The 66,764-nt window shown below is 53.8% G+C and overlaps 1 protein-coding gene across 1 annotated transcript; it reads right to left on the bottom strand.

The window, feature by feature from the left end:
- Positions 1-33,957: 33,957 nt before the first annotated feature.
- Positions 33,958-60,950, bottom strand: XXYLT1 (xyloside xylosyltransferase 1; the record flags this gene model as incomplete). Its single annotated transcript, XM_010193490.1, has 3 exons — positions 33,958-34,393; positions 48,316-48,448; positions 60,803-60,950. Coding segments are annotated over 3 exons (678 nt in total), but the record flags the coding sequence as incomplete, so codon positions are not given.
- Positions 60,951-66,764: the final 5,814 nt, after the last annotated feature.

Raw genomic sequence — 66,764 nt, 5'->3', positions numbered from 1 at the left:
GGGCCCAGATTCCTCCCCAGGAGCCAGGATGGCAGCGGCAGGAGCCAGGCAGACTGGACACGTGGCTGTGGCATGGCCGTCATGCCCATGTCCTCACCCTGAGAGGTGTTGATGTGCCTGATTTTGCAGGCAGTGTGCTGCTGTGCTTTGTAGATTCACTTGCAAATTGCTTTTCAATACCATGTTCCTGTCACATGTTTTAGCAAAAGCTGGATTCTGCTTTTTTATGGATTAAACACCGGCCTGCCAGCACCAGCAGGATCTGATCTCCGGCGAGATGCATGGCTGCGGAGTAAATGTGTCAGGGAAGTGACTTTTGCAGACACTGGCCAGAGCTCAGAGCTGTGTGCCTGCACGACGTTGTGCCCAGCGCTCTGCTTTCCTTGCAGAGAGACTCAGAAATCATTTGCAGACATGGCTCAGCACAGGCAAGTGCCAACCACTCAGGCAATTGTGGTTTTCAACGTACTGCTGTGCCTTAACCTGACCACTTCTTGGTGAGAGCCAGGCAAAGATCCTGAAACAGGTGCAGAACAGGTTGGTGTGACTGTCACATCCAGTGTGCACCGACCTGAGCGGCGCTGGGGAACAGGAGGGACAAACGCACAGGAGGGGGTTGTACCTCCCACCCCAGACAACACAGCTTGACCGGGCCCCACATCTGGCTCCTCTGCTGTCTTTAGTGTTGACAGAGAGCAAAATGCTCAATTAATACAAGCAGAAACACCAGCACCTGACTGCCTGGAGCATCTGCCCCAATCCATGGCAAAGCATCCAACACAGCAGACACTGGCGTGGTGGGTGCTTTGCTCATGTTTCCTCTCTAAACCTAGCCAGGTTGTCAGTGGGAAACAAGGATTGTGCCAAGAGAAAAGAAACTCTGTTTGACACTGCTCACCCAGAATACATCACATTTTTCATTGCCTCATCCCACCCTTGGGTGCAGACAGGAGCAGCTCCAGCCAGAGGAGCACCAGTGCCAAAAGGGGCACCTCAGGCCAGTATTTAAGACATTTACCCCAGTAGCAACCCCCATCCTGCTGCTCCATGACAGCCCAGAGCACAACAATTTCTCCTACAAAAAGCCAGAAGAGCATCTCGCTGTAAGTCTTCACTGTCCTCACCAGCACTTGAAGTTTGTCCCTACTTAAGCCCTGTGTGGCTCCTTCCCTCCTTCATTGTCAACTGTCAGGTTTATTTATACTGCAAAATATCACTTCGTTATAATGCAAATGGAGGAGTCCCTGGGAAGCAATCAAAGCGAGCAGGGAGGTTTGTTCGCACCATTTCATGTCAGACAAGCCGGGATGAAAGGAGCGGCTGGCAGGAACCGCTGCCTGCAAATGCCACCGCGCTTTTGCTGCTCCTGTGCTGATCGCGCTTGCATGGGCTGGAGTGTGCTGGGGCTCGTCTCCGAGCCGGCCCTGGCAGGTAACCTGCCCCCCTTTTCACCTGCCTGTTGTTGGTGCCACTGGGACAAATTCCCATCAGTTACAACATCAGTGCCTGCTGCCCAGCCAGCTCCGCAGCTCCTGGCATCGCCCGGGCACTGCGCAACCCTGCAGGCACCCAGCCCATGTCCCAAAACCTACTCTTGCCTCATGCTCAGTCCTGTCTCATCCTGCTTCCGTGTCTTTATTTCTACCCTATTCACTAAAAGAGCAAAGCCAGCTCTGAGTGGCTTCATTGCAGCCCCTGCCAGATGGATAAACACAAAGAGTTGGAAAGCAGGGCTCTAGGAGGAGAAGGGATGGAGGCTTTTGGTCCCCTGCCTGTGCATGCAGCAGGGCAGAACGGTGGGCAATGGGAGCAAAGGGACAGCAGCTGCAGGACCACCAGCAAAAAAACTCACAGGGGAGGGCATGGTGCATGCTAAGCAGCCACCACAAGCACCAGGCCGCTGTCTGTCCCTAGGGGAAGGGACCATGGCCACCACTCCCTGTGGTGTGGAAGTGCCCAGCTCCCCTCTGGTTGCCCCTGAGAGCACACTGGGGCATGGGGACAGCACCTCCTTCCCAGAAGCAGTCACCATGGGGACACCCTGCAAGGCCAGGGACATTAACTGGTGTTGGTAAAGCTGGTCCCAGCTGAGAAAGCAGCTGGGCATGGGCAGGCAGAGCCTGCAGCCCTGGGCCAAGGGCACGGAGACCACCAGGGAAAGGGGGACTTTGCCCACACACAGCCACCCTCTTCATGAGCAGGAAGACAGGCAAGGTCCATGGAGAAGGAGAGGCTGCTGGAGGCTCACAAGCCACAGACCTCAGTGCCTTTTGAAGGCTGGATATTTGCAGGAAGAGAGAAAAGCCTCTGGCAGGGCTTAACCCAGCTGAAGCAATCGTGCTTAGATAAAGCCACTGGGTGCAAATGGCTCATAATGAGGGAGTTTAGGTGGATGAATGTTTCTGGAGTAATTGCAGCTTTGCCTGATAACACAGGCAGCCTAAGTGGGTTTGTGCTATCACATTATTCAAGGAGCAGAGAGCTCAGTGCCCATTGACAGTGCTCCTAGCCCAGCTCTCAGGGGGTGCCCAGACTTTCCACTCCCAGACTAAAAGAGCTTGTTTCTCTGGGTCTGACTGTCCCTGCTAGGCTGCCCACCACGGGTGTACCAGCCAGGTCATCCATCATGGGCAAGGCTACAACCTGGGCAGTATCAAATACATACCTGGAAAAGGTCCTGGGACACTGGACTACATGTCGCCCCTGCTCTATGAAGGCCACACTCCCTGCACACTCCTATCACAAGCTTGATCTGCTCCAAGGACATCCCAATAGGAAGACACCGATAACTCAGAAATAATTGGCCCATTTTTAAAGGTTAGGAAGGCTCCTACCAAATCCTCCCCCGGGTTTCCTTCCCCCAAGCTTTTTCTCACCCTTTGCCTCTCCCCTGAAATAGCAATCAATGATACCGCAGGTTTAATTAATGTTTTTTACTTCCAGCACAGATATGTGATTTCTCCTCTGTGCTTTTGCCAGAAGTTGTCTTATCCTGCCAAGCGGGCAGGTAATCTGGGCAGGCAAGACTGGCTTCATACCTGCAGCTGCTAGCGAGGCCAGGAATGGTGCCTTTGGCATCCCTGGTAGCGCTGGGAGGCAGCAGATCCCCAGTGCTTGTGCCATTGCTGGAAAAAGCTGCAAGCTGATGCAGAGCAATGCCAGGACCTCTGCTTGGACCTCTGCTTGGAGGGGAGAAAGAAGGACGGACCCCTCAGCACAGGGGCAGCCAGGCTGGGTTTCTCCCAGAGGATGCCCTGGTGCAGGGAGGACAGCGGGCAGGACGCTGACCTTGGAAAGGGACACAGAAACCAGTACATTTAACCAGATAGTCCTTGTTTTAAAGCAGCAGTGGCACCATCAGCACTGGCCCTGACTGCTGCTCTGCAAGCCTCAGGCTTAAAAAGCCCTGGCAGTGACTTCTCCCAACAGCAAAGAGGGAAAAGCTGCTCTCATGAGACCCCAGCCCATCTCCCCTTCAGCCCCTCAGTCCCCACCACCACCATGGGCTGCCAGCGCAGGGGCACCCAAATAGCCCTGATAACAGATGGCGTGTTTCAGGGCCTTTCTAGTGCTGCACAAGATACTCAGACAATGTAAAATTAGGTTGCGCCTTACTGCTAAAAAGAAATGCTAAAAACATTCAGTCCTCGGGCTAAAGATGGAGTCATGTCTATTAATACACTGGCGTCTTCACCCTCCAGAGTAGGGTTTCCAAGCCAGGCTGCTCCAGCACAGCTGAGGACTCACTGTTGCTCAAGAGCTGATTTTAGCCATGACTCCCTTTTATGCCAGGTGGCAAAAGCATGCAATGCAGGTGCTTACCTCTAATTACAGAGAAGGCTTTTCCCCTAGGGTGTTTAATTAGTGCTGATCAGCAGAGATGTGCTATTAGAGCCAAGGCAAACTCTGTGGGTCAGCGTGGTCTGGAAGATGGTCAGGCAGCCCTGGGTGCAAGGCACCGGTGGAGGCAGGAAGAGCAAGGAGCTCGCTGCATCGGGTGCACTCAGCAGGTACAGGCTGTCCCAGGGGCAATGGGGGCTCCAGATGCTCAGAGACACTGGTGCCAAGCTGGGAAGGCAACCAGGGAAGAGAAACAGGGCTCGGATGATTCACCATGCCATAAGTCTCCTTCCCTCATCCAATGCATGTGCGGATGGGAAAGGGAAAGCTTGGACCCCCTTCCTTCCCAGCTGCAACTGCCCTGTCCTGGGTGGAGCAAGGAAACATGGACTTAAAGCAGGAGACTATCCTGTTTTTCACAGTCCTGCCTGCATTCCTGTGTTACTGTACTTCTGAGAGCCCCAGGAAACCCTCACATGGACCATAGGATTTCATTAAGTCTAATTAATCGGTTATTGAACTACATTTGGAAGTTAAAAGCTTCCCAGAAAGGTGCTGACTGCACACAAAGCAGACGCCCAGCTCATGTGTGGCTAAGCAGCAGTACCTGTGAGCAAAGCACAGCCCTTGCAGTGAAACAAAAAGCCACCGTTGGATAATGTATCCTGGGAGCAGAGCCTTGCCTCTTCAAAGCCATAAATGGCCCGTGAGCAGGCTGTGACGTTCTCTGCTGTGCTTGGTATCCCCATGGCATGAGAAGCTGCCCCGCAAACACCACTGGTTCTGCAGGCTACACCAGTAGTAGCCTACTACTCATTTTACTGCCAAAATCCCCAGGGCCCCTGGATTACTGCAGTTTCATGAAGCCAGGGATCAACTAACCACCAGGGTGTCTCCATGCAGAACCGAGGATGGTTTTGCTTATCCTGCATGCATCCAAAGCAAGTCCCACAAATGTAACAGAGACCTTACACCCCTGCAACAACCACAGCCCTGTTCTATGAACCCTCCATTGGTGCGACAGGCGAGTCTCAGGCTCCAGCTGCAGCCCTGCCAGACACAGGACCCCTCACGTGGTCCCTGCTCACCTCTGGGACTCTGAAATGAAACATCCCTGGAAGGGGAGGAGATGACCAGGCAGGCACCTCTACAGTTGCTTGACTCTTATTTCCTTAGGAAACAGGACAACAGCAGCCCTATTTCCCATAAACGCTGGGTTGAGCCGACAGCTCTGCTGATCCTCTACCCATCCCCAGTGCTGCTAGTGGCTGTGGCAAGCAGTAGCTGGAAGTGCTAAGCACAGCGTGTGCTGCCCACTGGCCAGCTTTACACCTCTAATGAGCAAAGGGCAGGAGGGATGGGGAATTTCTCCGTCCTGCTGTCGGCAAACAGCTGTGCCATGCATGCCTGGGCTTCCAGGAACCATCAACGGGGCTGGAGGGGCTGCAGTTGGGGCTGGAGGGTGGCAGGGGGTATTTGTTAAACACTTGCCATGAAACACTCTGGTTTCTGTGAAATCTGTGGCGGAGACCTGCTCACTTCCAGGCAATCGATGCATACTGACCTAGCTGCTTGCGAGGCTTCTTGATCGGTAAGCTCAGCCCTGGTTCTGGCTGTTTCCTATCAGCTACTTGACTATTTCCCTGCAGCGGGGACACAGCATTAGCAGGGGCACTGCTGGAGCTGTGGGCAGCAAAAAGAGTGGGGGATGCTGGGTCCCTGCTGCACCACAGCCAGACCGGTCACGTTGGACCAATGCAAACCTTCAGGAGCCCTTGCTCCTGGTGGTACCTGGCTCTTTTTGAGAACCTTCATGTACCCCAAAGGCAGGCTGACAGGCAGCAGCATCCATCACCCTGTGCTCCAGCTATCATAGAGTGGCCATGCTGGGAGGATGATGGAGGGGACCTGCTCCAGCCTGGGCAGAGCCATGCTACTGAACACAAATCCTATTAAACACTCCACGGTGCTGAGCAGCAGCTCCAAGCCCTGAGCCTCCCAAAGGACAGTAAGGCTGCTTAGGACACCCTAAGCTCTTCATGCAGATGAACAGTTGAGGCCATCAAAGAAGTCTTAAAAGCTTAAGGCAGGTAAACGTTTAAACTGCTCTAAGCCCTCATGGTGCCGCAGCCAGGCCAGAAGGAAGTCCCCAGTGCAAAGCCACCTCAGCACGGTCGCTCTCTGTCCCGACAGAGCAGCCCTCCAGGGCCATAAAGCCCCCGTATCCTCAACTGTGTTTCAGCCCCCAGCCCATCCCTCTGCTCTCGCCATCCTGCCCACATCACATCCACACAGCAAAGGGTCTGGCTGCCCTGTCTCTCCCAGCACCATATTTATTTTCTGTCTAGACACTGGTGGATTTGATATGCAGCCCTGCAAACCCCAGTCGTGGCTTCTGCTCCCTCTCATCAGGAAAGCAATAAAGCAAATGGTTTTTTGTGGGCAGTTACATGCTTAATTCAAGCTCTACCCACTGAAAAGCTTGAATGAAATTGCACAGAGTGCAGTTGGTGCCCCAGGAGTGTTTTCATAAATAAATCTGGAGGTTTCAGTGGGATCTTTAATACACACTAAGTAGGAGTCTGTCACAAACATGCCCTCTTACTAAGAGACAGCAGAATGTATCTTGTCCACAACAGCAGATCAATCCACACAGATTTTCCTCAAGTGGTTTCTCAGTGTCACCAATGACTCGTTTCTTCTGCTTGCAGAGAATCATATTTGCAGTAACGGGATACCGCAAATTACTTCGCTTGCTTCCAAGATGCTGAAGCTGCCCTTAAGCTTAATACTGCAAGTTATTGCAGGTATCTGCTCCTCTTTTCTCTGAGGTACCATGAGAAAAGCCTTGCTGTCTGTCTCCCTCCCAGGTCTTGTGTTTCTACATGTTTATTTTCAGTGTGGGAACAAGCTGAGCTCTCCAGTTCAGGCCGTACATCTGCCCTAGAGAGGGCCCTGGGTGCAGGACTCACCAGCTGAGTCTCAGCTCTCACCCACAGTTGTTTCCCTCCTGAGACTCCATTAACTCAGCAAGCGCCACCAGCATCACATTTCCAAACCTACTCCCACAGAGCAGGAGCACTGTGTCCCTTCCCAGAGCCGCCTGCCTTGGAGCAGGGCTTGCTTTCAGCCTCTCTCTTTACTTTTAGGAATATTTATTCCTACAGCATCAACCATCGGTTTGCTACTTAACTTTGATGGGCTACACACCACCTGAAGCACACAGGCATTGCAAAGTCAAAGCAAAGCAAATTAATGTTTTATTTTGACACAAGTAAACATCACATCCAGCCAAGCGATTTGACACCTGCACTCATCCTTTTCAGCATCCTTCCCAGCCCAAGCCATCTTCCCACCATCCCATTCCATCTAGTGCACAGAGCTGCTGCGACTCCTGCCACCAGTCTGGTCCCAGTCTAAAATGACCCCATAAATGACCTTGTGACCTTCCCAGCTTTTACGAGGAGACAACACAACTGCCACTTGTGATTAGTGCTACTCATAACACGCTGCTCCCGCTGAAGTTCAGCCTGGAAAATGCCCCATAGCCACATCCCCAGCCCCGTGCCGTAGGGGAGAGGGATGGCCAGCATGTGATGGATCACCACTTGGAGCCCTGTGACAGGCATGAGAATCTACTGTTGGGTCTTTCATAGGTTTTATCTTGATGTGGAGCCATAAAGACAGTGGAAAAGACAGCCAAGCACTTTGATGTGGATCAGCACAGAGTTCCCAGCATTGAGGCGGCCACCTCAGACTCCCTGGGTCACCAGAGGACATTTGCTTCTCCTAGCTAAGGACCCAGACCTCTGAGAAAACCCTGCTCCAGCACCAGGAGTCTGGCATGGGAGAAAATATATTTGGAGGGAAGGGAGGATTTCCATATGAAAGAAGGAGTTGGAGGAGTTGGGAAGAAACAGGGAGACTGCAGCACGATGCTAACATGAGAAGCAGATTCATGAATATGGACTTGGCAGGAGAGCCTATAAACACCCATTTCCACACTTTGCTAATGCAGATTTATTCTGCATGCAGGACAAATGCTTGCATGTCCCAGCTCGGTACCAGCTGCCAGAGGGGCTCTGGGCCCTTTCCAGCAGGAGCCTGCAGCAGCACACTCAGGATGCTTCTGTGCTGCTGCCACCAGACTCAGACACAGCTGCAAGTCTCATCCCAAAAAGCACTGCTTCCCGTGACTCCCACTGCTGCAACAGGAATGCAGGGTCTGCAGCACTGCTCGCAACACCTCCCCTTCTCCTGTGTGTGACTCCACTCCCTAACTCACAGTCACGGTCTGGGAGACCCCAGCACAGCAAATACTGAGAGATACAGTTCCCTAAGGCTCAGGTGCCTTTTGTATTGAAGGATTCTCACATGCATTTCACAGTTTCTTAAAAAAAAAACCCAACCAAAAAACATCCACAGCTAATTGAATTCTCTACCGTGGTGCTAAATTTCATAGAAATCTCTAAACCTAAAAAAAGCCATTGATTATGATGCTATAAACATGCACTTACATCATGAGACAGGAAAATAGTAAGAGCATTTCTTAAAAAAAAAAAAAAAAAAGCAGGATTATTCAGCTTTTAATGTAGCACAAGTGTTCACTCAGGCACCCTTGGAATGATAATTTTGAATTAAGGTTGATGATAGCCTGAACTAATAACCTCCATACTGTCTACAAGGCTTTTATTATATTAACTGCTGCATCTCGAGGAGGAGGAGGATGATAAATTCACTCAGTAGTGGTCAATTAGCACTTTTTCTTACAGCTTTTATTTTCTGCAGATACCATCTCTGCAATCCAGCCTGTGTTGGTGCCCAGAGCACTTGCAAAAAGCCTTTCTGTTCAACTGACTTTTAATGGCTGAGAAGCTTCGCTGCTGGGGAAGTTTTGGTCCCTGGGATGAAAATAAATGGGACATGCCTTTACGTCTCGCACTTTGCCAGTTCTGTTTTTGTACAGAAATGTCACCCGAGCCCCCAGGACACGGACCAGCACATTCATAACACCAGCTCTCTGGTGTCTGCAACCTGGTTCAGCTTCATTTCTCCTTGCTAGGTTCAGAGCCCCTCACATTTTTTAGTAATATCTTGACTGCCCTGAACTGTTATTTATGTCCCACACCTGGTCTGTCACAGAGCTTGTGCCAAGATTGCTGCAGGGGCGACAAGGCCACATACTGACAAGTGGGACCACTGAGAGCAGGCACCATGAGACCTTGCTTCACTGCACAGCCACCAGCACCCCAAGGACTCTCCTCTGCCTGGGATCATTGGAAGCTACTATGGAAAAAGAAGAGAGTATGAGTCCCTGTTGTGAGCTACAACAAAATGAGAAATACTAGGCAGAGGAGCAGCTGTAGCAGACTCCCAGTGAGGGACACCAACCAAGGTCCTTTTGCCCCACAGAGCATCTACTGTAGACAGCAAAGCTCACCCATGAATACAAGCATAATCTTACATCCTCATATAATCAAGTGGCACTGTGGTGAGGCACTGAGAGACTGAGGAAGGCAGACAGGTATTTTTTGGATGAGCTCTAGATGGAAGCAGAGCATAGCATGGACCTCCCCCAGCACACCAGTTCCTGTCCCACAGCACAGGCTACAGCAGTGCATCTGCTCCCAGTGCTCCCAGGATGCTTCTCCAAGCCCACGTGCCAATTTGGGAAATGATCTGGTTAGGAAAAAAGCACAAGTCCCAGGAAGCAGAGCTGTTCTCTCCCAAAAGGGGTGCAAGGGGAGATGTAGAAAGGGAACTCTGCGGGAACTGAGAATTGCCTCAGCAGCAGTGTCTTCAAAGACCAATGCTACAGGAGATAACAGGTAAGGAGAAGCAGAAAGCCACTGTTCTGTGTCTGTGGCATGCTGTGGAGAGAAAGATCAGGGCAGACTGGTCCCTGGCACTGCTACGGGAATGCGGAGGTGACTCAAACAAAGCCTCACCTAAGTACTGTGTGTTGTCTATGGACAAGGCCAGCAGCAGCAAAGAGCTTTGCTGATTTAAACTCAGGACACAGGTACAATAAGCAATCTGGTAAATAAAATGAAGTGCCAGCTGGGAAGGGCTCAGGCTCTCTGGGACATTTCCCCTTAGAAAGAGTTGATTCTTCAACAATCTGACATTTATAGTGTTCTAAATTCCTTAAGCTAGACTCATAACTGGAAAATGCAATGGTGGCTATCACCTCTGTAGTGACAAAGGGAAAATTCAAGTTCTGATTCCCCTGGCCCCTTCCCCTGCCTGGTATTTTTCCATGGCCTGGCTACCCTTTGGACACATCCCAAGTTCCTTCCTGCGGTGGTCTCTGAAATTCATTTAAATCAGGAAATTACTCTGCCTGTTTTTCTCCATAGATTACATGTGTCCAGGCTGACAAATCACAGCAGGACTGGATGTCAACCACGATTTAACCCTTCATGCCCAGGGCCAGGCCCTTTTGAAGAACATCTGCACTCAGGATGCAGACACATGGTGGTTTCATGCAGGTCTATGCTCTACTGCGTGGTGGCAGCCAATGCGTGAAGCAACACATGGATGCCATCAGCATCAGCATGTGTTGCTACAGGATGGGTCATGGCAAGGGTTGTTCTGCAGCCAGCAAGCTTGTGGAGACTGAACAGATCTCATCTCCTCAAGGTACAGCAGAGCCACAAGTGGCTCCAGTAATTACAGCAGCTTCTTACAGCTACATCAGCCTTTCTGGTGCATCAGCTTCAGGGGAAGGACCAGTGACTTCTCTGAGGCTGGAGCTGTCCTGGCACAGATGTGTCCTCAGCAACCAGAGGTGCCATGAGCTCTTGCTGTGAGAGGCCATGCCAGCTGTGGTGGCCATACCTACTCAACAAGGGAAGGACAATCACTTTTGCTTTTTAAAAGACTTTCCCAGTCTCCATATGGGTGCAGATCACACCCATAGTGGGCCATGGCAGTTGTGGCAGATAGCCAGGTACAGATTTGGGGTTGACTATAGCCTTTAAACTTCCATTGGGAATGATTTGGAGAGACCCCAGATCCTTCTGTAATGATGATTCACTTGGCAAGCTCATGTACATGGGAAACAATCTGAGCTAGAAGCATATTCCAAGCAGAGCAAAGGGCCCGTGCCCTCTCCCACCACCAGCAAACCACCCAGACTGGTGCCACCCATCCTGCCTGGCAGGGTTTTCCACAGAGGACCAGGGTCGGGAGGAGGGAGCTTAAAGAGCAGGGCTGGGCCAAGGCTAACCCCAGCCATGGTTCCCATATCCTCCAGCTCAAATGGCCAAGCAGAGCCTGCTGCTAGAAGACAAGAAAAGTTGGAAGAGATGATTAATAGAGGCTTGGAAACAAAGCTGGCTTGATTTCTTTTGAAATGGAGAGCAGTTCCTCAGACAGCAGCCGGCATGAGGCTGCATGGCTTCCAGTGGGAAGGAAGATAAGCGTTTGCCTGGACACGGTCCAACCCAGCACGAAGGGAGATGCATTAAGGAAGACAGTGGTTCACAAACAAACCCATGGCTCTCAGTCCCAAGGTGCTGAGATGGGCTTGTAGGACCCCAGCTTGGGCAGGGGCCACTCCAGAGGGTGCTGCCCCTTGTCTTTACACATGGAGGCAGTGCCAGGCAGGGTGGCATGGTCACAGCCACATCCTCACTCCTGTGTGAGGCAGAGCAGGGATCAGGCAGGAGATAGACCCTTCCAGCACAGCCAGCTGGCCAGGAGATGTGGGGAGCTGATTTACAGCCTCTGGCAGAAGCTCCAGAAGCTCTGACAGGCGCTGACCGGGACAGAGAGCAGAGCTGCTGGTTGTATTAAAGTGTACATTGTACTGGCCCCATAAATCAAATGGGGACATGAAGTAAACTCATCATGGTGGGACTAAATAGATTCCTCACTCATATTATGCCAATGCCATCAACACTTGCTTCTTCTCACTCCCATTTCCAAGGACTTTAAGTAAAAGCTTACTCCCTGCATTGTTTGTGATGAGGGTAAACAAAGCACTAGCTCCTGGACAGAGGGATGGGAAAGGTGGCACGGTGTGTTCACACTGCACACCACGGCAAAATGGGAAAGAGATCAGGGTGAGCTACTCCGGACCAGTGTAGGAGAGGAGCTCTGGTCCTCCTCACCCAGCAGGACTGCAAAAGACCCGGTGGCCTCCACTGGACTGCTCCAGGTTGTGGCTGTGGCAGGTAGTTCAGCCACGAACCACACAAGCTAAAGGAATTATGCTTTTAATTAGAAACAAGCCCCATCTATTAAATAACCTGCAACACTTAAAGGGTTGTTTGTAAAGAAAATGCTTTATTTCCAGGAAGACGGCTTACTTATGACAGCTATAAAACCTCTGTAATGAGGGGATAAGAGCTCTAGAGCTGTTACAAAACCCACTGGCTCATTTCTTGCCTTCAGTGTTGCTTACAATTCAATTTGCACTCAGGATCATTTGTTTAGCAGGCGTTAGTATAGCAAAGGCAAGCTATCTGCATCCAGCACTCCTTCACTCCCAAGGTGTGACTGTGTGCTCCCAAAAGCCCATCTGCATGACTCATGGGGCACAGCTGCAGTCCCCCTGCCAGGACAGGGCCAGCCCACAGCAAACACTGGTACACATGGTCCCAGCTTCTCCTTGCTGGGCTTGCCCGCCCCCACCCCAGGGTGCTTGTAGGTGCCTGGAGCAGCTCTGCAGAGTCCCAGCATCATCTTTTGGTCTTTACCCCCTATATCCAAAGTGCTGAGACCACCTTGCAATATGCAGCCCATGGGGGCAGGTCCCTGCTTGGCAGCTCCTCTCCTGTATGAAGCAGCAGCCTGGACTATGGCTATGATAGTACTGGGGGTGGGAAGAACAGAGCAGTGCCCCATCCTGATTCTAATCCCTTTCCCACAAGGACAATTAAAAAAAAATCCCTATTCCCATAGGAACTCCACTCAACTTTGCACACAGAATGGGGAGTTAATTAGACCAGACAGCCTCTCTTGGAGCTTACTCTGTATGTTGCAATTAAACACTACCAACAGCTTCATGCACCCATCTCTGACAAGGAGGCAGGAAAACCCAGCTGCAAGGACTCCAGCACAAAGGTACACAGGGGCAGAGATGCTGACCCAAGTGGGTAGGAAGTGTCTGGGGCAGGAGGGCTGCTGACGCCGCCAGTCCTGGGCGCCTCCTCTCACCGATGCCTTCACGACGCCCAGATACAAGTGCAGTTCGTGTTGGCTTTCGCACAGAATTGCAGTGCGCTGTCTTCATTTATTTGATTTGTACTGCCTGGAGGAAAATGCTTTTGCTGTCTTCGTGCACTCTAAGCATTTGGCTTCAAAATAAAAGCTCTGGGGACCTGTCATCACATGCTTTCCTTCCCATAAAGAAAAGGCAAGATCCAGTCTTTTTGAGCTGAATTGCAGAAAAGCGCTTAAGACCTCTGCTGCTGCTTTGCCTGGCTCCAAGATGACCTTGCAAAGGTTGTTTTTGAAAGCAGCGTTCCCATCCTGCTGCAGTTTTACATTAGAGCTGTCATGTCCCTGCTTTACCTGGAGGACTTCGATAGCCTTTGGAGGAGTCAGAAAAGTAGCAGCATGGCTACTTCCACCCTGAAGAAAGGCTCTCAGGACTTGATCTGACATACCTGCACACACAAGTGCCTCTGCCACCCCACAAGTACTCATGTGCACAGCACAGCCCTGTGTGCCTCTGTGGGATGGAAACCAGTTGTGTCTGTGTCATTCCTTTCTGTGTCCAGTGAGCTCTAGCAGGATTTCCTCCTCTCCAGGTGTGCAGAGGGCCATGGGGGAGGTATGCGATGGGATGTGTGCGCTGTGCTCGGCCCTGCTCCTCCAGCCCCATGCATGCACGCATGACCCAGCACACAGCTCCCAGAGACAGTGACACGGATGTCAGAGTTGCTGGGAAAGAGTTTGTCTCTGCTCTTGGGAATAAGGAGTGGAAATCCAGTTCCCCAGTTTCTCCCAGCATGGGTACTGGGTTTTTTCTCATCACAGATACCTCCCTTTTGTACAATGCACTTTCTGTGGTCCATAACCCAGACACCCATCCCAAAGCATGGGGTGGGGGATACCACTGCCCGCAGGGACACCAGCCCTGGGCACCACTCATTTCCAGACACCTTCACACACCTCCCAGGCACCTCCACAGCCGCACACACCTGGGCTCCCCCCCAGGAGCACAGCCCCCCTGCCAGCCCACTGCAGGGGCCTGCGCCAGCCACAGAGCTCAGCCCTTAGAGGAAGGAAAAGAAATATTTGAATTATTTGCTTTGCAATTTCCTCCAGTCCCTCAGATCAAGGCATTCAGAACAGCAAATCCAAAAAAGTGTTTCCCTGATTCCACGTTACTCCAAAGCACTGTTTTGGTCTAAAATATTTAGCTTGCTCCAGCAACACTGTTACTGTTGTAGCAGATCTCCCTCCTCCTGTCTCTCACTTTCTCTTCGCCTCTCCACCCTCCCCCTCCTGTTTTTCCCATCTGTGTTTGAAGCAGAGGAAGCAGAGATGAAACACAGGCTGCTGACTCTTCCTGTGGGCTCCCCATCGCCCAAACCAGTCGATTCAGTTCAGTCTCTGCATTTCTTTGCCCACTGCTGACAAGCTCTGCAAAGATCACGACGTATTTACTCGTCTTCTGGTGCAGCAAGGAAGATGAAACCCAAGTCCTCTTCATATTGGTACAGAAACTACAAGGAGAAGCTCTGCAAACGCCATGGTCAGAGGACCCAAAAAGGCTCTGACCTGACCCAGCACAGGGCCCTGGTTAAACCATTTACCAAAGGCTGCCAAGGGGCTGTGCAAGCATCATACAATGTAGCCTGCTGTGAGCTGCAGCAGTAACCTGCTTACTCCCTTTGTTAGGTCCTCCCTCCATCCCTCACTGCCTCTGAAAGAAAAGAAATGGGGCCTGAAAGCCCCCGCCAATTCTGCGGTGAACTGTGGCATTAAGGATGCAAAGGGAGGTGACCCCACCAGATTACGGTTCATTCAGCAGCGGCCCGTGGGTGTTGCTCACCCGGAGCGCAGAGCCATCTCTGGCAGCTCCCTGCCCTACTTCTCTTTCATAAATGCATAATTGTGACATCCCATTACATAATTTATCATGTTACATCGAGATTGAGGCCATCCTTGTGCAGTTTATTCCTCTGGGTATTGAAGCTGCCAGGAAGGAGAGACAAAAAGTGCTTGCAAGGGGTTTTCTTCATTAGAGGACTGATTTTGGGAGTCCCTGTGCTGCAGGCCTGCAAACAGCCACTACTTGAAAAAAAGCTTTTACAGTTGAGAACAGAGCCTGATCGACTCTATCCCATAGCACGCAAGCAAAGTGAGTTGCATGGAGACCAAGGTTCAGAGCAGATCTTGGTCTGACCCAGGGGTACAGAGATGTCACCCCCTGCCTGCACCACGCACATACCAGACCTCCCGCAGCTCCCTGCCATGCTGCTCTCACCACGCAGCACCGTAGCCAGAAAGGACTTAGTACATCAGCAGAGGCTCACAAACAGCCTGCTGCTTCCCCAGTGCTCCCTCATGTGCTGGTCAAGGACACAAGAAAGAAGCAGTCACGAAGGGGTAAAACCCTGTCTGGTGCTGCACACACTCACAGCCACAGTCAGACCACACTGGCCAGAAAACATCTGTGCAGAGCAGCAGGAATTACGGTGTGAGGGCTGATTTCCCAGAAGGTGCTAACGCAAGCAGGGGCTCCGGGTGCCAGCATCCCCACGGTGCCTCCGCACCTCCTGTGGGACAAGGCACACGTGCGCCGCGTTTCCGCCAGGACACCAGGGCTCAGCCTGTTCCAGGACACACGCTGCCTGGCCCTGCCTCATGCTCCCAGCTGCAGCTCCCTGTCCTTGGCATGCAGGATGTCACTGGGATCCAATATCTCTGCTCTTCTCATGTGATGGGGCTCTGCTCCCACCAGCAGCAGGACGACTGGCTCCAGCCTGCATCCTCCCCCATGCTGGGGTAGCAGGAGCCTCTTGCCTCTCCCCCAGCCTGCAGAGGTGATGAGTTTTGCAGACACAGCAGGACTTCCCACATCAACCCACTCAGCTGTTTCACCTGGAAATGATTTCTGTCAGTCCTGGGAATGACAACACTGTCCCAGCCCTGGAGCCTCCAGCCTTCACCCAAGCAAAGCACATCCCAGCTACAGGGCCTGCCCATCAGGAAGGAGACACCCAGCTGCAGCTGAGGCAGGGCAGAGGCACTGCTGACAATAACTACTCGTGCCATTTCATTTTTAATTGATTGCCACTGGTTTTTGCTGTGTTGATGCCTGTATGATGGAGGAGCTGAATCAGCATGAGACCCAGGAGCTGCAGGAAGGGTGGTTGCAAACCCAGCACCAGGCACAGCATGGGGCCTCACCTCCAAGAGGGACAGGGCAAGGAACGCCAACTCCTCCCTGCGTAGCCAAATGGCCAAGGCACCAAGGTACAAGGTGGTGTCCAAACACAGTTAAGCACCTTATACTCCATGCTAGCATAGTTCTTGAGAGAGATTTGCAAAAGAGAGCTGTTGCCACTTTTATTTTTTTCAGAGAAGACTCCAGCCCTGCCTGACAAGCTGGGCTGCTGCCTTGCAATCCACTTTTCTTCAGGTTTTTAATGCCACCTGACATTCTGAGCAAAAACATCGCACGCAAACAGATGCTCTGACCAAGTCTGAAGTGCAGGAGAGAATTAGAGATGCCACTTGGCTGTTACGAGCAGCTCCTAGGGGATCAGCTCCTGGTGTTGCATAATTTAATACTTTAACCAATTAACTAAATGACTAGAAAAATCTTTCCTGGTAAGACAAGCAGATGACACAGGCTGATGGTGCCACAAACAGCAAAGAGCACATGCTGCTAGTGCCAGTGATCTGAATCACCCAGGGAACAGCCACAGCCCCAAATACACCTCCAAACCCGGAGCACAAGGTCAGGCTGGGACCTGAGGGCGCAGGTGCTACAAAGGATGACAGATTCAGCACAGGGAAGCAATGGCTGAGGACATGACCTAGGGACCACAGCTGATGAAAGAAACCAGGCTGCCCTGTGATAGTGAGAACCTTACTAAGTCACTGTCCTGTGCTGGACACAGCACCCAGATGAAAATAAAATACAGGTTAGAAAGGACCTCTGGACGCCTCTGGTCCAACCTCCTGCTCTCAACAGGACTGTTGCAAACACCAGATCAAAACATTTGAGTCTTGGAGACCTCCAAAAACAGAGACACCCCCCACTACAGCCACTTCCCTACTGACCTGGTCCAACCACATACCGGCCTTTTGGCACAAAAAGATGGGGAAAAGCTGCCTGACCAGCAAAACAAGCCTTCAACACAAATGGCACAAAGGGTGAGACAGCACAGGCACAATTGGTGGGCACAAACACAGGGGAAGGGGAACCGAGCCCTCCACCACTGCAAGGGGAGACAAAACCAAACAACACCTCAGGGCTAAAACGTGATGCTCAGCAAAAGCCACCTTAAAACCACTAGCAGTTCTTCTGTAGGTCAAACACTGACCAGCTTACCGGGAGCCGTGAGACCAACTGCTGCTGTAGGTCTTGAGCCAAGGGAGAGCCAGCCCTCCTCCATAACCAAAGGAGGAGCTTTTTCTGCCCGTGCCACCTAAATAGCCCAACCAGAACCAGCTGGGGTGCTCTAGTGGATGGCCAATTAAAAGAACAAGTGAGGGCAGTGCACAGGTGTGTTGTGTATGGGACTGAGTTAGGTGACAGGAGAGCTGTCAGTCCTGCTCAGCTACCAGAGCCCTCCCAAGGCAGCTGCTGGTCTGCAGCTGTGAGAAGCTTCTGTACCAGCTACATCAGCCTCGCATCACACTTTTGGTAGGCTTAGGTCCTGCTCACACCTGCAGGCATCTGTCATTGCAGCTTCCTGGGGCGTGGGTGTGAGGGCGGTGGCCAGGGAGTAGTGTCCTGTGCTCCGGGATGCTGCCGTTCCCATGGGCATCTCCCTATTTCCTTCCTCCTTCTCATGACTGAGTCAGTCCCGTGCAAGCCCAGCATGGTGACAGCGAGCCAGGCACGAGAGCTCTCGCACAGAGCCTGCAGCCTTGCAGGAAGTGCCCTGGGGCTGGGATGAGTGACGAACTTTTTAGGGGCATGGGCAAGCAAGCTGGAAAACAAGTGATGCTGGATGCACAGCCTGGAGGCTGCCACAAAATTTGATCTCCACTCCATGGATGAGCAGCCCATGGGCTGCACCAGGCTCTGCTTCTGCTTGAAGCTCTGCTTGGGGAGGTGGAAAGAGGCATATGGGGTGCAGAGCAACCCGTACATTTGCAGGGGTGAAGGTGGCCAAGGCAGGAGCAAGGGGCTGGAGTGGGGTGGCAGCCTGGGGGTACTGCCTTTTAGCCTGGCTGCACAGCTCACCTCTCCCCAGCCACCAAAAATAGCTACCACACAGCTCCTTGGTGATCCACAGGTGGCAATATGCCCCAGCCATGCAGTGGCCTCCTTCAAAGAGCGTACAATTAAAAAGCAAGTTGGCAATTTGATAATTTGTAGAGAAGAAATTAATTGCTACCTGTATCTTGCCTGGGTCAACCTGCTGTGATGACTGGCACACACACACACAGGTTCAGGAGCTTCCAGGGAAAGGTAATTACCAGGGGAGAAACCACAGGAGCCTGACAGGGCGATGGGAGATGCCACTCATCCTATGGCCTTGGCCACAGCCATGCACACACATGCACTGGGCACACCAGAGTTACAGATACTCAGCTCGCCCCCGTGGAGCTGCTCCTTTGGAGCATCACCTCGCAGGGTGCCCATGCTCTCACTTCCAGAGGAATCCCCTCCCAACTCTTTGTATGCAGGATGGGTTTTGGGTGTTGGCTCCTGTGCTTTTAGGCCTGTGTAGGTGTTGCACAAAAGGCTTATCTACCTCTCCTGGGGATGCAGTCAGGGGGTTGGCAAGCCCCACTGAGAGCTGCCCCAGCACACGTCAGCTGGCCTCCCAGAGCCACAGCCAGGAGAAGGTGCGGGTCTGCACATCACAAGCTTCACAAGAGGTGAAGGCAGCTGCAAAAATAAAGACCAGAATAAAACCCGTAAGTTTGTGACAAACTGCACGTACGTCAGGAGTTCACAGGACTGATGAAAGAAGCAGTGAGTGCAAGGAGAAATCTCGGTCCAACCCAAAAAGGCAGAGGGTGACAAATCTTGTAGGCAGCAACTCAGACAAGCAGAGGTATTTGATAAATATTTCTGTACAGCATTCGAGAGGCAAAAGCCAAACAATACAGCACATTATAAAATAAAATATAACAGTTATAAAACACTTCCATCCCATGAGTGCTTCAGGAAGGTGTTAAACAATAGCTAGCGAGGTTAGATTTTTAAATCAGCAGGCCTGACACATCAGCAAGTGCACAGCAGCTGGGTATGGAGCCGTCTCATTAGCTGGGACTTCCCCCGGGGTCCCAGCGCTGGCCCCCTGCCCGTTCCTCCATGGAGTAAACAGGATGTCCCAGCTGACATCAGCCCTGTGCTGAGGGGTGAAACGGCTGTGACCAGGTTCAATTGATAAAGGTTTGAGGTAGGGAAATGTCATTAGTGTCAAATAGCACCATTTTTGTCAAGAAGAGATCTTGGCACATCTATGCTCTTGAGATTGTCCCCATCAGTCAAACTGGTGACGGCGCTGATGTAAGAAGCTTGCGTAAAGTGTTTGGCAGATCCAGCAGCTTGGAGCAGGCGTGTGGAGTGAGAGCCTTGGAAATGCAGACGCTCCAGAGGTCCCAGAGCCTTGCTGCAAACAGCCAGGGTGTTTCCAAGGGCCTCCAGTGGGGGTTAATTCATCTCAGTTTCTCGGCAAAGGCAGAAGATGCCCAGGCTCCAGCGAAACAATCCCGGCACAGACACTGCCCCAGGAGCAGGCTATGCTGCTAAACACAGCACCCAAAACCTGGATGGACACTCTCTCCTAAAAGCTGCCTCCCTAGGGAAGGGGCTGATCGCAGCACCCTGGGAGGGGATTGCAGCCCCCCTCAGAGCTGTGCCCAGCACATGGGTCAGCATTTCAGGAGGAGGCAGGGAAGCTGGATAAAGCCTGAAGAGGAAGCAAGGGAGCAAGTGAGATGGGAAGACAGACTTTTCATGGAGAGAAATTCCCAGGACACCATCCAAGCGGGCCAGACGAACAGGTTAAAGGGCTAACTTGATCCCAGCTGATTAAAGCTCTTTCTGATGTGATTAAATCTTTGGCAGTGCCTCTGTTTGGCAGAGAGGGATGAAAGAAGGCTGCAGCTAGAAACAAGGCATGGATTTCAGTGGGTGAGGGTAGCTGGCCCGTGAAATCCTCTGCCAAAGCCTGCTGGAAGTTTCCTATTCCTGGCAATGCTGTCACTGAGGTTTGGGTAGGCTCACACTCTGTGCCCCTGACCTGGGTGTCCTGGCTTGGCTCTGAAGCCATGCAAGGTCCTTGTGCACGAGAGAGGCCTTCACCAGAAACGTGTTATGGAGAAATCAGGAGTGGGTCCATTTCCAGCACTGGGAGAGGCTGCAGTGCCTGAGCAGCCCTAGCCCTCAGGGAATGTCCCACTCGGCCACGCTCGGGCACTGCAGCTGGGGTGGAAACTCTGGCTGTTGTTTTCCTGCTGGGGACACAGCTGCTTCCTGAGGATGGGGACACATGGCTTCCGCATGCCAGGTGATGGAGGGCACACGGCCGGAGGGCAGGACTGTGGCCAAAGCAGGCACAGCCGCTGTCACCTGGGTGTCACCAACTCTGTGAAGCAACCGGACGCGCAGAGCAATCAGCTCCCGACTGCTGTGGTCCCCTGTCCCTGCACCACCCAGCATGACTGCCCTCATCGGTCTGAATTTAGGTCAAATTGGGATGAACAGGTTTCAGGTGGGGCAAGGAGTGTGACTCAGCCCTGCAGCTCTGCTACGGACAAATTCATGCCTACAGACCTGTCCCCTGCCACAGGGCTCTCCCCCATGGCAGCCCCACTCGGTGGGGTGCACTGAGGCTGTGGGCAGATGGAGAAGCTGTTGGTGGGCTTTCACAAATATTGGCATAAACACAGACTCAGGGAAGGTTTACAGCTGGCCTCTCCTTGCCTGGCTGAGCCCTGACCTCCATCTTTTACTTGAAGCAACAAATCATGGTCCCCATGGGCTTTTCTCTTGTTGAGTTTTGATGGATGCCCCCCCTAGGCAAATCCAGGTGAAAACACCTTGTTGCTCTTTTTTCGAAGACAGTTTGCTGCTGACAAGAAGCAATAAGGAAAACCTGGCTGATTATTAATATGCTGTCTTCTTTGACATGCATGCTAGAAATAGAGGAGTGGATAAAGAGGTGATGATAAGCAGCATGATTAGAGACCCACAAGGGGAACTGAATGTGCACTTCAAATTGGAGGCAGCAGAGCACAACACCTGAGCCACGATTAAAGATGAATCCTGCAATTTGTCCTCATGTGGAGGCCACCGGCTTCTCTGTAATTTGGCACGTAATTGGAGTAATTACTCAGAGCTCACCCTAAGGAGCATGGTGGAACATCATGTCAGGTTGTTTCTCTCTCTGGTGATGTGGCAGCTCTTTGTAATTCCCTCTGAGGCACCTGGGTGTGATCCTGAAGGAGCTGGCCGCAGGCAGGGCAGCTCTGTGCCACCGTCATTGTGCACTGGGGCCACAGCTGAGCAGGACTGTGCTGGCCCCTGCACCCAGCCTGCAGGAATGGAGCAAGAGTCCCCCACCCCAGCAGAGGACGTGCCCAGAAATTAATTGTCATTTAATTTGTGCTCTTCTTTTCCCCTCAATCCTCCACATCAGCACCGTTTGGCAGGCTGAGCTGCCCGTGATCCCTGCTCCACGCTCAGAGCTGTACCTGATCCCTCCCAGCAAGCAGCTGCCCTTCCCAGTCCTTTCCCTCTGCTCCAGCCTTGGCACATCCCTCATGAACATCCCCGGCCACCGACTGCCTCTTCCCCGTGGGCAGAGGGGCCCGATCTGGCTCTGCTCATCCCTGCTCCAGCACTAACCAAGAGCAACACTGACAGGCGTGAAGGTGTGGGAGATCCTGGGGGGACAGGAGGGTGCTGTGTGTATTTTGAAACTGGAAGGACGGAAGAGCAGAGCAACAAGGCTCGGACTGGCCCACAGCCCAGTTTCGGTGGCTCCTCTTACCCATGGAGGAGCTCAACAGCGCTGGAAATCAGGCTGTGACATTATGCAAGACTCATACATGGCTGCTTATCGCTTCTCAGAAGCCACGTAGCAATCCTGCTCCCCGCACCCCAGAGCGTAACCTGCTGAAAAGCACGTGTGCCACAAACCACGAGGGCTGTCCTCCCCATGGCCACCACCCTTGGGGGACTTGGGACATTGCCCTCTGGCAGACAGGCACTCGAAGGGAGCTGCTCCACAAGGTGCCAACTTGGCTGGAGCTCGTGGTGCTTCCCAGCACCGGATCAAGCACACGGTCCATTTTCCTGGCCGTGGCGGTGCTCTGCCGGGAGGTGTTGATTAGCTTGGCTGGTTGCTAATTGCCAGGAAGGGCCTGGTGCAGAGGTCAGGGCGTTCATGCTCCAGGAAGAAGGAGGCCAGGGCAGCCTCTGCGCGGGACTGGCTCGGTTAAGCAGGAAGGGGCTCAGGCCCTGCTTGGGGAGGAGTCCCACCAGTGCCAGGGCTGGAAAATCCCTGCTGCTGGAGGATGGTTCCCCTGTAGATGCTGTGGATTGACGTTAGTTTTGAAAAAACACAGCCAAACCCTTCAAAATTTCCATCTGTGTCTCATCTCACATCTGCGTCTCACATGCAAAAAGAAAACAAAGACAAGCCCGCAATATCCCAAAGTTCCTCCAAGGTGCATTGAGACAGCAGGGCCACAACCACGCTGTGAGCTGCTACTTGCCCTCGTGTTTAACAGCAACTGGCACCTCCCACTTCCATTTTAAATTCTATTTTTATTTTATTTTTTTTCTCCAAACCACCTGCAGCTCTGCCCTGGGCTTCCTGCCTCGGTGTCCCCCAGCAAAACGCCTGTGTGCCCATACAAACGCTCATGCTGCCGTTCTGCAGCGCTGCCACGTGTGCCTGGGTCCCAGGAAATGCAGCCTCCCACCCTCCTGCAGGGCACGGCGTGTGCTTTAAAGGCTGGGGAGGATGGCGTGAAAAACCTCACACACCCGTGCACCCACATGTGCTCACCCACCCTCGGGCACTCGTTCCCCTTGGCCAAATGCCCCGTGGCACAGACAGAAGGGACATCCTACATTTTGGGTCGGGTGTTGAATGAAGCCAATTTATAAGAGAGAGCATTTAAAACCTTTTTTCTTATGATGTCTAATAATGATAAGCTTCCTAAAAAGATGAAAGATGCCCTTTGGAAGAAAGAGTAAGGCAGGAAGAAACACCAGCCTTAAATGACTGTGAAAGCTGACACTACCTTTTAACATTTAATGTGCAAAAAGCCCGTGTCCCACCACATCTTGAAAGAAGCCTCTTGCATTATGTGTGACTGATAAAGACTCGAGATAATTCATGCCTTCTCCTGGCAGGTGCAAAAGCTGCCAGCAGGTATTATCTTTCCTGCTATCATTTTTCCCTCTGGAGGCATAGGTTCGCAAGGTGTGAACATAAATCCATGCAGAAAGCCCTGCTGATGTTTTCCTAATGCAGAATATACTGCGGAAAACAGGAGCCCCTGGGAGCAAGGAATGGCCAATGTTTGGGGCTTTCACCTGCCCAGGCAGAATAAAGCACCACATCTCGATTTATTTTGCCTTTTCATTTATAGTGAAAGACTCTTGATGCAAAGCCTTCCAAGCAACACGCACAGAGAGTGTTTCTTCAGGGCTGAAACTGTTTACTGGACTCAGGACGACCAGCAGCAGGTTTTCAGTTTCCTCTCAAGCTCTCACAGCTTTAAGGACGACACTGTTCACAGGTATTTTCACCTAGCATCGTTCTGAAAGAAGAAAAATAGCTGAGGCCTCTGGGATTAACCGCCCTTTCTGTGAGAAATATTTAGCACTGTTCACACAGATCTCTGCAATCTTTATTTCTATCAAATGCCTGCGACCCAAGATCTTTGCTGTATCTGAAAGCATTTCTTCCCCATCAATGTGCCTCTCAACAGTGCTTCTCTGTGCCAACAAATTTCATCTTGCTAGAAAATGACCGTTTCCAGATCAACCAGGCAAGGAGTTCTGCTGGTCCAGCACGCTCTGTGGGGCACGACGTGCTGTTCCCAGTGGGGATGCTGAGGCAAGGGGAGGAGGCAAGGATGGTGAGGGATGAAGCCTCCATCCTCCACAGAGCCTTGAGGAGAAGGGTCCCCAGGAGTGGGACCTCCCCAGCACGCTGACAGCCTGGGTTTGCAATGCTCCCCAGCAAGAGCTGCCCCATGAGCCAGGAGGGCATCGTGGACCTTGCCAGGAGATGCTCCTGGACACCAGGACCCTACCTGCTCCCTTTTCTCACAGCAGTGCTCAGAAGAGGTCCTGCAGGTTTGGCACTGGTGCTGGAGGGCTGGAAACAAGCCAGAAGCGCTGAGATCAGATTTTTCTCCTCAAGCAGCAAAACAGGCAACAGGCTGTAAAGGTGAGGGGACACTTTCCTAAAAATACACCTCCCCTCTAATTTGCTTTGTTTGAACAAGGAGAAAGCTGGCACGGGCAGAGAAACCACAGGAGAGCAATCCCGAACAGCACTGAGGGGACCTCACACTCGGTGTGGGAGTCAGGTTGGAAAACCCAAACCCTTGCACAACACAAACCCTGGCAGAAGTTTACGCTCCACATCGTCCCATCACCGCCTGGTTTTGTGGCAGTGTTGGGCACGGCTGCTGGTGGCTCTGAGCTGCTGTGAAGGTTGTAGGAGACACCAGAGTCGTACAACACCAGAGTTGTTCATGCATCTGGAAAATAAACTATTAAAGATTTGCTTAAAAGGGGCGTTTTCTTTGGTTGCCAGTGATACTTCCAGCTGTAGAAATATTAGGATATTTCCAACAGTTTGTTAATGGCAGTTTGAAAGGAGAAATAAACATCATCTGATTATTTCCAAGGCAGCAATGAAACTGAATTAACAATATGTGACAATATAAGAAGTAAACTGCAGGCAAATAGTTTGAACTTAGACAATATTTGAGGCTGATAATGGTAAAGTGGTGAGACGCTATCCTAATGACACACTCACAGAAAATGAGGAGGAATATTTCTTCCAGCTAACTGCTGAGCCTGTGTGCCGCCTAATACCACAAAGAGCATTCTAAATAAATTATCATTTGATCTTGCAGGTTGTGCAACAAAACTTTTCAATTGCCTTTTCTCATCATCAAGAGAATTTTGGGATTACTGGGGAGATCTCGTTTTTTTCAGCTCTGAGTACGTGGCAATGCAGAGGCCTGCCCTGACAAGCCAGTTATCTTTATGCTTTGCCATCTGCAATCATCTTGAAATGTTTCCCAGCTCAGAAATTTCCTCGTGCACAAAGTGAGGGCTGGGGGTTCAGGGAAGGAATGGTGGGAGCTGGGCAGAGGAGCTGCCAATGCCTAAATCCTCCCCCATGCTGCAGCCCCTGCCATGGGCACGCTGATGAGGAGCAGTGGGAAGCAAAGCGGTCATGGCATCGCCCCTAGCCCAGGACACCCATCAGAGCCGGACACAGCTCTGCAGAGAACAAGCCCAGTGCAGCTCCCTGCATCCCTGCAGCTGATGGGGATGGGGGGGCAGCGTCTCCTCCTGACATTACCCCTGCACTAGTCCCATCGCTGCCGTGTGACCTTGGTGTGAATTACTCCTACGATGCAAATCTCAGAATGCACCGACTCCTCATTTTCAGTATAATTTATCATTTCAACATAAACGCTGATGTTGCAGCTCTGTTTGTCCCATGCCAGGCAGGTGTCCCAGAGCAAACGTCCCCTTTCCTGGGCAGGCACTGCCCCCTCCCCTGCCAAGCCGAGCCCTTTCACTCTCCGCCTGCTTTACATGGCTCTTAATTTCTTCCACACTGCGCTCTATGCTTTTTTTTTTACGAGGCCTGGTTAAAAATAACACAGATTGATCTTCTGTATGAGGGAAACTGTGACATCTGTTCTCTGAAGGGGAAATTAGAAAAAAGCGAATGAACTTGGCTCTTAACTAAAACCGGACAGCAGCATGGGACACTGCTCTGCCAGAGGACCTCCTGTAACGGCACCGCAGAGCTCCCAGGTCTCCAGCTCCTGCAAGTGAAATGAATGGATTCACCCATGCTCCCCACACCTGGAATTTGGAGGAGATAGCTTGCATTTTACTGTGTCGAAATCCGACAGCACTCTGGACCTGGGGGGTCTGTAGGAGGAACCCTGAGAGCCTGGTGCATGCCCAGGCGATGGGCAGCGTGCAGGCAGGCAGCCCCAGCGGCCGTGCTGGGACCTCCCAGGACACCCCTAACCTCCTGATGCCCTCTCTGCAGCTTACAGCCACTGAGGGGTCTGCAGAGAGGGCTCCATCCAAAAAATCACCCACCCTGGGCAGGTGCGGGACAGCCACAAACGTCCTCTCCTCCAGCCCAGTCCCACTGCTGGCCTCAGCACTGATTTAGCTTTAGGGCCACTCCTGCTCGTGTACTATCTGAAGGTTGCTATTTCACAGGCCACTATAAAGGACCTGGAAAGTATCAATTATGGTTTTCAGACAACTGATCCACAAAAAGCTAAGTTATTTTGAGAAGGATAAATGTAGCTGGGACCATTATATATAATTCATGTCCACCCACTGTTTTGCTGAGCTTTGTGGCACTTCAAACCCCATATCCTGTCCCAGTTGTGACTCTGGGGTCAGGGGGACACTGCTTTCTAATGGTGCTGCTTCCCGAGGAGGACTTCTAATTGCAGGAGGTCCCCTCAGAAGATGCCCTGCCACCCTCCCACACTGCTCTGGGTGATGACGCCACCCCTGCCACAGCCCTGGTGCTTTGACAGGCACGTCCCCAGCACCGCGTCCTTCCCAGTGTGCACGCCACGCTTGGGTACCCGCTGAACCAGCCCATCCCAGCAGAGCAGGGTGGGCATCACCCCCTGTGAGGGATATGAAAATGAAACAGGGAAAAGGAGCCACATCACCCCAGGAGACTTGGTTCCCAGGTCAGCACCCTGTCCCCTCTGGTCTGGGACTTTAGGGACTGGCAGCTGAAAGGACGGACAGAAAATCTAGAAATTCCCTCCTGGCTCCATGTCAGAGAGCAGTTTCTCAGCCTCTGCCTCTTTTTTCTCTTTAAAATCAGGACAATATGGTCCCTTTGCAGGGAGGCTTGGCTGAGCACAGGCTGCAGATACTCACGGGCAGGGTGAGCTGGAGAACTGCAAACACCAGTAACTTCGTACTGGGGACCACAGAGTCATTCCTGGGCTGTGTGTGATGCTGCCGGCACTAGCTCAGCCTGCCTGATGTTCCTGCCCAAATTCAGCTGACACATTTATTCATTAAGAACCCGGTACTTTGTTTTTATGACAAGTGTATGACTGCCTTGGCACTCCCTCCTCAGCCAAGCATTACTTAAATGCTTCCCTTATTATCATTATTCGATAATGCATCCTATTACACACAGCACTTGAGGGAAGGAGAAGATTAAATACTCCATACATTTTATATCCTCGTTCTTTGCTGGAAATACTTCACCGAAGCAATGACTGGCAAAAGAATTTTAGTAGCATCTGCTGAAAAATTTTTGAGGTTTACAAGTAAATGACTCATGATGGGATATTTCATTACACTTGGTTTAATAGCGCTGACTTGTCGTGTTTCCTATTTTTTTGCAACGTCTGCTGCTTTCAAAAAGCAAACCACCGGTGTGTCAGCATGGGCACAGCGTGCTGGCCTCCAGCTTCTCTTCCGCCGTATGGTGTTTTCTTCTAGATCACTTACTGCATCTTTTAAAAACATGGGATCCAAAGCCCTGCTCGCTGCTTTCTTGCTCCAAGTTAAACCTTTCTGACCTGGAAAATTTACTGTCTGGTGAATCTTACACCAGTTTTCCCATCCTTCTGCCCAACCTGGCAGTCAAGCTGCCAGCTCGCGGTTGCCAGTCTTTAAACACCGGCACAGGACTAGCAATCTCCTTGCCTTCTGCACAGGCATTATAGTTTATTCCCATTATTTAACTGGAATACACTCCAGGCCTACCAGAGTCCAGGCGCTGCTGCTTCGCCTCTGCTGTGTGCAGTGGTTTGCATGGGTTTACAGTGCCAGGACATCTTTTCCAATTACTGGACACAAACTGCTGCTGGACACCTCTGCCTTTTCTAGAGCACCAAGAGTTTCCCAAACTGCTGAGCAGGGATCCTACTTAATTGAAAAATGTTGTTTGTTCCTGGGAGAGGGTTCAAATGTTGCTGATTCTTCCCAATTGCACCCTCCTTGTCCGTAACCTGGAGGCTGCTTTAACCCCGGAGAGGTGCACTGGTGACACAGAGCTGAACGCTGCCTCCCAGATCGCCTTCACACTGCACCCTTGGGTTAGGCCCTTCTGCATCTGCACTACCCATCATCCGTCGATGATGAATTTTATTCCTATTTCATTACCTACCTACTCCATATCACCCACGTTCTCTACACCTCTTCGCACTGGCTCCGCATTTCCCTCTCGTGAACAGCTCAGCATCAGTTCTGCCGTGTCACCAGTCACCTCTGTTTTCCAGATGGTGGTTTTTGTCTGGTTTTGCCACAGGACCACAAGACCTGTCGGTTCAGCTGAGCATCCTTACCTGGGCAGCTCTCTATGCCCCCACTCCACAACCAAGGGGCTCAATCTGACACCCCAGTCATTTTTTCCCTATTGCTGCCAGTGTTTTTGAGCACTCCGTATAAATCGTCCCTCTCTCTAGAGCATGGCAGATCTTGCTGGAAGGCTACATCTTCGCTGCGCTCCCCAGGCAGCCACAGAAGTCCTCCAGCACAGAAAAAAGATGAGTTTGAGAGTAAAAAGCACGCAAGAAAAAAAATTAATACACCTTTTCTTTCCGAAGTGCTGCCTGGAGCCCCACGTGCCACAAGGCATCTGCAAGTGTTTTGTTCCCTAAACCGGGACTGTTCTTGTTACTTAAAAGCACCTGTTTACCCTGACCAGCTCCAAGGAGGGGATGTGTTATGACAAAGACCCCGAACCTTTCAATAGCTGCAAAACGCACTGAGAGCAAGCGTTCTGTAGGCAATAAATGGAGATACTTCACGCAGTCCCTTCCGTGAACAGGGCTCTGTGTGCTGCCCGTGGCTTGTATGGCTTTAGGATTATCTCCTGTAGGGTCACAAATTGCTGCTAAGAAAAGGCTGAGAGAGGGATTGAGAGGAGAAGCTGGCACTGGGGCTGCGCTGGTGAAGGTTGGCACTGGGGACAAGCGCCCTGCCAGGGCTGCAGGGTGTCAAATCCACCCGGAGCGAGCTGGGAGAAGGAGCTCAAAGGTGCCTGCCTGTTCAGAGGGGAACTGGAGCCCCAGGGCATGGTTTCCTACTGGCCACAACCGTGGTGCAAGCAACATCTGCCTCAGGAAAAACACATCTGGCTCTCAAGAACACTCCTCAAACTGCTGAGCATCCCCTTTCCCAGGTGGGCAATGTCAAAGCCTCTCGCCAGGGCCAGACCCTCAGCCTCTTCTGGCAGCTCCAGGCTCTGCTTTGATCCTGCTTTTTCTTCCGACAGGCAAATTGCCTAAATTAATGTTGAGACTTGAGGTACAATATAGCTAATTCCCGTGAAATAGCTCGGCAAGGTAATGCCCCTATTAGCAGCTGGTTAGCGAATAAATAATTTCCAGAGGAGACCTGCATGAACTGAACCCTGGAGGCACTGAAAAGACTAACAGGACTGGGCAGCAATTTCTTAGCAATTAGTAATTAAAGCCACAGAGGCTCATGATGGTCAGAGACAGCGCCACTAAAAACTGGCTGAAATACTCACAAGCGAGGTGCTAGGGAACGTGCCCCTCCATGGCTCTGTGAAGTGCTGGAGGAAGAGCTCCCAAAACAGTGCAGCAACCTAACGAAAATCTGCGCTAAGAGGAAAAGCCGGCAGTCGCCAAGCTGAGTCCCAGGCTTGCTGCTCCTCTTTTTGCCTCTTTCTGTGCTCCCTCAGGGCAGATTTCAGGCTACCCATGACTGCTGCAGGCACAGGGGTGGTTCGGGTGCCCGCTCGCTCTGCTGCAGCCAGGGATTTCTTAGGGGAGGCAAAATAATAAGTTGGCTTTTTTTTTTCCTGTTTTGCAAAGTCAGGAACTATCAGTCTCAGTGCTTAAGCCCGTTGTTATGGTTCGTGTTATTCTTGGCACGCTGACCGGAGTGCGCTCGGTATGAATAGCTGAGAGCTGAAAAGTAAATATTGTATCCTCTGGGAGCAGCAGAGAGGGGAGGGTGGTTAGAGTGCTTAATGGAGCACCCCCAGCGCCTGTTTGGGTTAGGCTTACAGTAATTGCTCCCTAGGTGAGTTTATACCAACAATTGATCGTTTCAAATGGGAAAGAAGTACAAATGAGTAAGAGAATAAACACTGACAGTGTTACGAAAGGCAGGAGAGAAGAGCAAAAACCCCATGCAGTTCAAGTGCGGGGCTGAAAGCAAAGCTGGCCAGAAAATAGGAGATACAGTTTGCTTTATGTGCATTTATTCATTTCTCACGAATGCTGAACGATACAAGGAAAGAAATTGAATTTCCTCCTACAGCTCAAGCTACAGCACTACTTTCCACAGGCTGATCTTCCACAGGGAGTTCAAGGAGACCCCTCTGCTCTGCCATCTCCTTCTCCATCCTGGGAAAGCGTGGGGCTCTCGGCACGAGCAGCGCTTTGGGGTGAGCAAGTGGGTGAGAAGCCAAGGAGCAGGAAGCCCACAGGCATGATGGAGGAGCTGAGCTGAGTATCCTTGGTGTAAAACCCGCTGTCTCCTTTCACAGGGCCTGGCTGGAGCCACTACAGCTCTCCTCTGGGGCATGGCTCCATCCCCTGCAGCCAGCCTGTGCTGACGGGATCGGTCCTCTGCTCCCCGCAGCTGTATTCCCCCCATCATCGTGTGTCACAGCAGTGTGCCACTCACCCATGGCTGCCTTTCACCCACCATGACTCCACAGAGGCCACAACCAACCTGAACTTGGGCTCCAGAGTGTGCAGGTCCCCTGTGCCAGGCCGGGGACCAAGCGCAGGAAGAGGCTGCAGGGTGCCCGCACGGGTGGCTGCCACCCTGGCCAAGCACAGCAAGCTCTGCCCCTGCCCCACAGCGGGCCCAGCAGCACCACCCTTCGAAAAGGCTGAGCCGCCAGCCCCACGCCAGCAGCCCTATGCTAAGGGAGCACAGGCCCCAGGCTGCCGCAGAGGCTCCTGCAGCCGAGCTCATTAGTGCCTGCGATCAGCAGGGCACGAAGAGATCATTACACAGGCAGCACGGCCTGGCTGTGTGCAGGGTCTATACTTAGGACCACACGGGTCCATGCCACCGGCGGTGCTCAGTCACAGCCCTGGGGACCGTGTGGGCCAGGGGTGCAGGCACCGCTGCGTGGGGAGCTGCGCTGCCGGGCCATCTGTGGTACCTGGGGGAAACCACCCTGAGCTGAATTAAATGTTTCACTTACTATGTTTTTTCCCAGCTGAAAACCTGCAGTTTCCCAGTGGACTGCTATTTTGCACAGAAAAAAAATGGAAACATTTTTTTTTTGCAGAATACTTAAGGGAAAGGTTTCAACCTGGGTGCCAGGGTGGCCGTATGAAGGCGTACCTGCCCTTGCAGCCCCCAGCACCCACAGAGTGGGAAAGGTGCTCCCAACCCTGTGGAGAGCATCCCCTGGTCACAGGCAGAGGGTGCCCAGCGCCTGGCCCAGCCCCAGGGGTGGCTGAGGGGGCTCAGCTCCAGGGGTGGCTGTGGGGCATGGGGGGACTTGGCTTCACGCAGCCCTGGCTCGCCAGGCCAGCAGTGTCGGTGTCACTGTGGCGGTGCCATCCCAAACCCATCATGGTGCTTTCGGGCCAGCCCTGACACTCAGAGCCACCCCAGAGCTGCTCAGCTCCATGGAAAAGCTGTGTTTGTTCATAACCCTGCCGCTCCCCAGGGCTGGTGACACAAGCAGCCTGGCCTGTATTTCCAGCATGGCCATTTCCAAATTGATGGCAAGGTCCTGCCTTGGCACGCAAGCCCCCATGTGTCACTGATGCCACCAGTGTGCCCTGGCCAGCAAGCACAGGGTTGAATCCCCGCAGCAGCAACCTGGGCATAATATGGGGCAACCCTGGGAGCCAACTGGGGCAATCACAGGCGCCTTGGGACACCCCAGGGAGGTGACAAAAAGCCAACGCCAGCCACGGGACCATGACACTGCACTGGGAGGCCCTGCCCTCTCTATGTTTCACCCAGCAAGTCTGGGAAATCAGCAAGGCAGTGTCAGGGCAGGGGTGAGGTGGGTGGCTCCCAGGGCCACGAAACACAGGGATGTCCCCACCCAGCTCACACCTAAATCAGAGTGGGGACCGACTGAGCAAAGTCTCCCTTTGGAGTCCCTGGGAGGCTGCGTGCTCTGCGGCATGGCAGTGGCTCTGGCTGGCTGAGACACTGCAAACCCTCCTTGTCCTTCAGGGTGCATCATCATGGAGCATCACCTACCCTGAATCCTGCCCCGCTGCAGCGTCCAGCACTCTGGCTGCTTGTCTTGCCTTGCCCAGCGCTGCCTGATCACCTTCTTTTGGTGAAAATGTGAGTCTGATACAGCAGGCTATTACTTCTTTCACTAGCCCTTAATTGCCTCTTTGCAGTTCCTTCCCTGGGGATGAGAAAATACTTAAAGCAGAGCTTGTGTGCAATTTGGAAATGGATTGGTTCAGTGAATCAAAGTGGGCAGGGTTAGGGCTGCAGCCCGCATCACAGCCTGCCGTTCCCCTTACATCACTCGGAGGGAGGGGAGCCTCTCCCTCAGTAAAGACAAACGACAGGAGCCCAGGAAACTCCTGGCGCACACTGCGTGGGCCGTTATTAGGTTAAGCCGTAATGAAGTCCCCATCCCTGTCTCTTGCACGTGCACGTCACACAGATGCACAGATACACAGACACACACAAGGCACACGATGGCTCGGTGTAAAAAAAGCAGGGCTGAAAGTGGGTGAACGCGCGTGTGCAGCTCCCTGACACGGCCCCGCACAGGAGCTGGTACGTGCCGGGCGGGCCAGCTCAGACAGGATTTATTTGGGAGTGCTCAGGCCTGAACGCTGCTCATTGACAGCACAGGCAGCTCCCAGCTCCTTCCAAACCAACCCTGGCTACGGTGAAGACGATGGTTTTGTAAAATCCAGTTCGTGTGCCAGCCCATCTATTTGTATCACTTGCTTGGGACAGGCGTGGAATTAAGCACAGCGATAATCTACGCAGGGCACCATTTTCAACAGCCCAACAGATACACATCAACTACTTTTTAATCACGACATAAAGAGCGCAGACCTCCTATCACACAGGACTTCAGCTGTGCCGCAGAAAAACAGCCGAGCGTGTTTTACATCTGCAGCTTTATTCTTGTACAAAAGGTTAAAGGCAAAGCTAGAAAAATGAATCTATTGGTACATGCTCACTGAATGCTTTTAAGGCAAGATACAGCAGTAAAGCTTTTATTGCTAAGAACCACCAAAGAAAAGCTTTAAAGCTCATCTAGCATTCAATTTTTGTTCGTAAGTAACCCAGTTTAAAGCAGCTTTTCAGTCTTTAAAACCCTCTCGCCTTTCTGGAATGCTTCGAAACGAAGATGACCTGAGGACGGTGTCTGCTCTGCAGAGGGACCAGACAGATGCTCTGAAGTGCAGAAATGGGCCACCAATGAATGCCAAAACAAACCCCAGCTGCCCGGCTGTGGACCCCTGCTGATGATTAGACCAGGCAGGGCTGCACAGCACTCTTGGGGCCAGCACCCTGCCCCTCGGCTGTCCCTGTGCCCTGGTAGCTGTGGCACAGATGGGCACCACGGACTTGCCCCAAGCAGAGCCAGGAGCTGAGCCTGCAGGCACAGTGAGTGTGACCGGTGAGCTCCAGCTGCTGGACTGCGCTTCCTCCGCAAGGGTGAGCCTACAGGCAGCGGATTAACAGTCCTGGGATCCCTAGGGATCCCCCTGGGATGCAACAGATCAGGGCTGGCCACCCTTCCCCAGGGCTTGCTGCAGTCAGAGCTGCTCCCGGGGGTGGTGGGTGCTCTAGTCTTCAGGGATTGGGGTGTTGCAGTTCCCATGGTAAATTTTGACCTCACCCTCACACTGGAAGTACTGGTCGAACACGTCGCTGTAGCCGTGGTCCCTCCACCACGTGCAAAGCTGCCGGTTCCACGTGCAGTCGAGCACGTGGAAGAGCTCAGGGTGCTCCATCCCCACCATGGTGAAGAAATCCTGGTCCCCGAGGTGGCCCTTGAAGTGGTACTTCTCTGTCAGCTTCTGCACCACGGCCGGCTCCAGCAGCTGGTTGTAGAGCTTGGACTGCCTCATGGCTTCCAGGTTCAGGAGCAGGACACCGCTGTTGAAGCCGGGCAGCCCATCAGGAGGGGGCTCCCCCACTTTGGTTTGGGGGTTCTCACGCCGATACTGCCAGAACGTGTGCCTGGGAAGAGAGAGAGGCAAAACAGGGGAGTCAGCGAGCGCAGCCTGGAGAGCAGCCACCTCAGGTCTGGGCCAGTCTGAGGCACAGCACGAGATCCACCGCCCACCCAAGGCATCTCACAGCACTTGTCTTCTGCTGGTTGGAGGCACCCAGCTTGCCAGAGCAGCCCAGCGCTTCACGGGCTGTGGCTCTCTCCATTCCTCTGCAAAGGACATCGCCCAGACCTCAAACCACTCTTCCAGCTCCCTCTTAAAGCCCCTTTTGTTTCTACCAGCATGGCTCTGGTGAGCCAGCGGGACAGAGGATCGCATGACTGCTCACAGGGCTGTGCAGGGAGACGAAACCACATCCCCAGCGCCGAGGGTGAAACCGCAAGCGCTCCCATGGCTGGTGCACACCAGGAAAGGGTCGTGCAGTTAATGGGATCTCAGCAGCAGAGCTCGCAGCATCATCATCACCATCATCACCATCATTATTTGATTACAGGGAAGCTCCAGATCAAAGATGGGTGCTAGTTTGAGGCTGTGCAAAAAGAAGGCTTGAAATAAATCCAAGTGGCAGAAATATTCCTTCAAACTAAAAATGAAAAAAGAAGTCCAAAGGCAACATCTCGTTAGCTAAACAAGCACTGCCTTCAGCACTTGCAGCCCTGGGAAGGCTCAGCTGTAGCTGCTCTGGCAGACAGGATCTTCACCAGCTCATTTCCAGCTGCCAAGGAGAAGAGAGAGATGCAAGTCTAAGAATACATAAAACGAACTCCAGAGGGTTATTCAAATGGGGAAAATCTAGACTACCTAAGCAAGCAGCCCAAAAATGTCTTTGGCTCCTTCCTCAGCCCTGGGGCAGTGAGTACACCCCACCATACCCACACCGGCTGCTCCCACTTGCAGGAACTGAATTCATCCCCACGCTATTACCCAAGCAGCTGGGGTTGAATCTGCCCCACAAAATCACTCCCATTCAGACTGAAAGTCTTCTGTCCCCATGCAGCATCCCCTGCTGCAAAGCCAGGCAGCCAGAGCTGGCCAAGCCTGCAGTTTGGAGGAGGTCAGGAGGGACCTGCAGCCTCCACGCCACCGTCTGACAGCCCAGGGCTGCCAGCACCACGCTCTCCTTCCAGCCTTAACACTTACAACAAAGCTACAGCAGGCTTTTTTGCACCTTGCTGTGAAATGTCAGAGAGAAACACTGTCAGAAAGAATAAGCCAAGCCTGCTGCTGCTTCCTCTCTGAATCTTTCAGACATTGACCAAAATCTCCATGCACCTCCAGGCAACAAGAATTTGTCGGTGGATGGCATGGATGTAGCACCTGAAGGTTTAAACTGGTCCCATGCTTAGAAGCTGAAGCTGGGCTAATTCAGATGTAAGAAGATGCAGGGACACCAGCCCCTGGGACAGCTCCAGAGTCGCTGTGCGAACTCACCCACTGTAAGCATTTAAATTGGAATTTTTCTTGTAAGAAGCTGTGTTCAGCTCCAGCAGGCACTTGCTGAGGGAATCCTACAGCTTGTACAGAGATCAGACTAGTAAATGCATCCTTCTGGCCTGTCCTCCGGACCCCCAGCACAGCACTGCCAGACTGGTCAAGGCAAGGGCCAGGATTCAGCAGCCACCAGCACAAAATGTGGATTTAATAATGATGTCAACCATGAGCACCTTTCCTATTTCCTGATCCGGAGAACCACGACCATCACGCAGCATCACTTCCTTACAACTTCCCATTTAGCTGCTTCCGATTCAAACCTCTGATATTTCTCATTTCATTACGGGTCTTTACACCGCTCCCTTTTGCCCGATTCAGGACAGAAAGGGTTTTTCCAAGCACCAGTTTCCCATGGAAGGAAGGCTCAGGTTTTGAGCAGCCGCCTCCACGGCTCCCGGGGAGGGGGAGCGGAGGATGCGCTGCCTCATCGGAGCCCGCGGGCAGCAGCGCTCGTTTGATCTAAAGGGCAGGGAAGGGATAAAAGGGCTCTGTGCCTGCAAAGAGCAGTTATGTCTTGGGGACAGGCACCAGGCACCGCAAAGACGACTCGCGGATGCTCATGGGAAAAGGAAGGCAAAGTACTCTCAACACCCCACCAGAGGGATGCTCAACCTGCAAAGACAAGGCCTGGCACCGATCAGGCTCCCAAGGTGCTCAGGTCTGGGGGTCTCAGCAGACATTGGCTCAAGCCCACCTCTGCATACTCTGCTCTCTCTGCTTCTCCCGAGCAGTGCCAGGAAAGCAACTCCCATGCCCAGAAAATGATGCTGGAAGCCGGCAGGAGGGAGAGGGGGAGCAGTGCTGTGGAGGGAGGCACCTACCCAGCTCCACAGCAGCAGAGCCGACTTCTTTCACGATCTTACCTCCAAACACATGCTTCCCAAGCTAAGGGACGAGATTATGGCCCCTGCAAACAGCCAGAACAGGAAAAACACAAGTGCCCAGGCCCTCAGCATCGCCGTGCCGCAGCGAGGTGAAAGCAGATCCACATCAAATGACTCAATTTTTGAGCAACGCTGTTCCCCAGCAGATTACTTGGAGACAGCTGATAACAAGAAGGGAGCAACACGGAGCAGCAAGCAGCAATTCTCCAGCCCTTCCTCCCAGCCCTGGCGTGACAGGGCCATTCTGCCTCTGCTGCACACGGGGATCGCAGAGGAGTGGGGCCGGAGCGGGGAGGACGGGGCCATCCCCAGGGAGTGATGCTGGGGCGAGATCCAGGATGCGACGAGCCGCGGGTGGCTCCGCAGCGCTGACAGCTCAGGAACCTGCTCGCAGCACCACACCACAGCCCTTCCAGCACTGGGCTCAAGCCAAACGAGGGAAAGGTATTTTGGCAGGGCTGCTGGCAGCATCGCTCAGCCTGGATTTTGCTAGGGTTTTGTCCTTCTGATGGATGCTTTCAGCTCTCTCCTTGGGCAGGGGCCAGGACAGAGAAGAGCGTGGCTGGAAGGCACCTCCACCCACCTGGGAGTGGAAGGAGTGGTGGGTACGAGAGCATCATTTTTGTTGGAGGAGATGAGGCTGGGGAACCACAGCAACCACCCAAACAGTTAACCCAGCTTGCGCCCTGCACTGCTCTGTCCTGCCCGACACTGCCCCTTGGCACCTGGCTTAAATTTTGGCGAAACATGGGAGGAAAATCACAAAGACTTGATAAGTGTGCTGCCAGGACCCAGGGAGGGGCTGGGTGGCCTGTGCTGTGGTCTCCCCCGAGACAAACACTTTCCATTGAGGAACTGAAAGTGGTTGGATGCAGTGCAAACATCCCCCCATCCCAAGCCCCTGGAGCAGCCGGGATCTCCCTCAGGACAGGGAGTTCAGGCAGCGTGCCGCCAGCCTTGGCTCCGGGTCCCCTCCTCCCTGCTCCCCCGGCAGCCAGAGCCAGGGGAGGAAGGCAGCCTGGAGATGCAGTGGGGCAGGAAGCTGCTGGCCTGGAGGAGGGGAGCAGAAAGGAAAAGGAGGCATTTTGGGCTTTTGTTAACTGCCCTGGCCCCTCTAGGCGGGAGGGGAAAGACGTGACCCCGGGCCCCAACCCCACAGCGAGGTGTGGGGGAGCCGTGCGGGGCTGCTGCCGCAAGCGCCCGCCTGCAGCCCCGACGGGCTTTGCTTTGAGGAGCTGTTTATAAACAGAGCCGGCGTGTGCTAGGAAACATCTGGAGAAGAGCATTTCCAAGCATTCAAACGCTGGGCCCAGGCATCCCAGATAAAAAACTCCGCTTCCAGGAGGACTTCCCTTGCTTGGCCCAGCGCAGGGAGCTCCGGCCGCACCTCCCCGGCCTCGCAGGCTGGCGGTCACGAGCCCCGGCTTGCAGAGCTGCCATCGCACGCTTTAAAAAGTGCCTTGGAGGGAACAGCTGCCAGGGGAGACAGGACCGCTCCACCTATCAGCTGTATTTTGCAGGTTCTTCTCTTGCTTTTGTGCACGGCAAGGGGCAATTTTTTTTTGGTTCTTCTCTTGCTTTCGTGCACAGCAAGGGGCAAATGCTGTGGGGGGTAAGACTTTCTCCAAACCCATCAACTTCCACTCATAGCCTGGGGAGGAAGGATGCATGGTCTCTCCCTCACCAGAGTGGGAAACGAAGCCAACAGCCGCAGGATAAACCCGCAAAACTACGGGGTCTGCAAGGTTCTAGATGCAGTAAACATCCATGGACCAGTAAATGCCTTGCTGCTGCTCACTGGTTTGCTCCCACCTATTGCCAGTGCTGGCTGAGTTTGGGTCAGCTGCCTGGGAGGGCAGGACGGGCAGCAGCAGCAGGCCAGCACCTTGAGTACACACTTTGTCACCAAACCTCCCTCACAGGGACCAGGGGCTGGGGGACCCTGAGCCCCATCCATCCGGGCACGGGGCTCCAGGTATAGAAGAGAAGCATGGGCTGCTGGCCGTCCCTCTCTGCACCACTCCGACAGCAGCCCTGCCAGCCCAAACACCAACTAAAACAACAAGTGCACGCTCTTGCTACCTCTAAATACACTTCTCGATTCCTGAGCCAGAAAACAGATGGCTGGCGGCGTTATCCCCAGCTGCAGCTGCTGGCAAACCCCGCTGTTTCCGTGCAATGAGCACCGAGGCACGAGCGTGCCGCTCTCCTCCGCTCCGTGCCGCTGCCAGCGCTCCCCGGGACGGGCAGGAGGACGGGGTGTGTGGCTGTGGTCCCTCCAGCAATTTCTAACTGAGCAGCTCACCTGCTGGTGCCCAGCAACTGCGGGGCCCTGGGGAGGGGAATGGGATGGGAGCTCTGGTGGAGTACACAGCATCCTGGTGGGAACAGGGGTAAGTGTTTGAAATGGAGGGATAGAGAGCAAACAGAGTGAGTAAATAATTGTAGAGGCTTCTGGGGACAACAGATAGAGGCTTGAAAGCAACCTGGTTCCCACATCAGCCTGGAGGACCCCCTGACAGCGGCTCCTGTCCTGCCTGGAGGAGAGGGAAGGGATGGCACAGGGATGACTGTGTCATCCATCCAGGGGATGATGGTGGCTTTCCCCCGTAATCCTCAGTAAGAAGCAAGACCACAGCCAAGAAACCTCCCTGCACCCTTCTCCTCCTCTTGGCTAAACCTCACGGTGGCAGGCAGCTGCCATCCCCCTACTGCCACTCTGTTTGACCGAGATTAACCCTCAGGAAAAGGCCATCTCCCCTTCTCCCACTCCCCTTCCACCCAAAGGCATCACTACAGTGAAGATGGGCCCTTTTGAGTTTCCGCCACAGCCAGAGGGAGGTCCACGTCCCCAGGGCAGCACCCAGAGCAGGTTCTGACCCACGCTCCCCCTTCGCACTCTGGCGCTGCCAGACCTTGGCCGGGCAAGCTCAGCCCTGCTGCGGATGGGAGGTTTTGCAACAAAGCGGCCCTTGTTGCTAATTGCTTATTTCCATGAGCAAACGCTAAACCCCTTAAGGAGCTGTGGCCGCAGGTTCAGTACCAGCCTGGCCCAGAGCGCCTTAGCTGAGGCTGAGCAGCTTGTGTAACCCAGGAAATCCCAGCTCCGTGCTTCTCAGGAGCACCGCGCACCCAGCAATGTGCAACTGCATCACCAACACAGCTCTGCGGGGAAATGCACCACCCTGGGGCAAAGCGACCCCGACTCCCAGCCCGGGACACAGGGCAGGATGTGTTGGTGTGCACACCAGGACTGCCTCCCTCTTCTCTGATGGGCTCAGGGCCAGGGTCCAGCTCAGGCGGGACCTCCAGCCTTTTCCTGGTAAACACCAACAGACAGACTGAGCTCCTCAATGAAGACATCGCTAATTCCTTAATAAACTCCTCACGTAACGCACCAATTATGTCTGTGCAGCGCTGGCATCTACTAGAGCACAGTCTGCTTGCCAAACTTAAAAGGCTGCTCTTGTAGCAGCAAATTGATTCTCGATGATTACATTTCTACCTGGATTTAGCAGTGTCAAAATGGACACACTTAAACAGATGATTAGCAGCAACTTGCGACCGCAGCTCATAAGCAAAACCTTTCCTTGGAATGCAGATTTGCAAGGCCAGCCCCCAGTATCACCTAAAAGTTTTGCACTCCACACTGGTGCTAAAATCACACAGAGGTGGGACCACAAATCACTCTGTCTGGGTTGCATCCTTCCCTCTATAGCCCGAATGCCTGTGGCGCAAGCGGCAGCACTATCGGCTGTGTGCATCAGACCACTCGCTCATGGGGGCACTTTAAAACACCACGGGCCTGATTATTGCCAAAAAGGCAGATTTCTGTAACAACTGATAATGGGCCCCGACTCCAGAGGCGTGGGCAGCCTGCCCCAGACCGCCCCTGCCCGCCAGGGAGGCTCACAGGAACAGGGGAGATGCTCACCCTTCAGAGACGCTCACCTGCTGCTGAGGGGAGGAGAAATAAAAGGGCTCCATCTCCATTCAGCAGTGCCAGCATGGAGAGGAGGCATCACCGAGGCTCGGAGAGCAGGAGGGTGTTGCAGAGGCCCTTCTGGAGAATCGCTGGGAGCTTCCCTGTGTGACCCCAGCACCGCACTGCTCCAGGAAGCATCCCAGCTATGCAGCAAAGCCTCCCAATTTCCTGCTGCTTGTTTGTTTGTTTGCTGATCGACCGGTGCAGGTACTCCAGCAACGCACACCACGCTTCCCAGAAAGGGAAGCAGACCCAGAAACCCTGCTCCAACTGGTTCTGCTAACACCGCTGTGCACAGGGCTGAGGAGCTGATCCACCCTCAACAACTGCCCCACTGGTCAGGAGGTCAACTTCCAGCTTCAGCTACCGGAGAGGGCAGCTGGGACAGCCTCACTAGTTGGAAAACCACAGGGTCCTCCAAAAAAGACAGCTGTGTGGGTTTGCAAAGTGAAGCATCAGAGGGAAAAAGGTCAAGGAGGCTTCTAGTGCAGACCCTGCAAGGAGCTGTGCTACTGGGCATGGAGAAACTGGTTCGGCAGCTCCCAGGGCTGGCAACACAGTGCCACGGAAAAGGTAACGCAAATCCACCTGGGCAAACTGGGCTGCAATTCCCCAAATGCCCAAACAAGCAGGGCTTTCCTGGTGTGCCCAGAGGCACCAATTTCCTGCAGAACACCTGGCTTTGCCCCTTCCAAGACCATGAATCTGACCAAAGTGCTCTGAGATCATGGGCTTAGGGCAGGTACAGAGGTTGGAGGAGCAGCAGGAGCCGCCGTGGGGAGAGACGGCCACGCTGGAAATTCACACTGTGGAAAATGCACCCTATTGTCACAATCAGAAAGAGTCTTCCTTGAAACTCCTGTGACAAGCACAGCAGCTCCGGAAAATGCCACCAGTGTGACACCGACCTCTAGATACCGATCGGGAGCTGAAATTGAGAAGTTCAGGAGTTGAAGACAAGTGCAGGTACAGCAACTGTTCACCTGATGCACCCTGAACTTGTGTGCTACGACCAACAGAAAAACCTGTAGGGAAGTCACAGCAAACTTCTCAGGGAACCTTCACACATGATCAAGGGCTCTTTGAGAGATGGTGAAGTCCTCATAGGGAAGGCTTGAACCCATGCTCAGAGAGTCCCGATACCCAAACACACACAAGCATCTTGGCTGTTGGAAAATGTTTTTAATGCCCAGTGTCTCAAAAGGGACAGTAATAAGATTAATATTCTTAATAGTATTCATGCTAATCAATTCACAGTTGTGGCTGTCAGATCTTGTCAGATGTATTCACTGTGTTTAAATGACGTTTCAAGTTTGGCTGGTAATGGGAATAAACGTGACAGGTCCTACATATTAATAAAGTGCAAAGATGTAAACAACAAAACCTTTCACCTTCTCGGATCATTTTTGATCAGAAAGTAATGCTGAATTCCTGACATCAATTCTGCTGCCAGTTCCTTGCAGGTTCTGCTTGTTCTGTAATTTTGGCTGCTTCTTGGTAGCTATTGCCAAAGAATTCCTAGAACCCCTCTCCCCACGCATCGAGCAGCAGCACTTGCTACAGATCAAGCCAAAGCCTCAAAACGGCAGCACTGGCATCACCACGCCTGGGAGGGCACAGGCAAGGCAAATTCTCCTGCCTTCACCCGCCGTGGGGCTTGGGGAAGACAGAGCCCCTCGTGGCATGTAGCTCCCTGCTGCCCCACGGCAAAAGCACCTGGAAAAGAGCAAAGTCTCCAAATCAGGGCAACCTGAGGGGCTGCACAAGGAGCAAAGCCTCAAAACGGCAGCACTGGCATCACCACGCCTGGGAGGGCACAGGCAAGGCAAATTCTCCTGCCTTCACCCGCCGTGGGGCTTGGGGAAGACAGAGCCCCTCGTGGCATGTAGCTCCCTGCTGCCCCACGGCAAAAGCACCTGGAAAAGAGCAAAGTCTCCAAATCAGGGCAACCTGAGGGGCTGCACGAGGAGTCCAGGACAGCAGGCGAACTCAGAGAGGAGGAGCTGCCTGCTGGAGATGGTCGTCTCCACTTCCAGAAAGCTCCATCCCAGGCAACAGCCCACCTGCACGGCTGTATTTTACAACCACACCGCTGCTTCAGCTGATATCCAGGGAATCCAGCTGCCCCTCCTTGCTCACAGCTGACAGCAGCACTCCGGGTTAGTTTTTTAAATCTCAGCAGAAGGTACAGGACGTACCGTCCCAGCCCAGCCGCGCCGACAGCCCGGCCTGGCTGTGGATTCAGCATCAGCCTGCTCGCAGCCCCACATAACTCCATTCCTGTTCCAAACATCTGACAAACTGACTTAGCACCACTGCAGCTGAGCTCCAAGCAAACACTGAGCACTTCAAGAGCTGTGCCTGCGGGTTCAGAGATTGCACAGGCTTGCTGCTTCCACTCGCTAATGGGCTTCTCAGCGTTATTTTATCAGTTCTTAAACGAAACCCGTGTGACTGAGTGCACAGCACACCTACAGCAGCTCCCACACGGTCACAAGCAGAAACAAACCTTTTCCTTTCCACAAAATAACGTCCTGTTGAAGCTCTCCCTAGGTTTTAGGCAGAAGCAAAGGCAAACGGCCTTGCAGCCATACAAGGACTCAAGCGTCAGTCCTTTGTAGTCTGTAGCTGTCTCTTTGATGTAGATATCCTTTCCTGCGGGACAAACTTTTATCATTTCCAGCACTGTGGATTCCTAAGACACCTCCAGCTTTTATTAGCTTCTTGTCACGGAGAACAGCAGCGAAGATCTCACCCAACAGCAGGACTGGAGGCAGGAGCAAGGAAGGCACCAGCCGCCCTTCCAGCCCCAGCTACGTGCACCCTTGGACCTGAGAAGGTCTGGGACCTCTCCTGAGGTCACCATCACAGGCAGCTATAGCAGGTACCTTGCTCTTAGCTGGAGCAAGGGAGTAAGAGCACCTGCCTGAGGACCTGTGCGTTAGGTCCTCCCTGAGACCTCCAAAGCGAGCGACGCGTGGGCAGCACTCAGGGCCTCAGGCACTGCCAGTGCTGGCGGACGCCCAGAACCCACCACAGCGTGGCAGTGCCAGTAACAGCACCTGCACCGCACAGGAAGCAAAGAGGCAGGGATGGGAGTGGGTAACACAGTGTGGCACACTGGTCCGGGCTCAGCCCAAGGCTGCTGAGAGCAGCTGTGCAATCAACACCGCTGTCCTGCTTCCTCTCACATGCCACCAGCATGACGGGAGGGATCTATAACCAGGAAGCTTGGTAAGAATAGTGTTTAAGCTCTGCCTTCTGTAATCAGGGTTTTCAGGACATTTTTGGGAGTGCCGCAGTGTTTCCTCACTCCATTCATCTCAGCCACAAGACTACTTCGAAATGGGGAGGCTTCTCCCCCTGGCAGTGCTGAGCCGAGCCACGCTGGCACAGAGGCCCCTGGGGAGGGCTGGGCTGCAGCAGCACCCGCATGGGGATGCCCTCACCATGCCCCGCTGGAGACCTCTGCTGTGCCCACACACAGCCCTTGCCCAGTCAGGAGGCTGATCCACAGCAAGCTGTGCTTCTCTTCCCCATCCCTTGGACCCATCGCAGCCAGGACCGCATCTGTGCCAGTCCCCAGGCAGGCACACAGCCCATGCACGCCCTGGGGACGGAGACTTTGCCTGCCAGCCTGGCATCTGCAACGCTTGCCTGCGTGGTTGTCAGCACGGCTAAGAGCACAGGAGGGCCTGGACTTCTCAGTTTGGCCAAGATCTGGTATGGATGGCTCAGTACAACATAAATATTTCTACAGAGCATCACTGCTCACCCTCCACAGCCTGGTGAACACGACACTGCCAGCACGCCTGAGTAGCCAAAATGCTGCAGGCGACAACAGGATTTTTAATTAAGGTTATGACTCTGCAGAAGCACTCCTTGCATGGAAACCCTTTTGGACCAGGCAAGCTTCAGATGCACATTTTAATCTTTCCATCAAAATCGTTCTTGCTGAAGCAGAAGCTCCCAGCCTTGGCCGTGCCGTGGATCCTGTGCAGGCAGACGCGAGCAGGCGTACATCAGCGCTGGGAAGAGGCTCTGCCTGCAGGCCAGCGTGCCAACGTCAACCAGGCAGGAGGCATCCAGTGCTGCCACAGGAAGCCCACAAGCATCTAAGAGCCTGGTGCATAGTCCTGAGTGTCCCCAACAACCCTGGCAGCGGGGACAGCTTCTTGTGCAGGAAGAACACCACAACTGACGCACAGACGGAGCGCTGCTTCCTCCGCTGAAGCTGGGGAGAAGCAAGCCTGGCGCTGATGGCTTCGGACCTTAGACCAACTCCTGCAACCTCCCTGCTCCACACGCAGGACCCTGCCAGATGCTGCCCTGAGGGGCACAGTGGGCAGGCAGATCTGCAGGGCGATCCATGAGCAGCTCGAGCAGGAGCTACCACTCTCCACAGGGCCCTCCAAGCCACTCTAAGTGACCCCAAAGAACAGGCCAGGCTGCGCAACAGTTAAACCCCAGCGTCTGCCGTGCAGGAGGGCCAGGAGATCCTGTTGCTTAGAGAAATGCGTTTGTCCAAGACAAACAGTGGCCGGGCATTGTTTCAGCATGAGTCAAACGAGTGGAAATGCTCCCGTGCCATCCTGTTTTGCTGTCTGGAGGTTTCCCCCTACCTTCAGGATGTGCAGGCAGGCTCCGGGACGTTTCCTATTTGCTGTGTTCTTACTCCTCCATTTCCCGCAAGCTCCTGTGCCCAGCACTGCTCGGTGCAGCGGCGCAGCAGCCTGAGCCTTGTGCAGTCCTGGGCTGCGCCTCGAAAGTGCAGCCTACAGCTGGACAGCAAGAGGAGCAACATCGCCGCCCAGAAAAGAGCGCATCATTTACAAAATACACCAGTCTGTACCCGTTTACCTCCTCTGACGAGCCAAGGAGGTAGCAAGCATCCAACACAGTCAAATGGATTGATCTCCATCCACCTTCCCCATCGCTACCAAGACAGGAAGATGGCACCCAGTCCTTTCCCAGCCAGATCAGCTTACCCTGCCTGAGGGTGCCAGTCCACAGCCCTGAGCAAGCTTAGGACAGCTCTGCTGACTCACCCCAAGCTCTCTGACATTTTGCCCCGTGCTGGTTACCCTGCTTTTAAGGCCTCGGTGTTGAACATGTGCTGGTGCAGCCACGGTTCACACCCACACAACCGCTGGCAAGGGTGCACCCACACTGCTGCAGAGGCACAGCCCCAGGCACCGTGACCTGCTTGGAAAACACCTCCTGGTTTGCTGTGAGAGCAGGTAACAGGATGCTGGCATCTTCTTTAGCCGCAAATCCAACCACATCGCCTTGCTGCCTTTGCTGGGAAGGAGCAATGTGAGGATAAATCCCTCCGGGCAGTGCTGGTGTGGCCAAGAGCTGCATGAAGTGGGGAGGAAAACACAAGTGGCAACGGAGAGACCCTGTCATCGCCCTGTAACCCTCCTCCACCCCCACAGCCACCTTCCCAACTGACGCTTCGAGCCTGTGCACGTGGCAAGTCACACGGCTGGAGCTGGCACCTCTTATTTCACACCTAGAATGTGTTTTTAACTTGTTAAAAGGATAAAAATAGCAAAGATTTCTTTTTTCTTTTTTTTTTACAAAGGCACTCACGCTTTGTCAGCTCGCACTTTCATCTGGAAACCCTCGTGCGGAGCGGTGCGAGCCCCGCGGGGCGCAGGGCTCGGCGGGAGGGCAGGCGGGCGTTTGCACAGCTCGCCCCGCGCCAGGTGATCTGGCGACCAGAAGGATCAGGAACTTGTTTTCGCACGAAAATCAAAACAGCACAAGAAGAGAAGCACAACATAGCCCAGAGTGACCCAGGACGTCAAAACTGCAACAACAGAAAGGTCAGTCCAAAAATGCAGCCTGTGCGGGCTGTTATTGCTTGGCTTGTTTGTCCCCACCGCGGGCGGCAGGAGCGGGGAGCGCGGGTTCGGCTCAGGTCAGATAGTCAGCGTCCAGCCCTGTGGTCCCATGCCTTGTCCCCTGCCGTGCCCAAGGTGTCTCCCACCAGCAGAGCACCCCAAAGCTTAACTCGGTCCCCTCCAGGCACGCCCAGTCCCACAAACCACATCCAGGCAGTGGGACACCATCCCCACTCTAGCTATGTGTGGAAATAACGCAGAGCTGATCCCTGCAGAGACAGAAATGTGGAATGATTCCACCGTGGACTAATTACAGGCAAACAAACACCTAATTTATCCTGTTACGGGCTGCACCGCTAACGAACGGGATCTGCCCTGCTGGGCAACGCTGACTGACGCTGACTGTAAGACACAGCACCACAGCCATGCTCCGCTGTTGCTGCTCCCTCCATCTCACTTTAAGCTTTAAAAATTGGATACATTTAACTGAGGCTGCATTTACCATTCTGGGTACCAAAATCCTGCCCGGACACCCAAAATGATTACAGGAGCCCTCCGTGCTCTGAGCGCGGTGCCACCCTACGGAGAGGAGACCTCAGCACCCACATTCCTCTGGTCCCAGCTCTCCTTGGCAAGAGCAGAAGCTGAGATGGAAGGTGACACTACTGCTAAGGACACAGAAGAACCTTTTTCCATCCTGGGAACAGTGCTGACTTCCTCCGTTTGAGCAACCAGAAATGCTCTCGTGAGCAGGCTCTCAGCTGGCTTGGGCTTCTACGAAATAATCGGTGGTGATTCATGACCATCACCCTCGTCCCATCCTGCACATGCAGCAGAATTGGCTGCTCCAGATCTTTGCAGCTCAGGCTTTGCACAAGAGCGCTGCGTGGCACGTCTTAGGAGGTTCAGTTATTGATCTCACTACTAAAGCTCCAGTAGGGAAGGAAAAGACACACAGAGCTCTTTTACTTTCTTCTCTTTCTCCAAGAGCATTTCCATTAGGATTAGCAAGTCTAACCACGCCACCTCAAATGCTCAAAGCCTGCTCAGCCTGGAAATATCTCTGTCCCTGAAGGTCACCAGCGGCCTGTGAGTGGGAAGAGCTGGGCCACCCCTCGGTGCATGGCTCCCACCATGACCTGCCACCGCAGTCGGCACCGGCTGGTGGACCAAGGGTCTGAACAGCAAGTGACCATGGGGCTATCTGCATGCTTACAAGCTCAGGTCACCAACAGAACTGCCCACTCGCTCTTCCCTGGGGGAATATTTCTTCAGCAGAAGGTGCACTGATACTCCAGGGACCTAGAGCTGCCCTGCTGCCCAAATTCAAGCTGTACTCTGCAATATTCACAGCCAAAACTTCTGAGCCCTGACATACAAACCGATGCCTAGAATGCAATCAGAGCACCTCAGCAGGGATTGCTGGGCAAACACACCTCATTACAGCAGATGTGCTATAATCCAGGTATGGATTTTGGCCTGATGACCAGGAACTTGGCTGCGGAAGTGGTGTGACGGTGTGTGCGAACAAGGAAGCCACAGTGATCCTGATGATTCATTCATATCAGTCTACAGGTTCCAGATTAACTCCCCCTGCAGGGATTAAAGCTGGGAGGCTGCTTTCCCCTAAGTTTTCTTCCACAGACCAAACTGACTTGGAGAGAAGACATGCCGGTCACCCACTGCCCATGGCCTGCTCCCCACGGGGATGGGGCTGTACCTGTACACTGGCTGCATTTCCCTGGCAATCCCAATGACTGCTCCCTCTGGGAAGTTGTTGAATTCATCGAACAGGTCTCGGATGTTGGTCTTGTACTTCAGGTCCAAGTCTACCTGGATGATCTGAGTTATTTCTGAAAGCACAAGGAGGAAGAGTCAGCTATGTAAGATGAAATTATAACCAGTGATTACCAACAGCTACTTGATGAATTACACCCAATGAGGGTTTGGTGCAGTCAGCCCCTTGGGCAAGACTCGGCCAGTTCAGAGCAAATGCAACCCAGCTGCGACCTCCACATGAAGCTACCAACGTTCAACCATCACAACAGCATTTACCACGTGTATTTTAGGCATGATTTACTTCAGAAACCATTTCTGGTTGCCTCTTGCTTCTAATCCACCCCCTCCTTCCTTCCAGAAAACCAGTTTTCCATATGACTGACAAAAGCAAGAGGTAGCTCCAACTCAGCCTTCTCCTTTCTGGAAGTGCTTCTGCAGGAGTAGCCCATTTTCCACCTTATATATTTCTGGGAAAAGTCACCAACTCCACGAGCATTTCCCAGCTCCAGCTTCCACAGCATCCCTGGCTTAAAAGCATGAGAGCAATTCCCATCACGGACAACATCAGCAATTCAGTCAGCCCCACGACACTCTCAGCAACACCTGCACAACCTCATTAGCTGCCTGGGCAAAACCATGGTCATCTTGTGGCCAGCCAAGCTCAGCGCCACTCAGGGACTGCAAGCAGAGTGGAGCCATTCCCCATGGTGTTATGCAATGGCACCGCTATTTATATGTGTTATAAAAGGCAAGCACAAATTGCCCAGGTTGCTTAGCACTCAGCACTAATTGGATTAAAAGGACTGTGTCAACCTGTTTTGGCCCCACTCATCGAGCACAGGTGCCGTTACAGCTTCCTGCAGGATAGATGTGCACATCACCACCGCTTTCACAGCAGGTCCTAAACCAGCCCTCATCCTTCCTCCTGCCCAGCCTGCCCTCACCCTCTGCAGCTATGGGCAGGGCTCCCCATCAGGCTGGCATTTTTGGGGTGCTGCCCATGCTCCAGCCTTCGCACCCCTGCAGTTCCTCACCCCTTGGCCCCGCGGTGCTGGGGACAGGCTGCTGGCTACCCCCGGCCTGCTGAGAGCAGGAGGCAACTGCTCTGTTTTCAGCCCCCAAAGCCACTGTTGGCCTAGAGACTCAGCGATGCGAGAGCAGCCAGGCACGGGCAGCTATCCTCCGGCACGGGAACGGAGCTTTGCCATTCCACATGCGTTCATCACTCGGTGTTTGTGTTTCAAGAAGCTCTGATTTTTTTGCAGATCCTGCACTAATCCGGGGCTCTTGGCAATTGGTTGTATCTACCACGCTGTCCTCATTTAAGAAGGAAAAAGCCCCGTGAGGTTAAGCAAGAAATATACTGCTTACTTTGCGAAGCATCCAAGCAGAAATATAAATCAAGGAGAAATAGTAACTAAGCTACAACCCAGGCTGTATCTCAATTTATTTTTTTAACATCCATCACTCTCTATCTGCTGAAGGGAAAGGCCACACTCCCTTCAGCCGGCAGTACGGCAATCCTCAGGCCTACCCACTATTTACCACCACCATAATCCTCTGTTTGCAAAGATTTAAAACCCAGGCATAGTAATTCACTACAGGCTAAAGAAGGTCTTGACCCGAAAGCAATTTCCCTCAGCCTTCCTAACTGCCTCAGAAATCGCTAGCACAACTCAGCAGATGAACAGGCAGAGAGGAGGATTTCTGCAGTAAGGAATGAGACACGTATCCCAAACACCCCAAAACTCCCAGTGGTCCATACCACAGCAGTGCAAAACCCCAAATCCTTAACGCTACTGCACTTGAGAAGTGAGCAGACTCCTCATCCAGACTGGCCACAAAACTCCAGGGCAAGGAGACCCGGATCAACAGGGTGAGGAGACCCTGGACCTACAGCACAAGCTGAGCCCAAGAGAAGCAGGTGGAGCCTGAGCCCTCCGAGGCATTGCCAAGGACAGGGAGAGGGGATGGGGATCCCAGGAGAACCCCAGCACAGCTCACCCCGGTGCACACCAGCCTTCTGATGCCTCATCAGGTTTCAATTAAATCAACCGCGGGGCACATCATCTGATTGTTCTCTACAATTACAGCTGAGCGCTAACTGCAATTAATCACAGCACAGAATGAAAGCTGAGCTTGGGGGAAGCTCCAAGCCCAGCCCTGCCTGCCCCAGCACCAGCACTGGTTCCATGTTGTACTGGCAGAGCCCTCTAGGAAAAAACTCACTACAAATCAGACCCAGAGAGTGCAAAGTACTTTTATTTAAAAAAAAATTATTTTTTTTAAAGCGAGCATGAACTGCAACACTGAGACAAAACTGAGCGTGGGTGACATTAAGCACCACTTTGCCAGATGCAGCTTGCACGGACAGATTAACAGCCAAGATGATTCCTCTGCCTGTGCCTGGCGAGGGGCCAGGCACTAATATTTCTGATGTATCATGCTCTTTTGCCCTTTTACCAAGCGCTTTGTCCTGGCTGCCATGTGGGGGTGGAGGGACCACGTGCTCTCTTAGGCACAAACTGCTTGGAGGGGTCCAGCTGGAAATGTGGGAAAAGGCTGAGTGCTCTGCTCGGCAGGCGAGTTTTCTGACTTTGCCTCACCCCCTGGTCCACTCAACTCCAGCTCCTCCAGCCACGGCACGTAAAGGGGAGCTACGCCACTCAAAGTGGAGATGATCACCGCTAGCAGTGACAGCTTTACGGCACAGGCTGGCCCCGTTTAATGCTCGTAATGTTTTACTGCAGCCTCGTACCAGCAGCCACAGCAGGGCTGCTCTTCAGGCTCAGCCTAAACCCTCCCTCCAGCCGTGTTCAGAGAGGAGAAACCAGCTTCAGGGATGCACCATCCCACAGCAGTGTCTGAGGTGCTGGAAACCAGGAGAGAAAGCCACCGCCAGTGCCCAGGCCACCTTGCACCAGGGCTCAGCTGCTGAAAAGAGGCAGAATCGAGCTTACCCCCAGCAGGACTCCAGAGAGATGCTGGTGCAGACCCCTCTTGTGCAGGCGCTCTCTCCTCCCCTCATAAGACTTAGCCTGGCAAGGGGCACAGGCCAACGCCTCACACGCTCCTGAGGCAATGCCTGTCACCAGTGCTGGGGGTGGTTTGACTTTGCTCCTGCCGTCTTCTGCCTCCACCTGTCTCAACAAACCTGTTTGTAAGGACCTAAGCACCCCGGTGCACCACGCCAGTGATGAGAGGTACTCCTCTGACAGGTATCAGACGGGAGCACCCTGACCTCCCTGCACCTCCGCAGCGATTTCTGGAGCCATAGGCTGGCACTTTATGCCCATGCAGAGCAGAAGAGGTGAGATCAAGGAGAACACTGCCGGGATGGCTGATGGTGCTGTGTGACCTGGCCATGCCGCTTCACCTTTCCCCGGAGAGCCAGCAGCAGCGAGCCCGGCAACACAAGGAGACAGGAGCCCCCTCCAACTTTCTGGAGCCAGCACGGGGGGCAATGGCCTTGCAAGGGCAGGGCGATGGGCAGGGACAGGGAGCTGCTGGATGCTGGGTGGCTCAGAGACCCTTCTGCAGGGACAGCGTGGTGACAAAGCATGGGGAAGGAACAGCAGTGTCCCCTGCTGGCTGCAGCTCCGGGTGTTGCGGGGCTGCTCCCGGGGTCTTGGGAAGGGCCGGGGGTGGCTGTGTGTTCCGCCACTTGATTTGAACCATCAGAAGGAAGAGGGCCCAGTGGCTCAGGCTCATCAAGTTGGGGTCAACAGGGCTGGAGGGCTCAGGTCTGCTGGGCTGCAAACACTGGGCATACCTGGACCTTCCACCTCTCTCCATCGCTTTCAGTTTGCCTCTACCAATGGTTTCTTTTAGCCAGAAGGTTTTTCAGCTGACCCCATCATGACAGGGAGAGATCCCAAGGAAAGTGGGAGCTGTGAAGGACCGGCAGCAGCTTTCGGATCACTGCCCCAGGCAATAAACCTCCGGGAGCAGGGCGGCAGCAGCCCCTGCTCCAGCGGGCAGCGTGCCTGCCGGCAGCATCGCACAGCTCTGCAAAGCTGCCCGTGCTGGCTGTGAAACCAGGATCCTCCGCCCTCGCCAGCTCGGAGGGATGCGCGGCCAAGAAAAACACCACTCCCACGGCCAGCACCAGGGTGCGGGCGCAGGGCGGGTGAAAGGCTTGGGACAGTCCCTGTGCAACCCCGAGGGTGCTGCCCAGCAGCCGGCCACCCTGCAAACCCTTGCTGCAGCAGGGAGCAGAGCACCAGTGCAGCTGCAGCACCGGACAGCAATGCCAGCGCTACAACAAGCCCAGTGTGGATGCGCATGGTTTATTTACACAAACATGCCAAGTCCTCCATCCTGCCCTTCAACAGAGGCTCCCTGTGTTTGGCTCACCCCCCTCACCGCCTGCTGCCCCAGCCCCTCTCCCTCTGCTGTCAGCAGGGCTGTGAGCAGTTTCCTCTCCCGTTGTGCACTCCCTGCCAGGCCTTATTTTCTCCACAGATAAAGTCTCCCCTCTGCTTCCAGGATTAATCAGCACTGCTGGCACAGCTGACCCTGACAGCACCGCAGTGCCTCGCCCAGAGGAAGGCAATCGGGCACACATGCACAACACACTCCACAGAGCTCACTGCCAGTGCGGTGGTGTCTGCGGGGGGACCTGGTGCTGCTCTGAGGTCCACCCTCCCAAGGCAAGACAATCCCACAAAGCCTGCACCACCATGGCTTGCCAAGGTATGGACAGCTTACCTTCCAGCTGCCTGCTTAAATGCAGGGTCCTCACCTCTGCCATGCAGCCAAGGGTCCCCTCTGGTCCTTGGGGCAGCCCAGCAGTCCCCTTTCCCATCACACAGCTCCCCCTCCCTGCAAACAGGGTGCCAGGGGAAGGCAGGAGGCAAGGGAGGACGCGCCCAAGGTTTGTGCAGCAATTAGGCACCCAGCAGAGCAGAGCAGCAGCTCCTGCACAACAGCTCCAGCCTATCAGCTAATTAAAAAATTAGGCTGCCTGCCAGAAACAGATGACAAATCACTGCTGCCACCCACGCAGGGCAGGCACCTGGGTGAGCTCAGGGGCCTGGAGCAGCAGCAACGGCCCCAGGTACTGACGGCAGCGTCGCTCCACACACCGCAGCCATCTCCAGAGGGATGGGGAAGGCTCGGCAGGAGATGGATGCGTTTTGTTTCAGGAAATCAGTTTTTCCTGCGCATCCAAGTGTCTCCTCGTAATCCATCAAGGTCTAAAGGAGTAATACTTAACGGTGCTCAACACCTTGTCTCTTAACCGGATTCCAAGGCAGAGACATTGCTGAGCACACGACAGCTTTCAGGATGGAGCGGGAAGGGCTGCTTGCTCTGTGTTTAAAATACGGCGCCGCTGGGGGAGGAGTGTGAAGACACTTTTTGGAGCTGGAGGAAGAGCAGCAGGAAACCTTTTAATCAGACAAAATAAGGTTTAATTCCATGTTGCCATAAATTACAAAGTAGCGTGGATGGAAAGCTGTGAAGTAAGGAGAGGGTGGGATGGAAAGGGAAACCAAAAAGAGATACAGGAAAATAAATGCATTAAGGTAGATGAGCTCACATCTCGATTAGCTGCACGTGGTGGGGGAAGGAGCTGCAGGGCTGCAGGCAGATTTTGTCCTTGTTTCTTCCTGCTAAGCTCTAATGAGCTACTGCAGAGTGAGGAGCAAGGCTGTGGGGGAGAGCAGCCCCAACATCAATGCTGGGTGATGCCCGGCAGCTTCTGCCCTTCAGGGATGGGGAGTGGGGCGGGCCGGGGTGGGAGGAGGGCAGCACCCACCCACAGCACCGGACCCCGAGACCCTGCCCCTCCGCGGGGAGGGGGAGAACAGCCGCACATGCCTGCCCTGGCCTGACAGATCTAGGACATCCAAAAATAATCGATGGTGGCACCGCAGCAAGGGGCGGCCAGCGGAAATGATGAGAGGCGACGCCAGCCCCGGGGGCTGCAGTCACGCCAGCCCCCGACGGCGGTGGTGCCAACGCAGGGAAGGGGCCTCTGCCGTGCCAAAGCACCCGGGGGGCTGCTGGGCACCTGCAAGCAGCATCCCCGTCCCCCTCATCACAGCAGCCCTTCCCGACGGCTCCTCCGCAGCAGGGCTGGGGCGAGGGGCTCTCCTGCCAGGAAAGGCAGGTCCTGCAGGCAGCTGGACAGGGTCAGCGTCTCATTTCGGCAAGTGATGAGCCCCCCTACAAGGACATAGCCTCTGGCATTTGCCTGGGGTGGGCTTATTTAGAGGTCTGCTGTTGCCTGCTCCCAAAAAGCAGGATGACAGCAACTCCCATGGCACAACAGGCTCGCCCCAGCAAGGAACAACGGCTGGCACCGCTGTCCCTATTGCTCGCAAATCCATCACTCCAGCCTCTTCTCATCACAGGATCTGACATGAGTACGTGCAGCCCAGAGACAAGCTGGGGAAGGAATCTGGCTGTTTTTCATGTGGCTGCAGCATGGAGCAGGGAGCGAGGTCATGAGAGCACACTGGAAACTATTAACACTCCCTCCATCCCTGTAAAGACGGAAACTTTTCTGCCGGAAAAGAAACCCTTCAGCTACTGCAGCATCCCACGGGAGCTGCGGCGTGTGAGCACGTGGCTCTGGGGCCATCTCCCATGACTCCAGCACAGTCCCCAACTTTCCGTGCCTCTTCAAAACACCTCCACTTCGATGATGCATGATCGGGCCTGCAGCATCTGGGACACAGGCACCCTCCTCTGAGCACTCTCCCAACCCTCTGCACCTCTGTGAACTCCTGATATGGTGGGGCTCAGCAATGATGGCAACACTCAGCCAGCAGGAAAGGATCAGGAGTGACGCACTCTCAAAACGCTCATTAATTACAAGATAAGTCGCTGAGTTTTGCAGCACTGTGCACCAGGAATTGCTCTGCAGCTGACAGGAGGAAGGAGGTGATGCTTCCTCATCTCCCTCTGCCGGGCTTCACCTCATAGACCTCTGATGCACGTTTCTTAGCTCACCTTGATGCAGGATTAGGGCACCATCACTCACCACACACAGGCGCTGCTGGAGGGAAACACTGCATGCAGACCTGGCACCCCCAGGCAAACACAGCCTGACCCGGCCAGTCCTGCCTGACGGATCCGAATGCTGCAGCTGCGGTGGCAAACCCTCACACATGCACCCCTACAGATGCAATAGGCAACATTTTCAGGATGCTGCCTGCCTGCTCTTACAGAAGCACGCTAGCAGAAGACAGGGACTTGTCAAGGCGTTGTTCGAGCACACAGGCTGTTTTCCCGACACCTTAACCCATTGCCCCAGCTCCCAGGCTCTTCACCTCCACATCCGCAGCAGGAGGGCTCTGGGTGCCCGGCCTCAGTGCCCCAGCCCCTGAGAGAGGCACTCTCAGCACGTCTCCTCCCTGGCCTTTACCCTCCCTCCGGCTCTGCTCGCTGGGAAAGGCGTAAGCTGAAGCTCACAGAGGCCGCTGTGTCCAGGCTGGGACTCTCAGTGCAGGCACAAGGCTGATAACAGTTTCGTGGGAGACTGACGGAGCCAGCAACCGGAGCCTGCTGCAATCGGCACCAAACCCCAAGTGGCCTGGGGCCCGGTCATTAACAAGCGGCTTGGACAAACATCATTATCCTGTGGTCTGTGCTTAATAATCAGTACAGCCGTCGATAATGAGCTGGAGAAACTGCCCTGTTCAGAGCCTGAGGCCAGGACACCATGGGACCTCCCGTTTGGTCCCGGTGTGCCAAGTCCAGACACCCGCTATGAAGCCGATGGCACAGCTCCCTGCCAACGGCCGCTTCCCTGGACACGGTGCTGCTTATCCACCTGCAGCAGCCGGCCGTGCCTCCCCCCTGCACCGCCGTGTCCCCCTGGTGTGCTCCTGCACAGCCTGCAGCCTGGGGAGGTCCCGAGCAGAGGCGGTGTCTGTCAGACAACAGCTTGCAGTGATTTCCTCTTCCATAAGACAGCCCAGCATCTACAACATCCCACGGGAAGAAGCTTCACGGATCACTGCTCCTGTGTGAATAACCACGGCACTCTCTGTTTTAAACCCTTCACTTGCCGACTTCGGTACCCCCAGTTCTGGTACAAACATCTGCCTCGCACAGCTCGCGGCTTTGTGGCCCACACTATAGCCCCCTTGGCCAGCCCACTCCCAGACCAGAGGGCCCCAGTCAGCCCGTACAGAAGCCACTGCTCTTCTCTGAACCTCTGCCAGGTTTTTCCCAACACGTCATGTTGGTACACCATAAATTTCGGCAGTGCATAATGATCAGTCTGCTTTGTCCTCCTTCGTCTTTATTTAGTCACACAGAAACTTACCCACTTCTCCACTGCTGCTCAGTTCCCTTACAAGCCCTTGATGAATCACCTCATCAAATGCACTTGGAGATCAAGCTCCTGAGCATTCAGTCAGTAAATCCCAAATACCGCCCAGCTCCTACTTCTCTTATCCATCATCTCTCGGAACCACTGCAACCAGTGGTCTTAATAATTTAGTTGTATCTCACCTCACCGATTTCAACAGTGATAATTATATCCAGTATTTTCCCACAAAATAGTTTCTCCCAAATATTTTCCAACACATCCACTCTCTGACCCCAATTCCTAACACCAGAATAAACCAGATGGGGAACTGGCTCCCTTTCCCTTCTCAGTCCCATTCTTCCACAGTATTTCACACAGGCTGAGGGCGAGACAAGCAGCAATCACCTCTCCCTGGCTGTTGGCCAGACACCTTCTGATGGCTCTGGCTGGCTGCTCTCAGACCCTTCTGCAGGCACATGGGTCACCTCTAGGATGTCGCAGGAACCAAAGCGGAAGGGAGTCTGGTCACAAGGAGGAACTATCCTGTTGAGCTGCTTTCCTGGAGATCTCCAAGCCTAATTTTATGCATGCTCTGTAAGAGATCCTGTTAGCGGAATTAAACACTGCAGTCACACCCCGTCCTGCTCTGCGCTCTTCCCTCCATCAGCTGCGTGAAGACACAGAGCCGTGTTAGCACCAGCAGCACCAGCACATGAGGGGCACCACTACTCTGAGTTGGCAGAGTTAAGCCACAAAGCTGCAGGTCCATCCTACCCCATTTTCCCTCTGCTCCTCCTCTTCTCCCACAGGGTCATCCTGCGGCAACATGGTCAGCAAAACCAATGGAGTCAAACACCAGAAGGCAGTCTGAAAAGCTCTGCCCTGTCTGCTGGATGCTGACATCTGTCCCTTGGCCCACCAGCAGCTGAGGACACCCAGTCGCTAAATTAATTCTCCCTGAAAACCACCTCACTTGGACCAAGGACAGGAGCCAAGAACTCTCCAGGGAGCCCACAGCCTCCCTCAGCTGTCCCTATGCCACCCCATCTCCTCCTCCCTCGTCAGGACACCAGGAGTCTGTGCCGTGACCTTGCCTGCCAAGCAGCCCTGTGCAGACCTTGCTCCTTCACCTATCCCTAGGAAGGGTGGTAAAAAGCTTGCCGGGTCCTCTGAAGTTACACAACTAAACTGACAAGTTTTTAGAGGGATCGAAGCCAGTTGGGAAGTGAGAGGCCACCTCTGGACAGGCGCACTGAAAAGGAAAGTAAAAAGATCGAGTCCTTGTCCTCCTGTCCCCTTCTAGCACTGCCTTGTGCTTCCCAGACCATTTCATGCTGGCATCACCCTCTCCCTGGCAGCTTCCCCTAAGCCTGAACCTTGCTCATCCTCTCTCTGTGTAACTTTCTCATCACTTCTCCCTTGCAAATCCATTGCGATGCACCAAGCCCTCCTTCAGCAACTCGAGCCTGGCCACACCACATTAAAACTGGATTTATGAGCCTCAAGCACAGACAAGAGTTATGCAGTCGGCACTTCTGCATGCTGCATACCAAGTCCCCAGCTGGTTTAAATCAGATTAACTCTACTGATGTAAGACATTTAAAGCAAGAGAGTTCCATGATTTACACCAGCTAAGAAGCTGTTATATTACAGTTTGGCAGCTGCAGGTTTTAGATGTGAAGTTTTTTGGGCAAGGATCCCAAGCAGCAGTGAAAAACAGAGCAGCTGAGTGGCAAAGCCTATTTATTCTCAGTGTAATATGCATGCAGCCAGCACATGTTCCACAAAAGTCTTATTTAAAAAAAAATCTCCCCAAACCTTGGCGTTCAGTTCTGAGTGCCATCAGTCTGCAAAGTCAGTGCCTCGTCACAAGCCCCAAGCCTCCAAACAAATCACTAAGGAAACGCCTCCCTTCAAAAAAATGATAAATTGGGGAAACTAAAGCCAGGCAACTTTAATGCAAAGCCTGACCCTATAAAATGATTAATACAAATGCAAACAAACACACAAGGGATGTTTAAGACTCGGATCACGGTCTTCATTTCTGCTGGAGGATGCTTAAGTTCCCAATCAAAACTGACTTCTGCAAAAACCAGTGCTAACGCCATGGAGCCAGGTGCGCCTGCAGAGATGCACAAAAAGATGCAGAGCTCAGAGGAGGTGAAATGGCACAAAAATACATCAGGAAAAATGCTAATACTGCCTGAAAAGGAAGGCTTAGTCCTTTCTCTTCCACCTTAGCGAAGTGGTTTCTTCGCGCCAGCAGGGCCTGGTTTGTCAGAGCCAGGAGGGCAGAGGGAGCCCGGTGCCATCCCCACACCACCCGTGAGCCTGCGAGTGGGCAACAGAGCTGCAGCCTCCCCAGTGCCGGCTGCGTGTTGGGAAGCAGGGAAGGGGCCGGGGAGCCCCGCCAAGCCCCATAAATCACCAGGCACCCAGCGCAGTAAATCTGACCTCCCTTGCAAGGGAAATATAAATCAGCTTTACTAGCAGCTTCTGAAACAAAAAGTAAGCTCATGAAACTGTAAAAATGCCTCTTTAAACATCCTGTGCCCCAGACAGACCACTGAAATCCCCGTCAGGCTGAGGGAGAGCTTTCCGAGAGACGAGACAACCCGTGGGTTGACGAACTGAGAAAAGACATTTCAGACTGAGCGGCTTCTTGCTGGCAGGCGGCACGACACGGGTATCTTTAGCACACAGTAAAGACAGGGTAGGGAATCGGGAGGAGTGTATTAGCCAGCGTTAATTCTGTCATTTGTATTCAGCGTACTTCAAAGCGCTCGCAATGCAGACGTTGCCAGACAAAAAAATAATCACCCCAGTCTAACAAAGTGCAGTGCATTGGCTGGAGCACACACAGCAACGATCGGCAGGGGCTGGATGGGACCCTCAGGGCTGCCTTGCTCACAGCCCCCAGGGGGATGGAGCAGGTCACCTCCTTATTTAACACCTGCCCGCAAAAATTAACCACCACTGCCCCACTGCTTCATGAGCTATCACAGGATGGCTGTGCCAGGACAGGGACATGTCCAGAGGAAGCCTCATGAACCAGGGCAGAAGCAGGAGCTACTGGGCAGAGCCAAACTGGGACAGGGCTCAGCAGGGGCACAGAGGAGCTGCACTCATTCATGTCCCAGCAAGAGCAAGACTGCGCCCAAGATGCATGGTAGGAAGACTGCAGGATACAGAGCAGAGGCTCCAGGTGCCGAGGAAGCTGCCGGTGCTGGCCATGGGATCAGTCTTTTCAGCAACACACGTGTGGGAACAGGCCACCACCACCACGTGCCATCCACAAGCAGCTTCGAGAGGCTGGTCACCTCCTCCCAGAGCAGGTGCATGGACAGGCAGGACCCCAGGGCTCCCTGCCACCCACACCCTGCCGCTGGCCCGGGGGGATGCTGCCATCACCAGTGCATCAGGCCAGCGAGGCAGCAGGCAGGGAGAGCCCAGGGACTAGCACTGGGATGGGACAGGCAGGGCTGGGATTGCTCCAGGGAAGGGCTTTGGAGCCCAGGGATGCAACACCCTCCTCGTGTGACTGGCCCAAGGGTAGAGCACGCCAGTCCCAGGAGCAGCACCCACACACAGCTGGGGAAGGAAAATCACAGCAGCAGCTGAGCCAAGCCCCTTCTGCCAGCTGCCTTGTTTTCCTCCAATTTATTGTTGTTCCTGCACTTACAGTGGAGCAAAGGCACAATAAGGAAACTTAAGCGATCAGGGGCTGCTAATCAGCAAAGCTTTCCAAGAGCTCACTGAAGCCAAGAGGAAAGGCTCCACAACCGTGCTCTGCCGACGCTTGCGAGCACACAGCCAGGCAGCTGTGCCACCAACATGGGGTGCCCCTTTCTGCTGGCACCCCAGGGGAAGGGGCTGTAAACACACCCAGGGCAAGCACCTTCTCCTGTCCTGCCTCTCCTACCACGTCAGGGTGTCAAAGCAGGGCCACATGGCACAGAGCTCACACCAGCAGGGACCTGGATGTGGTGGTCTGGGACTGAAGGGTCTGTGACTCTGCAGGAAGGAGCAGAACCCCAGGAGCCCACCCCAAAAGTCTGTTAGTTCTGTATTTCAGATAGCACTGGGTAACATCTCTGTGCAGACGGAAAAGAGAGCCTGTGTTGCCAGAGGCAGCTTCCGCGGCAGCTCAGGGGAGCCTTACCTTTGGGCATGATGCGATGCATTGCAACCGACAAGAAGAAGATCGAGTCACTGTAGTAGGTCCCCGATCCAGCACTGAAGTGTTTCTGCATGGCTTCAACAATTGGAAACAGCTTTTCCGTCAGCTCATTCACATCATGGACTACCACCTAGGAGAGACACCACAAACACCACTCAGCCGCTGCTCCCGGGGACTGGCCCAGCGCTGGCAGCCGTTGCTCAGCCTGCGCTGCACGGGGTGGGGGGAAGGTTGCTAAAGCACGAATATCGCTGGTTGGCACTGCAGCTGCCCTGGCCCCTGCACACCCCCCTGCCACGAGAGCCAGCGAAGGCATCGGCGAAATGAGGGAAGGATTTTTATGACCATTTCATGAATGCGAGATGTGCTGACAGAGACTCAAATCTGGTTGTGCAATCAGGTCTGTTCAATGTGTTGGGATTTTTTAGTTTCTTTTTTTTTTCTTCCCCAGCCTGTTCCCACTGCCTAATCCAACCACATATCTGGTCTCCCATATGGAGCCCATCAGAAGAGGTGATGGTTTGCTCCAGGCCCTGGCATCCTGCCGTTCTGAGGCAAGCCAGACCACGTCACTTACCCCGAGGACCAGGACCTGCTCCCTGCTACAGAGACGGGCTGCAACAGGGCCAGGGATGCAGCCCGGATTTCCTGAACCTCAGCCCAGCATGGAGGCAAGCTCTGCAGCACGTCCTGCTGGGGCTGGAGGGGGAAAGGGAGGACGGGCCACAGCACGCCGATGAAAACCCAAACATCAGCAGTTACAGCACAGCCGAGCATCTTCTCCAGACGGAGCTCAGCCCGCTCGTGCTGCAGCTTTTCTCACTCTCAGTCAGCAACGCTCTGCACCCCTGGGCCCTGCTGAAGCCCAAGCACCAGCACCAGCCCTGGCACACCCGCATAGGTCATGGCTATGGGCCAGAAACAGGAGCGACTGCAAATGTACCTTGTCAGCTACTGAAATTTTACACGGTTACAATTAATTTTGGTCAAAGTCCGATGAACAGAAGCTTTCAAGCAGCCCGATGCTCATTATACACACAGAAGGACACAAGTCACTGAGTCACACAAGATAACAGGAGGGATTTTCAGAGTAATTAAGAGAAATGAGGGACACGACCCCGGTGCGGATAAGGGGAGTGCGGGAACTTGAGTGTGGAGACTTGAGGTCACGCCGCCTTCCTCAGGCCATGGACAGCAGGAAGAGCCCTGCAGGAACTGAAGGCTGGCGAGGACACATCAGTACTTGAATTTTGGAAAGGGGAGCCTACACCCCTTGTTTCAGGGACAGACAGACATTTCCTTAAGCCTTCAGGAGAGAACTCAATCCCATGATCTCCACAGGTCCCTTCCAAACTAAACTATTCAATGGCTCCTTTTCCCTAACAAAACTTCATCTGCTTAAGAGCAAGGAGCCCTGCACTACCCACTTAAGCATGCAGGATGGAGCATTTGCCTTTTATTTTAAAAAAAAAAACCTAAACCAAGTCGAGTGCATCAGAGAAAAAGGAGTCTCTGGAGCCTGAGCTGGTGCAATGGCCACCCTCTCTGTGGGGTGCACAAGGGGCTGCTCTGACACCCACCCAGGCCAGCACAGAGGCAGTGAGGGGTCTGGAGCTCCTTCCCCCCACGCTTTCTTGCAGAAAACATGACCCAGATCCAAGCACTCCCACATCAGAACAGAGCTTGCTGGAGCTGGGGAGCCGCTCGTGGGACCTGCAATACGCCAAACAGGGCAAGGTGATGGGCTCATCCTGACCCCCACGGTGAGGTGCTGCTGGAGGACAACCACAGTGGAGTCCCCATGGCCCTGCTCCTGGGGAGGGCATCCCAAACACCTTGCCCATAGCCAAGGGCTTGATGCTGGCCCTTGCCATCAGTTGAGTGCTGTTCGGGAGCCTTCACGGAGGCTCTGTGGCCAGTGTGTCCCTCAGCGGGGTGGCCACGCTGCTGGTGTCACAAGCTGCTAAGGCTTGGAGCCAAACACCTGCAGGAGGATGGCAGGAAAAACCCAGAACAATATGTACCAGGGAAGTGCATTGGGAAAGCTCAGCAGCAGCCACAGCAGGCTTTGGATAGCACAGATATTCCCTGAGACACTGCAGGGGAGGAAATTCTGCTACCAGTAACATTATGGCAGCATCTCATCCAAACCCTGCCAAGCTGTGTGGCTCTGCCATGGCAGTGCTGCAGGAACAGGCAGGAGAGGGGCACGGCTGTGGGGAGCAGATCCGCAGCACCAAGCGCTGCTGCCGACAGCGATCCCGGGTGAGCAAACACAGCAACTCGGTGCAAAGGCACTGATGGGCTGTGCACGGAGCTGAGCACCACCACCACCACCAGGATGTGTGATGGTGTGCCCTCAACTCAGCTCAGTAGGGGCAGCTTCAGGGTCTGGCTGGACTGGAGAGGTGTGGGGGAGAAATACAGCACCTGTAACTGCCCTTCTGCATCCAGCAAAGGCAGCCTGAGGCCTGCACGGCACACAGAAAACGGCTGAGCCGGGGTGGGGAAAGGTCAAACCGATTCCAGTCACCTCTGAAACGAGCAGAGTGCCAAGCACCAGTGGACAAAAACCATGGGAAAAATACTCCTGAAACTCAAGACACAGCATCATCTGCCTTCCCTCCCCTGCCAAAGAAAACAGGAAAATGTGTGTCTTTTGCCCAGCCTTTGGTTAGGGCAGTTTTGCAAAGCAAGCTCCTGAGCAGCTGAATCTCCCCTCTGCAGCCACAGGCCTGGCAGCCTCTCCAGGACTGCGAGGGCTTCTCTCCGCACTGCTGACTTTAGCACGGCTTGTTGATCTGCTGCTAATTTTGTACTTTGTTATTTATTTGTGTAGCAGCTTTCAGTAAATCCCTGTAGCTAAATCCAACCACGTTTGCTGAGGACATCAAGAAAAGTAAGTTCCAGGGGTTTCCTGCGCAAGCAGAGTTTTACAAACACACATCCTGCACCGAGAAAAGACCCTTTCCATTGATTCACTAGAAAAACCAACCCACATTTTGCTTTTCTTTAACTTTCCCTCCTTCTCAAGCCTGGTGTCTTCGCAGCTCTCTCAGGAGCGCGGGGTCACGGCCGCTCAGTGACATTCACCCCAGCACGTCTTCGCACCGCGCCAGACCCACGGAGGAGTCGGCGCTTGGCAGCATCCTCCACGGCGCCGATCTAAACAAGCAACCAGGAAGAGGAACAAGCAGAGCATGCAATTAATTTTATTCTTGGAGGGGAACGGAATAAATAAGCGATACGAATCAGCACAAGGAGTCAGTCCACGCAGCCCAGAGTTGCGGTGAACGGGGCGAGTCGGGGCTCTTTGTAAGCACAGTATCGGCTGCTGAGACATGCCCAGGCTCGCTGCCGGGCACTTCCCGCTTGCCAGGAAGCAGGAGAGGCTGCAGAGACCACGCTGCAGCCACCCGTTCTCTACAACTGCGAGCATACGAGCCCTGGGAAAAGCCCAGCAGAACCTTCGCAAGCCGGGGCTCAGAGGGCAAGGCACGGGCTGGAAAGCCAGGTCCTGGCTGGGTGCTGGGGTGCAGCAAGTCCTTCCTCCAGCTGTTCATGGGTGCCTCCTGGCCAACCTCAACCTCCTCTGCCCTCGCTGCTCTCCACCCCACACAAAAGCACCACGCAGGCACCGTATGGTGGAGCGCCGGCTCCATATCGTGGAGCACCAGCTCCATCTGCCGCTCGCTGTCGACACACTGCGCTCCCAGCTCCACAGCTGGGACACATCTGTACAGGCACCGGGGGACCGCTGACGCCACCCCACGTCAACACTGCCCATCAGTGGGACAGCCCAGTGCACAGCAGGGAGGTCCTGCTCCTAAACTGCTCCATTCACCCCACCACAGTGTATCCTACAGCCCCCTGCTCCGTGTCCTGCCCTGGCAGGCTGCTGCTGGCTGCTTCTGTCTCCAGATTTTGAAAGCTCCTCAATTTACTTAGGGAGAAATGAGCGCTGGCCCCTGACCTTCCCCAAGGGTTGGGATCCAGGTCTGATTCGTGGGCTGCACTCTAATGGAGGATCTGGCTGATCCCAGCTCTGCTAGAAGGGGAGGGCAAGGACAGCTCCAAAAGCAGAGCCCAAATCACATCCTTATGAAGAAGTTCATGGTTGTCATCAACCCTGCCTCAGCAGCTCAAGCTGCCCTCTGGGCACTTTATCAAGCCTTTTCCCCACGTCTGGTCTAGCAAAACAGCATGAGAATGAGGAAAGTGTTCTGGGGACACCAAAATAAACCAGGAAAGGAGAGGTCTGAGGGTGGAGATGGGTTATTGCTATTGCTACCTGAGGGCCAGGTTGAGGATCAACCATCTTCAACATTAAGCTGCACAAAAGACCCAAGTTACAGTCTGATAAAGAAGAGGAATGAGGTAGGCGACAGCAAGAATAAAAAGGTACTGTCACCTGCTAATGCATCACAAATTGTCACAGTACTAAGGGCAGGGCTGTGTGCTTCAGAAGCATGCAACAGCCTCTGCTCCCGAGGAACTCTGTACCTGAGAACAGGTAAGGGGATAGATCTGAGGCGTACAGCCGACCACAGCGAGCTCACGAAACCAGGATACCTGTCCTGCTGAGCACATCCCAGTGAGAACTCACCTGAGCCCTCCAGACCATGCTGCTCGCTCACACCCAAGAGAGATCAGTCCTGGCGCAAGACCCGCTGAGCTGTGAGCCAGGCTTTGCTGTCAGTCCACAATCACATCACTGCACGCCTCCACCTCCCGCTCCCACCTCACCCAACGTTTAACACACAAGCCCACGTCCTCCCGGAGAAGCGATGGTGGCAAGGCTGCCTGCGGAGGAATTTGGCTTCAGAGAAGAGCAGACGGCAGTAAGGCAGCCACAGGCACACCAGGGTGTTTGCAAGAGGTTTGCACGCCATGGTGGCCAGGGGTCCTGGCTCCAGGGGACACGACACCACAGACCTGAGCCAGGCTGTCACATCATGGGGCACTGCCAGTCCACCCGCTGCAGCAGCGGGGCACATCCCCTCCCCACAACTGAGCACTGTGGACACAGTGCAGGTTACCCACTGTGGACACCTGACCTGACTGAGCTCCAGCACCAGTAAAGCGCTCTTTACGAAAAAGGAGAAGTGGGATTATTTACCAACAAATGATCTCTATGAACTATGTTAAAGTTACATCTCCAGCTACCATCTCAGCAGAGTTCAGCTAACATTAAATGTCTGAAAGGCGTGAACTGGAAAGTTACAGCAGAAGTGGAGAGCACTTCCAAATGACACTTTGCAGCAGCACCTCGGGACAGGAGAGTCAAGTTACCTGGAGTCTCTGAACTTAATCCTCCTCAGTTCTCAGACACGTGTTCAACGTGAAAGCAAGCCTGACTTTGCACGGACTGCACTGACGGGAAACACAGGGAGCAAGATGAACATTCACATGTGGAAGCACTCCAACCTTTGCAGGCTCTCCACTCCCTTTTGCAAGAGCTGCTAGCATCGTTTTCTGATCAGGGTCCCACAGGACCACTTGGGAAGCCTCTACACACAAGCACACATGGTCCTTGTGCTGAGATGCTGAAGCAGGGCTAACAGCAGGGTCCCTAGAAGAGGAGCAGCACTTCTCAGAGAGCAACTGCTCCTTTCCACCAGAAGTGGTTTGCCAGACGTGTTCCCAGGCTATGCAGCCACCCCGTCCTGGGCGAGGTGATCACCCTGCTGCAGGGGTCAGCTGCCAGCAGGGAGCACCGGGTCTCAACTCCCCCAAAAACAGGCTTTTCAGAGGATTCAAGAGACTGAGGAAGAGATGCAGCCTTTTCCAGCACCGATAAGAAGCAAACACCCTCTGGAGGCAACAAAGTTCCTTTTCACTTGCCTGCTGCTCCCTTTACCTCACAGGAAGATGGACGACCCTCGCAACCCACCCGCGCTGCCTTGGTCACGCTCGGCAGCCAAGGAGGGTCCCCAGCAGCCGG

The sequence above is a fragment of the Mesitornis unicolor genome, unplaced genomic scaffold (assembly GCF_000695765.1).
Source record: "Mesitornis unicolor isolate BGI_N332 unplaced genomic scaffold, ASM69576v1 scaffold19391, whole genome shotgun sequence".
NCBI classification, from domain to species: domain Eukaryota; kingdom Metazoa; phylum Chordata; class Aves; order Mesitornithiformes; family Mesitornithidae; genus Mesitornis; species Mesitornis unicolor.
Note: the sequence above shows the minus strand (reverse complement) of the source record. Positions and strands in the feature narration are given on the sequence as shown.